The sequence below is a fragment of the Silene latifolia genome, chromosome 5 (assembly GCF_048544455.1).
Source record: "Silene latifolia isolate original U9 population chromosome 5, ASM4854445v1, whole genome shotgun sequence".
Taxonomy (NCBI): Eukaryota; Viridiplantae; Streptophyta; class Magnoliopsida; order Caryophyllales; family Caryophyllaceae; genus Silene; species Silene latifolia.
Window position 1 is genome coordinate 77,255,174 of NC_133530.1, and position 71,323 is coordinate 77,326,496.

The 71,323-nt window shown below is 39.3% G+C and overlaps 4 protein-coding genes and 3 non-coding genes across 7 annotated transcripts; 5 read left to right on the forward strand and 2 right to left on the reverse strand.

Moving 5' to 3' along the window:
• Positions 1-1,517: 1,517 nt before the first annotated feature.
• Positions 1,518-1,624, reverse strand: LOC141658309 (small nucleolar RNA R71). The gene has a single exon (XR_012549201.1). It is a non-coding gene; the product is annotated as a small nucleolar RNA R71 (small nucleolar RNA).
• Positions 1,625-17,299: 15,675 nt separating this feature from the next.
• On the forward strand, positions 17,300-17,406 carry LOC141658206 (small nucleolar RNA R71). The gene has a single exon (XR_012549106.1). It is a non-coding gene; the product is annotated as a small nucleolar RNA R71 (small nucleolar RNA).
• A 7,071-nt stretch (positions 17,407-24,477) lies between these two features.
• Positions 24,478-27,523, forward strand: LOC141657594 (pentatricopeptide repeat-containing protein At3g23020). Its single transcript, XM_074464878.1, has one exon. It carries the CDS (start codon positions 24,662-24,664, stop codon positions 27,266-27,268), a length of 2,607 nt encoding a protein of 868 aa, XP_074320979.1. The 5' UTR covers positions 24,478-24,661; the 3' UTR covers positions 27,269-27,523.
• Positions 27,524-31,856: 4,333 nt separating this feature from the next.
• On the forward strand, positions 31,857-38,015 carry LOC141657595 (alternative NAD(P)H-ubiquinone oxidoreductase C1, chloroplastic/mitochondrial). Its single transcript, XM_074464879.1, has 11 exons — positions 31,857-31,990; positions 33,521-33,714; positions 33,808-33,903; positions 34,654-34,720; positions 34,859-35,033; positions 35,292-35,385; positions 35,809-36,021; positions 36,467-36,841; positions 36,940-37,016; positions 37,489-37,592; positions 37,674-38,015. The coding sequence occupies exons 1-11, from the start codon at positions 31,942-31,944 to the stop codon at positions 37,811-37,813; spliced, it is 1,584 nt and encodes a 527-aa protein (XP_074320980.1). The 5' UTR covers positions 31,857-31,941; the 3' UTR covers positions 37,814-38,015.
• Positions 38,016-38,934: 919 nt separating this feature from the next.
• Positions 38,935-39,019, forward strand: TRNAM-CAU (transfer RNA methionine (anticodon CAU)). The gene is given in 2 exon segments: positions 38,935-38,972; positions 38,984-39,019. It is a non-coding gene; the product is annotated as a tRNA-Met (tRNA).
• A 3,005-nt stretch (positions 39,020-42,024) lies between these two features.
• LOC141657597 (CBS domain-containing protein CBSCBSPB3-like) lies at positions 42,025-47,996 on the forward strand. Its single transcript, XM_074464881.1, has 14 exons — positions 42,025-42,668; positions 43,320-43,491; positions 43,626-43,758; positions 44,277-44,447; positions 44,585-44,663; positions 44,749-44,862; positions 44,951-45,017; positions 45,133-45,238; positions 45,316-45,374; positions 45,915-46,021; positions 46,103-46,227; positions 46,577-46,659; positions 46,754-46,843; positions 47,340-47,996. The coding sequence occupies exons 1-14, from the start codon at positions 42,520-42,522 to the stop codon at positions 47,532-47,534; spliced, it is 1,650 nt and encodes a 549-aa protein (XP_074320982.1). The 5' UTR covers positions 42,025-42,519; the 3' UTR covers positions 47,535-47,996.
• On the reverse strand, positions 47,938-56,493 carry LOC141657596 (zinc finger CCCH domain-containing protein 19-like). Its single transcript, XM_074464880.1, has 10 exons — positions 56,116-56,493; positions 53,970-54,049; positions 53,248-53,435; positions 51,591-52,572; positions 50,930-51,036; positions 50,460-50,519; positions 49,982-50,032; positions 49,384-49,456; positions 48,881-49,095; positions 47,938-48,239 (listed from the first exon to the last, which is right to left on the reverse strand). The coding sequence occupies exons 1-9, from the start codon at positions 56,280-56,282 to the stop codon at positions 48,890-48,892; spliced, it is 1,914 nt and encodes a 637-aa protein (XP_074320981.1). The 5' UTR covers positions 56,283-56,493; the 3' UTR covers positions 47,938-48,239; positions 48,881-48,889.
• Between the last annotated feature and the right edge of the window lie 14,830 nt (positions 56,494-71,323).

Below are 71,323 nucleotides of genomic sequence, written 5' to 3' on the forward strand. Positions count from 1 at the left end.
ATTCGATTGTTCTTTACGCCGGATTCGCTTGATTGTAATTCCTTTCTCTTCTCTTAATAATAATTAATCTTTTGTTTGCTTTAATCCTTCGTTTCGTTCATTTAATTTCTGCCCTAATTTACTTTTTATGCAATTTATTTGTTATTTCATAATGTTTACTGCTGGGAATTTATCTGCTGTTAGTATTGATAGTTTAATTAGCGTTATGAGTAGCTAAACCCCTTTCATGTTGGGATTAGGGGATCTGCGGTAGGAATGTGACGATGTAGTAAATGAAACAGATGAATTAATTACGAGACTCTGTCACCATAGCAATTTAATTGTATTTACCGACTTAGTTGAGTGCACGCTTCTGAGTTATTTCTTTAATCTGGCTAAAATTAATCCTAGATCGAAAGATTGGACTAAATAGGCCTGCTATGAACAGTGGACTACCCTGACGAGAATGAAAGTTAAGTTAGTGGTATTTTAGGATAGAAAGTGGACCGAAAGGACCTTTCCACATCCGTCTTACATTAATTCGTCTGAGTCATTTACAGATGAGTCACTGGACTACCGTAGTGATCCGAATTCCCGACATATCCCTCTCTATCTGATAGTTTAAACTTATTTCCTTGCTTTTACTGCTCTTATCCTTATTTCTCTTCCTTTAAACCTCGTAGTTTAGAAATCATATTCAAACAACCCCCTATTTGTGACCGAATAGAAGGACTTCTAAATATATCTTGCCTCCCTGAGGAGATCGACCCTACTTGCCGCTAGCTTCTGTTAGTTGTATTTAGGTTTATTTTTGGTACAGAAACGACCGTATCAAATTTTGGCGCCGTTGCCGGGGAGGTAATTGTTTTATTTTTAGTCTTTCTCTTAGTTTAAGGAACATACATTCCTTAAACTATTCTCATATCCTATTTGTAGTTTCTTCTTATGCGCAGGTCACAGGGTGGTGAATTACTACCGTACAATCCTGAGATTGAGAAAACTTTGTGTGAGTTGAGGCGATCATCTAGGGTATTGCTGACAGAGGAAGAGCTGAGTACTCTGTCTAGTTACTACGAGAATGAGCTATTTGAGGAGGATCCACATTCATCTCCTGTTTCCACTTCTTCAGCTGAGACCGTCACATCTCCAGATTTTCCAGTCATGGCTGAAGTAGCGAGTATCTTGATCACTCGAGCAGCAGTGCGAATCTTTACAAAGGATTCGCATTACCAGGGGAAGACCGAAAATTTGAGCCGAAGCCTTCGTACATTAACTTGGTTGAGAGAAACCAATTCGGGGGAGCTGCAAATGAAGATGTAGCTAAACACATGGAAACATTCATTGACTATTGCTGTTCCATACCCCCACCGACTGGTGTGACTCCGGATCAGGTAAAGGAGACCATGTTCATATTCTCTCTTCGTGATGCTGCAAGGGAGTGGTACAGAGACCTGGATCGAGCTGCTAATGGGATCACTGACTGGAATTCCTTGGCCCTAGCATTCTACAAGAAGTATTTCTCTGCCTCGAAGACGAATGCCATTAGAGCTCAGATCACGAGCTTTAAACAGGATCCGGATGAGAACTTTCATGAGGCGTGGGTCCGTTTCAAGAAGTTGGTGCGAACCATTCCGCATCACGGGTTTGAGAAGTGGAGCCTATGCAATCAGTTCTATAATGGGCTCTATGACGATCAAAGAGCTATCCTGGATGCTGCAGCTAGTGGTAGGTTCCAGGAGAATGTTGGAGAGACTAAGGGGTGGAAAATAATCGATGATTTGGCCACCCATAAAGTTGAGTATGGGAATTCCAGGGGAAATCAAAGGAGGGGTGCTGAATCTCCTTCTGTAGCTGCATTAGAGGCTCTCACGGCGAGGTTTGATAAGTACGAGTTGGGAGGAGCTTCAAAAGGAGGGATCTACCATGTGAATTCTGTTTCAGACGGTCCTTTCGTCTGCAAGAGATGTGGAGGAGAGGGACATGTTTCAGACAATTGTCCCAATCCCTTTGAGTCTTGTGCTGCCTTTCAACATTATAGGCAGACAAACACGTATTATGAGCCGAATGTCCATCCGAACTTGAGGTGGAGTAGCCAAAATGTGCTCAATCCTACTCCTCCTCCGCACCAGCAGCAGCCCTATGTTCCTCCACACAAGAATCAACAAAGCTTCCAGAAGCCTTCGTCCTTCACTCCTCCTAATCACGGTGCATCATCTTCCGGTGGGGTGAGTGAAATAGATGAGCTAAAGTCTATGTTGCAAGCCTTTACAAAGCAGTTTCAGCTGAGTGATCAACAGAAAGATGCGTCCATTAAGGCACTTGAAACTCAAGTTGCCCAACTAGCCACAAATCAATCCTCAAGAAAGCAAGGTCAATTACCGACTCAAAATGAGAAAAATCCACATGAGACGGTAAATTTTATCAATTTGAGAAGCGGTCTTTCATATGAGGGACCGAAAGTGTCGAAATCAGACCCGAGGAAGGCTATAACTGATGATGAACAGTGTTCTGTCGAAGAAAGTGAGCTCACGGCAAAGCAAGTGCTCGATCGACTGGTTTCTGGAGGTCGATCGAGCAGATTTGGCGCTGAAAGTGGTCGATCGAGTGAAAATTCCACTCGATCGAGTGAACAGAAAAGTGAGACTGGTCGATCGAGTAGTTTTTCTACTCGATCAAGTGAACAGCAAAATGGAGTTGATCGATCGAGTGAAAATTCCACTCGATCGAGTGATATTGATGAAGATTCTACTCGATCGAATGGACAATTTGGTCGATCGAGTAGTTTTGATGACGGGAAGTTTATTCGAGAGCCTGCTAGTGCTCGTTTAAGCGATAAATCACCGGAAAGACCTCGTTCGAGAGGTAAGAAGCGTCCAAAGGATACAGAACTTGCATCGGAAGATACATTGGAAGAGAGAAACAAAGGACTCGAGATACCCATCACGGTTCCCTTTCCGAGGCGTCTGCAGAATACCAAAGCTAATCAACAATTCGGCAAATTTGTCGAACTCCTGAAAAGCTTAGAAGTCACTGTGCCGTTCACTGAGTTGCTGACAAAGGTACCCTCTTATCTTAAGTTTATGAAAGAAATTTTATCGCGTAAGAGGAGTATAAGTGATAATGAGACTGTAGCTTTGACTGAGGTGGGGTCAGCCCTATTTCAAAATAAGTTACCTCCCAAACAGTCAGATCCGGGTAGTTTTTCAATTCCGTGTCATATCGGTAACTATTTGATTGATAACGCGCTATGCGATCTAGGCGCTAGCGTGAGTGTCTTACCATTGTCTCTGGCTAAGAGACTTGGTTTGACAAAGCTGAGTTGCACCAACATGACAGCCCAGATGGCCGATCATAGTATATCACGGCCACTAGGTGTAGTAGAAGACGTACCTGTTCAGATCGGGAGGTTCTTTATTCCCGTTGATTTCGTTGTCTTAGACATCCCCGAAGATGCACACACCCCTATCATTTTAGGGAGACCATTTTTGTCTACTGCCCGTGCAGTTATCGACGTCGGGGGGAAGACTTTGACCTTTCAGGTAGGGGATGAGGAGCTGATTTTTCATCAGTCTAAGTCCCGGAGGACTCCCATGCAAGCTCATCCTTGCAATGCTCTCTCTTCTATTGACTCTATTATTGACACTCCAGTTGAAAATTTGGAGTATTGTGCTGCAATTGTTACCCCTCCGCCTCTGACTGAGAGCAAAAAGGAGGAAAGTTCGTCTGTTTTCCTTGCTGCAGGTATAGATGAAAGCAATGAAGGAGCTGTCAAAGGGTGTTGAGCAACTGCTGTCAATCAAATTGGAAGTGAGGATGCTAAAGATGGTGATAGAGGAGCAAGGATGAGGAAAGTTCGTGCTTATGTGGATGTGAACTACTCCCCTCCTACTATTTCAAATGATATTTCAAGCTCATGGAAGGTGAAGAGGACAGTCAATGTTGCTGAGATGACGTCCTCCGGTCAGGAGCCCTCCCAGGGGCTACTGAAGTGCATTGGAAAGTGAGCGGGGAAATGCCCCGTGTAACACCTTGTAATAAATAATTTTTGAATTTCCGTTGAATTTGTTTTATTGCTTTTAATTAGGACAATTAGTTTTTAGACAGTTTTTAGCGTAGATTTAAGACTATAGACTGTTCTTATGCGTATTTGGTATTTTGGGATACTTTTACACGTGTTTTTATGCAGGTTTGGGAAGTTTTGCGCATTCCAAAGGAAGAAAGACGAAATTCAAGAGCTTACGCGAGAAAAGAGCTCGATCGAGTGAAAAATTGGTCGACCGAATGCTTTTTCCAGTCGATCGAGTAAAGCAATAAAGGGGATTTCTCGATCGAGTATAATGCTACTCGATCGAGTAACTGGATCATTAAAAGTCCTCGATCGAGTAGTTTAAAACCACTCGATCGAGTGGATTTGCAAAGGGACGCAGGGAGTTGTTTCTTAAACTCTATTCCTTTTATTTCTATTTCATTTATCCCCAATTTTCGACTAACCCCTTCCCTAATTGCGATCAAATTCATCCCCAAATCCCCATTTTCTTGCCCAATCACCAAATCCGCCTCCTACAAATTGTTGCTTGATACTTAATCCTTCAAAGCCCCCTAATTTCCCCTTGTTTCGTGCTCATTTACTCGGTTTTAAAGAGGGTTAGGGTTTGCGGTTTTGAGATCGAAAAATCGCTTGTTTAGCTTGTTTATTTGAAGATTAATTGCATTTGTAGGATTTCTCTCATCAAGTAAGTGATTCCTTCATCCTCTTTGCATTTTAATTTCGGTTATTTTGAATTGTATGAGGAAAATTTGGAATTAGGGTTCGAAAATCCATTGTTGGTCAAATTTTTCGACTTTAATTGTCTTTATTGGCCCTTACTTGTCTTGCTTGATGATCAATCCCCATTCCTCGCTGTTGTTGCTTGTTTTAATTCGAATTTTACACTACTTTCACGATTAGGGCTGTTTCAGTCGAAATTTTCGACTGTCAGACGGGTTCATATGCTTCCTTGACTTAATTAACCTCAGTTGTTGTTACTTGCTACTGTTGTTAACTGCTATTCCCGTTCCCAATCGTTGTTTGCCTACTGTAATTCGAAATTTTGGAGGATTGTTGGGAATTATGTGCTGTAGGTCGAAAATATTCGACTGATAGGGAATTTTTTTCAGGTTTAACATGTTGGTTCTTGCTGTTTAGCCGCTGTTAGCCACTATTTTTCTTATCATACCCCCTGCCCTATGTTTACAGGATGGAGTCTAGCTCTTTGCCTTCTACCAGCTCCACTTCTAGCCCGTCCTTGAGTGAGATGGTGGCCCCTGCTGTTGCCACCGCCTCCGCTTTAGTCACTCTGCAGCCCGGTGTTCCTAGTTTCATTTTGCAGTACAGTTTTTGCTCCGGCTAGCTCTTTGCTAGCTCGATTCAGCTGCCACTTCCTCTATGGTCACTACCACCGCTTAGCACTTTGCTAGTTTCTCTTGATGGTGGCCACAGCGCCCACTACTCCTACACCGGCCTCTACTTTTACACCGTGGTGGACTACTTGCCAGCGGCCGCGTGCTGCCTTTAGAGCGACCCTGGTCCCTCACACCGTCCGCACGGGCTACTACTTCGGGTTCCAGGCGGGGTCGAGATGAGGTCTCGTTCTACGCCGGCTCCACCACCTCTACTTCGCTTCTCTTGCTACTTCTACGCGTCATTCTTGCTCCTTCCACTTTCGCACGATCATGGTCCGAGGGGACACCTCCCTCGACCCTCACCCAGATTCCCCGCAGGTAAATTTTGTTAACGTTTTACATCGCAAGAAATTTTATAACCTGTTAGGCTGTTCGTTTGTTCCTTCCCGATTTCTAGAGAAATCGGCACTTGTGAGACTCGGCATTTACGAGTCGGTTTGTGACTTACTACGGGGCACGGGGATGGCCGGGCTCATCACTATGAGCGGCCGCACTTTTCTGGAGCTGAGCCTCGAGTTTCTCAGCTCCTTTACCTTCTCCTCAGGGGCACACGAGGCTGACCCCACTAGTTCTTCAGTTTCCTTCCGGTTGTTTAACCGGACCTTTCCGATGACCTTAGGGGAGTTTGGTAGGTTACTTAGCCTTACCTCTACGGGCAAGACTACAGCCCCTTGGAGGGTCTTCCGTCAGCTTTGGAGGACCCTGGCCCAGACCACTTTTAGGGAGCGAAAGCTCCAACAGGTCCACCTTCCCCCTGTCCGTTGTTTCCTTAGACTGATGGGGAGCACTATTTTCGGCCGAAAGGAGCCGAACAACATCACAAACACCGAGCTCTCTATCCTGGGCGGTTACCTGAACATCGACTGTGAGGGTCCTTTTACCCTCAACATAGCTTACTTGACCGCCCAGTACCTTCAGAGCCAGGGGAAGGAGACGGGAACCATTGCCTGCGGTGGCATAGCCACCATTCTTGCCCGCTCCCTTTTCCCCGATTGGCCTCGTGACTTGCAGTACCTCGAGGGAGAGAGGCTACTGAGTCTGGACGCCATGCTCTCTCAGCATTGGCTTACGCCAGACTACCAGACTTGGAAGATAGACGGCTCCTTGTCTGTTGACTTACCCTGTGACACTCTCCCCCGTCTAGAGCCCCTTCCTACTGTTGCTAGGAGCGCGCGTCTGCCACCACTGCCTGACCTTCTTCTTCCACTCCGACCTGTTCCTTCTGCACCCGCCGCCAAGAAGCGGCGCCTTGAGACTGGAGAGGGGTCCACACCTTCAGGGAGTACTCAGCCTTCCACGGCTACTCCCATCCCGACCCCTACTCCCACTACTACTACCACTCCTACTCCCGCTCCCACTGACCAGATACAAGCTCAGCCGGACCTACCGGCTACTTTCGAACCACCTCCACCCTTTGTGGCGCCCGCGGTCCTGGACCAAGCCGTTTACAGTTTGTTGCTTGAGGTTGCAGAGCGTCAGGATCGTATGGAGAGGGATTTAGCTCTTGCTTTACACCCTCTGTACGAGTACCACTTGCGGCGACGCCGTCCGATCCCAGAGGGTTGGCCACACCCTTCCTTCTACAGGTACCCACCTGAGGGGTACCCAGTATCTGAGGAGGAGGAGGACGAGGACCCAGATGTGGTAGTGGAGAGAGCTCGTGCTGAGGAGCAGAGGAGGAGCGAGACCCGGAGTTCATGGTGGAGGACATCCGTGACAGCGACGACGACGAGTAGCTACTGGTCTACTCACTTCCCCAGTTTTCTGGCTGGTTTGGGGAAGTTCGTATTTTGTATATATTTCTTACTCTTTTATTTTGTCTCCTTTTTATTTATTGCTTTTATTTTCCTTTGGTTGTATATTCCCTTTCCCCTTGTATATATCTGCTGGTGTATGTTGGAGGACAACGAGGGCGTTGTCCGTTTTGGTTTGGGGAGGGTATTGCATCCTTTTGAGTCTGCATTTGCATTTGTTTTTGCATTCACGTTTATTTTTCAGCTTGCATTGTTGTTTATTTCATTAAAAAAATCAAAAATCCAAAATAAATTAGAAAATTTCAAAAAATCAAAAAAATTCACGTTTATTTTTTCATATAGGTTGAGTCGGAACGGTAGATTTCCATGATGATAATGCACTATAACTTGTCATTTTACTTGAGTCTTGCACTTCTTTTGATTGTTATTAGCTTTGTCATACGCATAGTCTACGAGTTTCTGTTCAAATATAACTGACTGTTTAGACTTGATCTATAAATTGGCAAACGACTTGAAAAATTCTGAGTTTTAGAGCCATAACTGGTGACATTCATGACCAGTTCATTAGGAATTGAGAGTAGTACTCCTTGCATAGCATGTTCATCTTTTTTTCACTTTTATGACATTCAATTTCTTGTCAAATGCACATATTCGGGTTTGTGGTCGATGTCACATGCAGGGAGGAGCTTGCAAATTTCCCTTTCTTTATATTTTTCACCCATTTAGCTCCACATTAGCCAAAACTTGCCTTTTTTACCCATTAGCTACATCCCAAACTAAGCCTGCCTAGCCAAGCTAGTTAGTATGTCTTTTGTGGTATGTTTTTCCGGCTGCATTTTGGCCCGTATTTCTTTGTTGGGAGTTGGTGGAAATATTGGAAGGAGGAAAAGAAAAGAAAAAAGAATTGAAAAAGAAAACAAAAAAAAAAGAAAAACGTGAAAGTGAAAGAAAAAAATGAAAAAAAATGAAAGAAAAATGAAAAAGCTGGAACGTGAATCAGAAAGAAAAAAAGAAAGGAATTTTGAAAAAAAAAAGTTGATTTGTTTCAGTTAGTTAATTCAGACGGTGTTTAAAAAAGGAAAGTTTGTGATCGTCTGACTCCTCCATTCTTATTCTATATTTTTGAGGAGATTGTGTTTGAGTTTAGTGAGCTTTGTGCCAATTGAAGGGCACTTGTACTTAGTTTTTTCAGTCAGTTGAGATTCGGATGGGTTCATTATGGTCCTGTTAGGAACTAGCTTGACGCTTTTACCTCCACATTACCATAACATGTTTTGCCCTTTCTCACCTGAACCTCACTATTCCCATATTATTTGTAAGCCCTCGGTTGTGACGGACATTATTGGTTGGAGTGTGTGCATTAGTACTTGAATTGTCTTTCATTTTTGTTGCATGCATGCTATGTAGGTCGCAGTTAGGTGAGTGACTGTCTTTTCTTCTCTCTTTTACATATAACATTCACCCTTTGCTTCATGAGAGAAGAGTGACCACGAGAGAGTCCGATTTTGTTGGTCTCGCAAGGTCGATAGGTCGGCTATATTTCTGAACAGCTTATAACTCGTTTGCGTATTGACTGCTTAGCTTTAACTGTTAGTCTTTGTTGCATTAAATTGGTTCAAGTAGACAAGTTAAGCTAGCTCTGAGTTATCATTTCCGTTCCATTAGTTGCATTTTAGTTTACTCGAGGACGAGTAAAGGTTCGGTTTGGGGAGATTTGATACGTGCATTTTGTATAGTCTTTTTAGCCTATTTCAGCACGTATTTCTATGCATTTTTATACTGTTTTTATAGTATTTTGCCCCGAATTGGTTACTTTGGTTCGTTTTGTCCATTTTGTAGAAATGAACGCGAAAGTAAAGGAATCGTGCTCTTTTTCGTCCTTTTTGCATGCATTTAGAGGAGACGGGATTTTCCAGAGTGAGATACTGCGTTTGGAAGCGTCATGGCACGCATTACGAGGCATTCGGTAACGGTCTTGAGCTGATTTGAAGTCAAAGAACTCGATCGAGCAGTTTTACCACTCGATCGAGTGGTTTTTACGTCCTCTATTACTCGATCGAGTAGTTTTCTACTCGATCCTTAAGTTGCTGAAAGATGGGTTACTCGATCGAGTAGATTTGCTGAGGTGTTTGCTCGATCGAGTGGTTTTATTCCACTCGATCGAGTGGTTTCGCTGTTATGGGTTTTTATTTAGCCCGTGTTATGTTTTATTCCGCAAAACTTAATTATTTTCTATTTAAGCAAGCTTTAGTTAGGTCATTAGGAGGAGATTTTTACTTACTACTTAGTTTTTATAAAACTTTACTGCGGTAAACATTCTTCTTCACTGTAACTTTACCTTTGGGGTTATTATTGCTCGGATTCGATTGTTCTTTACGCCGGATTCGCTTGATTGTAATTCTTTTCTCTTCTCTTAATAATAATTAATCTTTTGTTTGCTTTAATCCTTTGTTTCGTTCATTTAATTTCTGCCCTAATTTACTTTTTATGCAATTTATTTGTTATTTCATAATGTTTACTGCTGGAAATTTATCTGTTGTTAGTATTGATAGTTTAATTAGCGTTATGAGTAGCTAAACCCCTTTCATGTTGGGATTAGGGGATCTGCGGTAGGAATGTGACGATGTAGTAAATGAAACAGATGAATTAATTACGAGACTCTGTCACCATAGCAATTTAATTGTATTTACTGACTTAGTTGAGTGCACGCTTCTGAGTTATTTCTTTAATCTGGCTAAAATTAATCCTAGATCGAAAGATTGGACTAAATAGGCCTGCTATGAACAGTGGACTACCCTGACGAGAATGAAAGTTAAGTTAGTGGTATTTTAGGATAGAAAGTGGACCGAAAGGACCTTTCCACATCCGTCTTACATTAATTGCCGAGTCATTTACGGTGAGTCACTGGACTACCGTAGTGAACCGAATTCCCAACATATCCCTCTCTATCTGATAGTTTAAACTTATTTCCTTGCTTTTACTGCTCTTATCCTTATTTCTCTTCCTTTAAACCTCGTAGTTTAGAAATCATATTCAAACAATCCCCCATTTGTGACCGAATAGAAGGACTTCTAAATATATCTTGCCTCCCTGAGGAGATCGACCCTACTTGCCGCTAGCTTCTGTTAGTTGTATTTAGGTTTATTTTTGGTACAGAAACGACCGTATCAGTAGTCTTTGAAAGCACGGATGTGGTTGAGTGGGTCCTCCACTCCCTTGAACTTGGGCACATCAGTCAGGGTGAAGTTGTCAGGTAACTGGTCCCCAACAGGTTCGAACCTCCGGTTGTTCTCAAGATGGATATTGTTACCCCGGGATAGGAAATGTTCTTCCAAGAGTTTCAGCCTCTTCTCAGTTTCAGTCAGAGGTGGGTATCATGTTCCCCAATTTCCTTGTTCTCCAGGGCGTCGATACGGGTCTCGACGCGATCCAGAGTGACCTTAAGAGCGGTAAGCAGGCTGGCTAGCTGATCAGTTGTGACATCTCTGTTGTTATCATTGTTGTTGTGGTTGACAGACGAAGTTGAAGACGGGGCCATGGCTCTGAGGCAGAAAAACGGCTCACATTACAACTCAATCCGACACGGTTCCAAGACTGAACGCAGACAACACAGAGGACGAGACAACGATTGACTCAACAAGACGGGGTGACCGTGTGTGGTCCCTCGGTGCTGACTCGATTTATGACGTGACGGTGTTTGACCGAACTTTTGACACGAGTCCAACATGACGGCGTGACGCCATTGGACGGGTCTCGTGATGAGACGACTCATAAATAAAGACCCATAAGTACGCTTGCTTTGACTCGATAGACACGAGGCGAAATTGGAACGGTGGACTGAAGTTTTCGAAAATAGAAATTTTCAAAAAGATTCATTTGTCACTTTAATGGGCGGCTTCCGAAGATAGGAATCTCCGCAAGTCGATCAGTTGAAAAGGGTTGTCTTAAGTTTATTTGCAAAAGACGGTTTGAGTTTGAGTCGGATCGGAAAACAGTGTGTTGCTTCCCAAGACGGTTTTGAAATTCAAAATTGTATGTTTTAAAAATCGAGTTTTAAATGTTTGAAAAGGTCTCGGGGACGGTGTATGGTCCTCGGGATCTGAAAGTGTCTCGAGAAAAGGGTGTGTGCTTTTCTGGAGTTTTGAAAGAAAGCCATTGTCGGCGCGAAACGGGTTAAAATCCGTGTCTAGACGCGGTGATTATAACGGCGTAAAAAGGCGATTTGAAATGGTTATACAAAACCGGGTTTGAAAATCGTCATTACGACGGCCTAGAAAGGCGTGTTTGAAATGGTTATACAAAACCGGGTTTGAAAATCGTCATTACGACGGCCTAGAAAGGCGTGTTGAAATGGTTATACAAAATCAGGTTTGAAAATCGTCATTACGACGGCCTAGAAAGGCGTGCATCGGCCGACGAAAGACCGAGTTTTGAAATGGCCATTATAACGGCGCGAAAAGGTGTTTTTGAAAGTTTGAAAATGACACGGAAGGACTTATGATCAGATAGCACATAAGCACTCACAGTTTCATTATATTATGCATTATGCTGACACGGGTTATGGCTTAGAATGGTGGGGTACACACCAAGCAATCAAACCCCAATTTGCGAGAGGGATACCAATCCAAACAAAATGTGTAAGGAGGGTGCCCTAGCCTCGTGCTCGAAAGTGATGAAAGCTCTTTGACGAAACAGAAATGTGTGACGTCAACGGTATGCTTGACTCAATCGGGATTTGAAGCGCGGGGATGAGAAAACTCACGCCGACGAAACGAGCCAAATGGTCGAAAAGGGTTAGGTTGTGGGCCCGGACAAGGAAACCCGACCGTGACCGTAATATCAATTAATGCATTCCAACCAAGACCTCATTCGAGTCTCACCATCTAGGGATCACAAAGACGTAAGTGTACTAGTTCTCCCCAGCGGAGTCGCCAATCTGTAGGCATGGGCCACGTCTCGGTCTGTGGATTGGGGCCACCTACCAATCCGCGGTCACGGGCCACCTGCACGCCAAGCCAATCTGTGGACATGCAGCGGTCTTTTGAAAGCCACGCTCGGCGGCGTAAAGATGCTTTCGACCGGATCCTTTTAGATCGGTCGGTTTCATCTCGGTAAGGGTCTGAAACGATTAGAGATGTTCGGAGTCGCCACCAAGCATTTGTGGGATGCCTGGAACCCGTTCGAATTCCACTTTATACCTCGGTCAAATCGAAGCACAAAGCAGCGTTTGACATAGGTACTAAAGATAAGGAAATCGGCCCTCTTTAGCATCCTATCACTAGAATGACTCTCGTACTCCCTGGATAATGTCCTCCACTATCCAAAGTTTATGAGTAAGAGGTGAAGGTATGTATTGGGAAGCCCTTTAATCAGACACCCAATCCCGCCCGCGTGTAGCGGCCTCTACTGATCGATCTTGGTTGGTTGAATGCAAAAGTTGATAAAATGGTTTAAATGCATGAATGCGCATCCAATGATTTAAACCTAACAAGTGAGAGCTTTTTAAGTTGGTTGATTTAATCCAAGTATCAAGTATAAGATGTCGAGTTGGATTAATGGTTGATTTGCATGCAAGACGGAAATTAAACATCCATTTACCGTATTAGGTTTAGGGTGCATAACGTAATCCATTTGTCTTAGTAAGGCATTTTGCAAATATGGTTTTGAATAATTGAATAGTCATCTGATATGTCCTATATCCGGGTTAGCCGGAGTCGGGATCGTCCTAGACTAATGCTGGAAGGAAACAGGCCCTGTACCAGGCGGCTATAAGAGGCGCGAGCCAGCCGGCGGTGTAAGGGACCTCCCTCTGGTTTTGAAAATGAGAAATGGGGAGCCTGCTTGAGACGCGGGTTAGCCAACGATTGTATGCCGTGTTCTGACTATTTAGAAAACGTTATAAAACGTGTTGAAAATGGGTATTTGAACCCGGTTTGATTTTGAAAGGGTCGTTTAGACCGCATTTGTTGATTTGAAGAACTAGACTCGAATAATCATCATTATTTGATAATATTCGGTGTCGGGTTCGATTTGACAAACTTGACATGAATAGTTTTGAAAAATGATTATGGACTAATTGTTTTAAGTCCATTTTGAATGTAATTAGTCGATACTCGTCATCGTACCCGGGTTAAAATCCGGCATGGTATGTAGAACCAAGGATGATTTTGTGTTGGTGACTAATATGTTTGTTTGAAAATGTGAGGAAATGAAATAAAATGCTTTAAAATACCTTCTAAATGTTATTAACCAAATATTATCACCGAAACACGGATTTAACCGTCATGGTATGAAGAACCAAGGGTGAAAAATGCTTTATGGTTAAAACATGTGAAATGAAACAAAAAGGTTTCGAAAATACTTGAAATGGTAAAAACCGATTACAAATATGAAAAATGGATTAAGGGAAATGACGAGAACAAACACGGTTGATTTCTGGTCTGAATACCCCATTTAGGCGCGAGCCAGTTGGCGACCTAAGGGGCTTCTGCCTCAGACCAAAAATCAGTTTTGGCTCGTTTATTCCATGTTTTGGTTCATGTTATGCATGTTTTAGCATGTTAGAGTCATGAAACAAATGAAAACACAATAAAAGAGGATTTTTACACCCTCATACTTACATGTTTGGTTATGGCGAGTGACCGACGTAAGTGTAACAACTCGTTTGATCGGAAAAAACTCGGTTTAAAACCGTTTTGGTAAGTAAAAGAGTGTTTTAAAAGTTTAGTGATGGTGTAGTGGTCGAAGTGGTAGGTCAAGTGATTTAATGCACGATGACGGTACCAAACAATGTGTAAGGCTCGTGTTTACGATCGGTAGGTCGTAAATACGCGTCGGGTTGTGACTTAAGAAGTCGAGTCGAGAATTTTAAGGGAGAAAAGAGGGGGCGGACACTCGCGTAACTCTCAAATGGGTGGCATTTAAGGGGTATTTATAGGAGAATGAGTGGTTGTGTGAGTTTTGAGGGACGTGGCCACCTGGGCTGCTCAAAGAGGCGCGAGCCACGTCGCGGGTCTTCGAGCTGTGTTGTCGCTTTCACAACAAACGCAATCATGATTTGTTCTATCCTAGGTTTTGTAGTCACATGTTTGGTACTTGACCATTCATGAATCCGGGAAAACTTAGCATAGAAGGTTCATACCTCTGGTTTTGAAAATGAGAAATGGGGAGCCTGCTTGAGGCGCGGGTTAGCCAACGGTTGTATGCCGTGTTCTGACTATTTAGAAAACGTTATAAAACGTGTTGAAAATGGGTATTTGAACCCGGTTTGATTTTGAAAGGGTCGTTTAGACCGCATTTGTTGATTTGAAGAACTAGACTCGAATAATCATCATTATTTGATAATATTCGGTGTCGGGTTCGATTTGACAAACTTGACATGAATAGTTTTGAAAAATGATTATGGACTAATTGTTTTAAGTCCATTTTGAATGTAATTGTTCGATACTCGTCATCGTACCCGGGTTAAAATCCGGCATGGTATGTAGAACCAAGGATGATTTTGTGTTGGTGACTAATATGTTTGTTTGAAAATTTGAGGAAATGAAATAAAAGGCTTTAAAATACCTTCTAAATGTCATTAACCAAATATTATCACCGAAACACGGATTTAACCGTCATGGTATGAAGAACCAAGGGTGAAAAATGCTTTATGGTTAAAACATGTGAAATGAAACAAAAAGGTTTCGAAAATACTTGAAATGGTAAAAACCGATTACAAATATGAAAAATGGATTAAGGGAAATGACGAGAACAAACACGGTTGATTTCTGGTCTGAATACCCCATTTAGGCGCGAGCCAGTTGGCGACCTAAGGGGCTTTCGCCTCGGACCAAAAATCGTTTTGGCTCGTTTATTCCATGTTTTGGTTCATGTTATGCATGTTTTAGCATGTTAGAGTCATGAAACAAATGAAAACACAATAAAAGAGGATTTTTACACCCTCATACTTACATGTTTGGTTATGGCGAGTGACCGACGTAAGTGTAACAACTCGTTTGATCGGAAAAAACTCGGTTTAAAACCGTTTTGGTAAGTAAAAGAGTGTTTTAAAAGTTTAGTGATGGTGTAGTGGTCGAAGTGGTAGGTCAAGTGATTTAATGCACGATGACGGTACCAAACAATGTGTAAGGCTCGTGTTTACGATCGGTAGGTCGTAAATACGCGTCGGGTTGTGACTTAAGAAGTCGAGTCGAGAATTTTAAGGGAGAAAAGAGGGGGCGGACACTCGCGTAACTCTCAAATGGGTGGCATTTGAGGGGTATTTATAGGAGAATGAGTGTTGTGTGAGTTTTGAGCAACGTGGCCACCTAGGCTGCTCAAAGAGGCGCGAGCCACGTCGCGGGTCTTCGAGTTGTGTTGTCGCTTTCACAACAAACGCAATCATGATTTGTTCTATCCTAGGTTTTGTAGTCACATGTTTGGTACTTGACCATTCATGAATCCAGGAAAACTTAGCATAGAAGGTTTGAAATGTTTGTTTTTTTGTGGTTGACTCGGTTTGACTCGTTGTTGGAGTCGGGATTTGAATTTTCGAGTCGGTTTTTGGTCCGGTGTCGGTTTTAACTCTAGTTAGTGTCATTGCGACCCCGTCGCCGTGAATTAAACACTCCAGGTATTTTTGAAATGTTTTGAAATGTTTTATTTTCGAAATTGTTTTAAGTTTTCCGACGTAAAGTTGTACACAAACTGTCGATCAAACGCCGCGATTCCAAAACATGTTGTAGTCCGATAATCATCGGGTGTTTGTTGGAGTCTCAGCAGATACCGGGTATCTACACATGGGTGAGCTTCCCTCTTCACCATTCATTTCCAACCCATTCCCCTTGGGCTCTTCATCAACTTCTACCTCAAGGTCCTTGTAGGGGTCCTCAAGTTCTACACCGCTCCTTAACACTACCACATGATCATGGTGGCTATTTGAGGCGTCCTTGGAACTTTGTCCTTGGGCCAATAGACCACCGGGTGGCCTTTGAGGATTAGCCATAGCGTGAGAGGCCATCCTTGATTCCATTTCTCTCATGTCTTTAAGGAAGGTAGCCCTCAAGTTCGCTTGTTCTTGTTGGGTTGCCTTGGCAAAATTAGCCATTTCTTGACTATGTTGAAGTTTCATGTTCTTTATCATCTTCAAAAGCTCATTTTAGGAGAGCTCACCTTGGGGTTCTTGATAAGGTTGGTTGGCTATGGGTAGAGGGAGCACATAGTCATACCGAGTGTTAGAACCTTGGTTGTTGTTTTGTCCCCCTTGGAAGTTAGCTCTAGGACCATTGTTGTTGAAGTTTGATCCTTTGCCTTGTTCTTGAAACCCTTGAACATACCCTTGCCCAAATCCTTAATTTGCTTGGTTCACTTGATTCCCTTGGTAAAACCCTTGGTTGCTTTGATTTCCACCAAAATCTTGGTACCCTTGTGGTTGGTTACCATAGTTTTGGTTTTGATTGTTGTTTGGCCATTAGTTTTGATTTCCGGGGTTAGTCCTTTGGTTTGGGAATCCTCCCCTTGGTTGAGAAAATCCGGGTGGATTATTTGGGGCTTGTGGTTGAAGGTGTTGTGGGTTTTGAACATTGGCACTTTTGTAGCTAAAATTGAGGTGGTTCCTTAAACTGGGATGGTAGAAGTTGGTGTTTGGGTTGTAGACATTGGGATTGTTGTAGGGTGGTCTTGGTGGTCTTGTATTGTTGTTATAGCTTTGGAAAGCATTAACATCTTGAACATTCTCTTTATAGCCACCGTTATAGTTGTTGGCACACAAATCAAAGGTATGACCGCTCCCTCCACAAAGCTCACAACTTGAAGTTTGAACCACTTCCTCCATGGGTGGCCCATGTGAGGTTGTGGCTTGGTGCACTTGATTTCTTTATAGCTTTTTAAGTTGTTTTGTGAGTAAGTCGAGCTTGGCATTTGTCTCGGAGTTGGAGGGGTTTTCCTTAGGGAACTTGTCATTCCTTCTTAGCATGTTTCCTCTTGACTCATAGTTTGCTTCCGAGTCTACCATTTTCTTGATCAATACCGTGCCTTCTTCATCATTCAAGTGATCAAATCCTCCCCCTGTGGAGGCATTTACCATCTCCTTAGTCCTTGGTAGCAACGTTTGAAAGAATTTTTGAGTGATGTACCATTCCGGGATTCCATGATGGGGACAACTTGCTATTAAGTCTTGATATCGGTCCCAAGCTTCACCTAAAGACTCCCCGTCTTCTTGTTGAAATGTATGAATCTCATTACGGAGCATTGCGGTCTTTGATGAAGGTTAATATTTGGACATGAATGCTTTAGCCAAGGCATCCTATGTCGTGAAGGTATCCGGGGGGTGAATGTTCAACCACCGGTCCGCCTTGCCCGTCAATGAAAACGGAAACAACATCATTCTCAAGGTGTCCTCGGACACCCCCATTCTTTTTCATCATTGAAACCTTCCTCTTAAACTTCCGGAGGTGAGAATGAGCATCCTCTTCAATATACCCCCCGAACAAATCCTTCTCAATCAACCCGACTTGGGCGGGATGCATTTCAAAGTTGTTTGGGGCCAAGGTGCCAAAATTAATAGGGTTACATGAATCATTATGGTTAGGCCGGTTGTGATCTCGTAGAGCCATTTGTGGTGGAGGATTTGGTATATGAGGGGGTGGTGATTGAGGTGGGTTGTTTGGAATAGGGAAGTTATGAAAAGGGTTTTCTAGTAGCGTCTCAATTGTGATGTTTGGTTGAAGTGTGGTTATGGGATCAATATTTTGTGGGGTGTGTGAGTTTGGTTCATCAATGTTTGCCTGTGGAGGGTTCCGAACTCTATCAAGGGTCCTTGTCCTCAAGGTCCTAAAAAGCCTCTCGGGGTCGGAATTGAAGAGTAGAGCTTGGTGGTTCCTTCTAGGCATGTACTCAATAAACCGTTAGTCTCCTAGTGTCTTTACACACTAGGGGAAGGCAAGAAATCACACACTCTGCAATAAAACACACAACTACTAAAAAAAACTAACAAGTGAGATAAGACTAAAGCTAAGACTCTTGATAAACTAAATATAACCTAACGTCATCCCCGGCAACGACGCCATTTGATGAGTAAGAATTAATGATAGGGTCAAACCTCTTACCATCAACAATATATAACCCAATTTAGTGTGTAAATCGGGGTCGAACCACAAGGATGGAGGGGTTTCTACTTAGTCTAAATAGGAGTCTAGTCTAGTCACAAATGAAAGAAAAGGAGTTGATTTAAACTACTAGATGCAACTAAACAACGATTGAGGACAGATGTATTTGATTGATTAAAGGCTAGGGTTTTCGGGTTTATCTAAATGGTTTAAGGGCAAACAAGTCGATTCAAGGAGTCTATGATGAGGGTTTATCCTAGGATGAAAATCAATCTCTTGATTATCCTAAAGGTGATTACCAACTCTCATTAAGCAACACACCATTCTAAAGCATGCAACAAGACCACCACAAACTCTCATTCAATGGAGGAATTAAGCAACTATGACAAAAAGCACAAGTTCTCACTCACACAAATCATCAAACACCTTGTGTGCATTAATAAAAAAGACAAAAACTTCACCAAAGACTCAAAATAATCAAACTATCATGCCCAAAAATCCCATTTAGACTCCTCCTAAACCCTAGAAGGGTTACTACTCACTCATGTTCAAATTGTTCAAGCAAATAAATGGAATAGAACAAATAACAAAAAGAGATGACATGGTAAATATTCCAACAATTATAAAAGACTACTTAAAATGTAAACAATTGATTAAGCAAGTAAATAAGAGAAGAGATGTACCAATAAGAGTAAAGATGATTGCTTTGATTGAATAAATGAAGGAAATCCTCCAAAATCTCTCAATACAATCCCAAAAACCAAGTGTAAACAATTGATAATTACTAATACTAACTAATTTTACTAAGTAATTATTAATAATTATGGAAAGATTAAAGCTTGATTAAGGAAAGATTACAATAATTAGGGAAAGTTTTCAGATCTAGGGTTGTGTCTACAATTGATTAGGGAAGGGGTATATATAGTGTTTCATTGGATTGAGGAAATGAGAAAAAGCCCATTATGCGTGCAGCGTCACCCTGTGCCGGCGGGCCGGCTGCCGGCTACACCAACCGGCAGCGCCATCTTGGATTTTCAATGTAAATTAGACCTGTTGTTATTCTCTGCCGGTGGGCCGGCTGCCGGCCTGCCGGCAGAGGATACCTTTACTTCGTCTTTTTTTCTTCACTTCTACATCCTTGCTGCTCCATGCCGGCTGGCCGGCTGCCGGCTAGCTATGCCGGCAGCGAGTATCTCAATTCTTAGCTCAAAAAAGGACTTCTTCAAAAATCCTAAGTATGGGCTTGTGTTCCCTGCCGGTGGGCCGGCCTGCCGGCAGAGAACATCTCTTGGCTTCTTTTCCTCTTTTTATCCTCACAGCAGTGCTCCCCTACCGGTGGGCCGGTTGCCGGCCTGCCGGCAGAGGACTAACCTCAGCTCCTTTTCTCCCTTTTCTTCATGTAAAGGCATTGAAATGCCTTCCTTGCCCCAATTCCTCTATACTCGACTTGAAACCTGCAAGAGGGTATACCAAATCACAAGTACGGGAATTGGGCACAAAATACAAGGAAAGGCATATAAAACCGACTCGATATGAGTCGGAATGCGTAAAAGAAAAAGGGAAATTCGGTGCAAATAAATCATATATCACCTCGCGGGACCGTGGGGAGCCAACTACGGCAGCCAGCTAGGAGGTGGAGACTACTCAGCAGCGGGTTATCAGGGAGCTAGTACATTGGGAGCTAGAGCAGCGGGTGCACGCGGTGATGATGAGATGGAGAAGGGTCCTGACATTTGATTTTCTTGTATTTCTAGACTTGTCTCAGTTGTTATGGATATTTATCGTTCTTGTCGTACTTTTTCATTTGGATGACTGTACTTGGCCTTAAGGCCGTTACTTATTTTAGCATACTATGGTGGTGATTTGTTGGACTTGGACATGCATTTCGGTATGGCAAACATGACTTTTGCAGGTTTGTTTTGTGAGTGAAATGGGTTTTGTTGCTGAAAACGCTCTCTGCCCGTGAAAACTCGACCGAGTATACAGTATACTCGACCGAGTAGGGTCGAGTACACTCTTATACTCGGCCGAGTACCGGGGTATTGCGTGGTATTTATAACCCGTTGTCCTTTTGCGTTTAATTCTTTGTCTTGGGTGTTCTATGTTAACTTGATTTTATCTTCACATTTCCGTGTGGAGTACCTTACCCAGGCGTAGTAGTAATGTTAATGCGTCGTGTGCTTGGGTTGAGATGACAGTGGAATCATGATGTTTCATGTTTGTGTAGCTCTTTTGGTAGAATGAATGTGTGCATCTTTTCTTGCTTAGAAGTCGTAGTATAGTTGTGGAGTATGAGTAGAGACGTGTTGTGGTCATATACTAAATGTATGATTTGTGATAGTGTCCAACTACGGGTAATCGTTGTCTTTGGGTGCACTGAACTTCGGGGACGAAGTTCTTTTTTAGAGGGGTAGATAACATATCGCAATATAAAAGTTCATATAAATAAAAGTTAAAACACTATCCTTGAGTGTTTAGCCCTCTTCCCTTATATGCTTGTCTCTTATGTTCATCTTTCCGGCTGTGTTGTCATGAGCTAAGGTGTGAAAACTGACAAGAGAATCAGAAATTGAGGATATATTTGGGTAGTTTGATCGCAAGTTTTGCAATAATCGCAGTCTTATGCGATGAGTATCTTGTGATAATACCCGTGGTGGTGTCTCATAGTGGTCGAAGCCTGTGGTGTGTCTCGTAGTGGTCGAAGTTGGTACGTCTTTATGTATGTAGATCGTCTTCGAGGTGGTTAACCTCGTTGTTGAGATGTGTGGGCTGAACTTCGGGAACGAAGTTCCTTTTAAGGGGGGAAGACCGTAATACCCACGTTGTTCTGACTCTTTTGACCAACCCTTTGACCAGGAAAGACCTTAGGAAGGGATAGGTGAGAGACCAGGTTAGAATAGGTACCTTACGAGAGTGTTTACTTGACCTAGCAGGGACTACTCGGTCGAGTAGTGTTTATACTCGACCGAGTAGAGCCTACTCGGCCGAGTATGGCTGCTGTTGACGCATCGATATAAAAAATGCAGGTTCGCAAGATTTATTTCATTTCCCATTTTCGACAGTTCCTCTTCCCCTAACCCTAGCCTACCTCTCTCTCACCTATCACCCCTACCTCCATACACTCTCATATATGTAGCCTACACCTCAACCATGGGAAGGACAGGGTTTGCATAGGAAGGATGCGTGCGTGGTCGTCGTCTGTGTCACCGTCGTCCGCGTTATTAGGTAAGTCGTTGTTTTGTGGTCTCTTTCAGTAGATTGTTGGAAGTAGTTGTATAATAAGATGTGGTCATTGTTGTAGGATGCGTCTCGGAGTCTTACTTGGCTGTGTATGGATGCATTTTCATGGTTGGCGATAAGGTAGGGTTTCCTTACTCAGTTACTGTTAATTGATTTAAGATTGTGATTGTATTGTGTATGATTGTTGTCTGCTGATCATCAGAGTGTTGGTGTGGTGGTGGTGGTTGTAACGATGTTGTGATGTTTGTGGTGGAGTCACTTGCGGGAGTGGCTTCACGCCCTAGTTCGCCCTCCGTGGAACCCGTCACGGGAGGGGATGTGCACATTAAGGGACAGGGTTATCGCTCGTTGATGAGCGGGATTTTGATGGGAATTGGCTGCGGTCCCCCAACTGGCGACGTGGGCTACTTTTTGCGATGGGTAGTCTGGCAGGGCTACACACTTCGGTGTGTAGTCGGTTACTGTGTGAGATCGAGAGACCGAAGATGGTAACACGTTCATATACTGGGATGGTCCTTGATAAGGCGTCCTGGTGTGCGGGGGTGTTATATTAACAACGTCGAATATAAAATGACGGCAGAGGAAAGAAAAAGGAAACACTGAGGGTAGAAGCATGTTAGGTTAGTGGATAGGCGGGAATATAAGAAATTTGGAGAGGACACGTGTATAATTTAGCTTTAGTTGGTTTCTTTTTTATAACTTTATATAGATAGATAAGGATGTTAATGGGGCGAGGTGGGTGTGGAGGAGGGGTAATCCGTGCTCGCATCCGCGAACTAAAATGCGTACGCACACCCGCCACACGACTCGCAACGGGTTGAACTTTTCAAACCTGTCCTCGTCCCGTGGGAACCCGTTGACCCGCCAAATTAACTATCTCCTCACAAAACAATTTTTAAAAATATAAATCTTGAATCTGAAACATACTAGTCTCGTACTCTCGTACATCTTATGCAAATAAGTTTCCGCAAAATGGTTTAACATTCAATTAACTAGTACACAAGTTTATCAAACCACGAAATAGTTTGAGGATTACGGTTTCTTTTTTTAGGGGTTTAGCTTGTTGGGTATTTGAGTGGGTAAAAACTAAAAAGTAGATGGAATTTGTCTAGGTTTATGACATAACGGTTTAGACTTTTTATTAAGTTTATAAATTTTATTTTTATTTTTATTTTTATATAGTATAAATTTGTCTAGATTTATAAATAAGGCAGGTATAAGCGGGGCGGGGACACATAGGGCAGAGCCGGCGGGGCGGGTGTGGGGTGGGTCTCATGTAGACCTGTCAAACGGGTCGGGCGGGCGGGTTAGGGGTTCAGTCATTTCGGGTTCAGGTAAAATACACGTCGGGTCAGTTTCGGGTTTGTAAAATACGGGTTTATACGGGTCGGGTTTGTACGGGTTTCGGGCCGGGTTAGGGTCAAAACGGATCTTAGTGACACCTTTTTAAATAATTGTGTAAATTAATATATTTTCATCTCTTTTTTCGAGATTTTTTTTTGTATCCTTTTATTTACTCTTAAATTCATGATCAATTTATCTTTTATTTTTCTACCTATTAGTCTCCCTTTTTTACATAACATATATAATATAATTACTAGTTTCACACCCGTGCGTTGCAACGGGGTAATTAACTTAATTATAATGTAAAACTTGTGCGTTGCGTTGCAAGTGGTACAATAGTTGAAAGATTCAAAATATTTTGGCCTAATACCTAAATTCAATGATACTCTTATTTATAATCACGAGATCATCCCACCTTATAATATTCTTTTGATGTGGGATAATTTAACTATTTAGATGTATATTCATCACAATTGCATAATTTTTCAATATGGGACAATAATATACTTAGAAGTACACCATATTTTTCGCACCTACTTCGACATCAAACCTGGTTTACTAATAAACAAATATTAAATTATCTATTAGTATTCATACATTTCTTTTCTTTTCTTTTTAGCATAATTAAAATATGTGTGCAAATAATATGAAACTTATACTCTAATGATACCATTTTTTTGCTAGAATATAAATAAAAATTATAAACATCACTTGAATATAATATGAAACATATATATCATATTATGGAGACAATGACTCAATCTCTTAAAAGCTCTCTAAGACATATGAAGAGATTCAAAAGATTTTGGATTGAAATCTAACTTACAATGATTCCACCTATTTATGTTGTTTACATGTAGTATATTCATCACATCAACATTATTAATATAACTTTGTGCGAAAAGTTGAACTGATAAGTTGTTATACGGTGCGGGACAAATAGTGAGTAGCGACTATATATTTGCTAATCATTTGATTAATTAATCATGTGCTAAAACTATGCTTTAAAACATATATCAGCATGCTTTATTTAATATTTTGATTTTTGAAAGTTGGAATATTTTTAATCATTTTATATTAGTATAATTTGCTTTAAATACTAAATTTTTATAAAATTTCCCATTAACGGGTCAGGTTACGAGTGGGGTCGGGTCCTGACCCTAAATGTGCGAGTCATTATCGGGGCGGGTCATTTTTCGGGTCGGGTTAGTTTCGGGCGAGTTTCGGTCGGTTTTTCGGGCCGGGTCATCTTTTGACAGGTCTAGTCTCATGTGATACCCGCCCCACGACCCGCGATGAATGACACTTTTAAAACCCATCCCCGTCCCACGACCCATCAAATCCGTACCCTCACCCACCATCATCCCTAGCCTTCAACAATAAAAAAAACATTGTGTTTCCATACCTTATCGTATAGATACAACCGTGAACTATCGCACACAAGACTTGACGTTATCCTAATCTAAACAATCCGTCTCATTCTAGACTAACACTATTCGTCTAAAGTTGTAGCCTGTAGATGGATATCCATTTTCCACCTACTTACACTATCCACTCTTATTTTGTAAGAGGGACAGTATCTATCTACATCCGTCTAAGGTGAAAATTTGTCTAATCTAAATGACAAGCAATACATCTTGGCCACTTCCCATTTATGTTATCGTCCCCTCGCAGTCCCTCCCGCGCTTTTGTTTGACACAATGCCGAACTTTACGTAATGCTACTGCTGCTTGTTACTCAAACTTCCCAAAATTGAAACTTCACCCCAAAATTTCAACCACAATAAACCTTTCTGAAGAAATCAATTATTCAATTATGTTATGTAAATCCCTAAACTTTGAAATGAGCTGTTATTTCCCAGCACCATACCATGTAAACATCGCCTCAATTAGCATTAGAGTTTCAGTTTCTCCACTTGAAACCCATGATTTTTCCTCCAAGAAACTCCAAGATTCAAAGTTTCTACAATTACCCAATAAAGGGAACAAAAATGTTGGTAAATTTCATAAGAAGAATGTGAATTCAAGTGTAGTAATTGAGAAACAAAGAATTTTGGGATTGAACCCACATGGGTCTGTTGATGAATTAGGTAGAGAACAGTCTAGGGGGAGTTGGGTTCGGCCGAAAAGCCGAGATAAGGTTAATGGTGTGGAGTTTGAAGGTGGTGAGGATGGGAATTTGCGCGGTAAGAAAGTGCACACCAGGTGTTCGACGAAATGGGCTTCCTATGGAGGGTGTATTGCGGAGATGTTACGGGCTTTGGAGAATGTTGGTGACTTGGACGAGGCGTTTAAGCCGTGGGAAGCTAGGCTTAGTAATAAAGAGAGGAGTATTATATTGAAAGAGCAAGTGAGTTGGGAGAGAGCTCTCGAGATTTTCGAGTGGTTTAAGAAGAAGGGGTGTTATGAGTTGAATGTGATTCATTATAATATTATGATTAGGATACTAGGGAAAGCGCGGAAATGGGGTGAGGTAGAGAGATTGTGGGATGAGATGAGGGATAAGAAGATTGCACCAATAAATTCTACTTATGGTACTCTTATCGATGTTTATAGCAAAGGCGGTCTTAAGGAGGAGGCTATTGTTTGGTTGCAAAGGATGAACGAGCAACGGATGGAGCCCGATGAGGTTACAATGGGAATTGTTGTGCAAATGTACAAGAAATCAGGGGAGTTTAGGAAAGCTGAGGAGTTCTTTAAAATGTGGTCTTCGAGTAAATCCACGAAAGAGAAGAGTACACTTGAAAAACCTACAGTCTTCCCTACTAAAGCGAGTGTTGGCCATCACCTTAGCTTGTACACATATAATACCCTCATTGATACATATGGGAAATCTGGGCAGCTTCAAGAAATGGCGGATACCTTTCAGAAGATGCTTAAAAATGGAGTTATTCCTGATACCATAACCTTCAATACAATGATTCACATCTATGGTAATATGGGTATGCTAGAGGAGGTCAATTCATTGGTGAAGAAGATGGAAGAGCTAAAACGTGCTCCAGACACAAGAACATATAACATACTTATATCCCTCTATGCTAAGCGCGATGACATCAACCTAGCATATAGTTACTTGACTAAGATGAAAGCAGCCGGCCTTGAGCCAGACCCTGTGAGCTACCGTACTCTCTTGTATGCTTTTTCTATCCGAAATATGGTTGTTGAAGCAGAGTTGCTTGTTTCAGAAATGGATGAGAGAGGTCTTGAAATTGACGAGTTTACACAATCTGCTCTGACTAGAATGTATATTGAAGCTGCCATGCTGGATAAGTCATGGTCATGGTTTCAGCGTTTCCACCTTAAAGGAAATATGAGTTCAGAGTGCTATTCTGCTAACATTGATGCATATGGAGAACGTGGGCATGTGGATGAAGCTGAGAAAGTGTTTTTTTGTTGCCGAGAGAGGAACAAAATCGGGGTGGTTGAATTCAATGTGATGATCAAAGCTTATGGCATAAGTAAAAAATATGACAAGGCATGTCAATTGTTTGATAGCATGGAGAAAGAAGGTGTCCTTCCCGATAGATGTTCCTATATTTCTCTCATTCAATTGCTAGCATCTGCAGATTTGCCCCACATTGCAAAGCCTTATCTTTTAAAGATGCAGGAATCGGGTCTCGTGAATGATTGTGTCCCTTATAGTGCTCTCATATCAAGCTTTGCGAAACTAGGCCAGTTGGAATTGGCCAAAAGCTTGTACAAAGAGATGATTGGGTATAAAGTACAGCCTGATATTGTTATGTATGGCGCGCTAATAAACGCCTCTGCAGAGTGTGGAAATGTTGCAGAAGCAGTGGCCTACATTGATGATCTAAAAAAGGCAGGCCTTTCCTTGAATGAGGTTATCTGCAACAGTTTGATCAAGCTTTACACTAAAATTGGGTATCTGGATGAAGCAGAAGAGACATATCGATTGCTCCGATCATCTGAGATGGGTCCGGATGTATATACCTCAAATTGTTTGATCGATTTATATAGTGAACGGTCAATGGTCCGAGAAGCGGAAGAGATTTTCGAAGATGTGAAGAGAAGAGGAGAAGCCAATGAGTTTTCATATGCAATGATGTTATGCATGTACAAGAGGATAGGCAGGGTAGAAGAAGCGATGAAAATTGCTGAAAAGATGCAGGAACTAGGAATTTTAACAGAGTTGTTAAGCTATAACAGTGTACTTGCCCTTTTTGTTGTGGATGGAAAATACAAGGAAACTGTGAAAATATTCAAGGAGATGATCAGAGTCGGGCTTGAACCGGATGATTCTAGTTTTAAATCACTTGGGTTAGTTCTTGTGAAATCTGGAGTCCCCAAGCAAGCAGTTGCTAGACTAGAGATACTGAGAAGGAAAGATGCTCAAAATGGTGTACAAGCATGGATGTCAGCTCTATCTTCTGTGGTTTGCAGTGACAGTTATGATGATCACTAAGCTCTCCGGGTTTTTTGCCCTAAGAAGGTGGTACAGCAGGTCTTGTCGGTTTTGCCAGGCTTCGACTGCGATGCATATCCTCATCGAGCAGAAGCGAAGGATAAACAATGGCATGTTGTGATTGGTATTGAAGAGACAAATGCCATGGCGGACTTGGGGTACATGTTTATCCACAGAAGATGATGATTTATGACTCTGCCTGTTTATTTACAAAATATGTAGAAATAAACTAGTAAATGTAAAGAGAATATTTTCTTGTGCATCTAATATTCTGATTAATCTGCAATTCTCCATTAGTTTTTCAAACCTGGCTCCTTACTGAAACAGTTGGCCTGCTACGCTCACATTATTACATTAGTAAGAGTGTAAGACTCTCTCATTTTATCGTAAGACTGTCTCATTAAAATATGCATTACATTATTACAATCCTCCTAAATTAAACTATATATAAATGCCTTAGAGGAAAATATATTCATTGCCATCCTAAAACTTCTTTTTTTCTAATAATGCCATTCTAGAAATTTTGTTTCTATTAGTACCACTCTAAAATATACATTCCAATCTTAATTGCCAACTCCTTACTTTGTTTACCTAAAACTGCCGGTTGCTCAATTGTGGTTAGAACTTTAGTATCTATTTTTTTTAGGGAACTAATTTATTTATTTTTTAACTAGATCTCTCGTTTTTAGTACAAAAAACAGTTCACATTTTAGAAAATTGGAGTAGCAAACTTCAGACAATAGCTCATTGATGCAAATTGTAGGCTAATCAGTAATCACTACACCAAAAGATTTTCGTGTTAGTTATTTAGCGTTTTCGTCTCGATTGTATTTGTAACGAAATGTTATCACAACAATTGCATATTCGATAATATAGACACCACTGTCGTAGCCTGTCGTGGCGAATACATAAGTCACTAGGTTATCTCTCTTAAATTATACCGTCTTTTAACAAAAACTTACAACTAAAATTTAGCAGTTATACCGTCTAAAGTAGAGTAAAATAATGTAAATAACAATTAAAATAAAATATGTTGGTAAACTAAAAAATTAACATTTCTTCGAAACATGGCCTTCTGTTCTCCCATCTCTTTTAATTGCTTGCATAGCCTTCATATTGTAGAGTAGTAAGCTAAATGTCATTGTTGTCATTATCCTGCATTAGTGAAAATAGTACAAATATTAGTATATATGCACATCGTCAATAGTAGAAGAAGTTGTGTTGTCTAACCTTATACTCCTCTTCAGCATCCTGGACACCAAAAAAAAAAGTAAGATTACTGTTTTACGTAATAAAATCATCAACGCATATATATTTTCACATAAAAACTTCAAAAAAAACTCACCGGATTGTTTTTACTTCTACTTTGCGCACGTTTTTTTGTTATGACCATAATCACCGCATTTGCTACATCTTACTTTCCTTCCAAATCTGGTTACACTCCCATACTTGCTATTAGTTTCACCTTCTTCTCTTCTTCTTTTATGTTGTTGTTTTCCTCTCTTCCTCTTCTTGAACTCGGGAGACAAAATTACATCTCCTTCAGCACGTGACCACATGTTCATACCATTTAGAGGCTCGATTGGATATGAGTATGCCTTGATATATGATGCTACACTGTAACAATCACTCACATAGTCTTCGGGATTGATTCGTGCTTCTTTTAAAGCGGCAATAGCGTGGATACATGGTATTCCCGTCAAATCCCATCCATTGCATTCACAATGCTTTTGTAAAATATTTACCACATAACCTTCACTTCCAAGCTTGACACTATATCTCCCGACACCATTGGAAATGGCCTTCCATCCACTAAAAGTCTCCTTTAAAGATTGTATCTTACTTTGAATTCTAGGGCACACTTTACCTTGCATTTTTTCTCCAAGCGCTCTTCTTTTCTTTACTCTTACCATTATTGTCTCCCTTATATCCTCTAACATAGTAATAATTGGTTTGTACCTTGCCTCCAATAAGACGCCATTAAAAACTTCTGCCATATTATTGTCGACGCTATCACACTGAGCATCACGCTTGAAAAAAAATCTACACCATTTTGTGGGATTCTTGTCTAAGAGAAATTGGTGTGCCTCTATACTGAGCTCTCTCATTTCTGTCATATTATTGTCAAATGCATTTTTTGTGGATGACTTAGCTATTGCCCAAAAGATTTTCTTGTACAAATTACCCTTCCACTTTTTTCTCAAGTTTGCGTATACATGTCTAGCACATAGTCTATGCTCAGCTTCACTTAGAAGTTCTCTCACACATTCTACCAATCCCTAAAGGAAAAACAAATACAATATAATGAAACATAAGCACTATGTGAAACCCAATAAAAATTAACAAATTAATCGAAAAGACTGGCCAATCAAAATTAAGAAAATATAGTGATACCTTTTGCTGGTCAGATATGATTGTCCATCCTTTACCATCACAAAGATTTAGATCGTTAATGAGAAGATTCATAAACCAATTCCATCTATCATAGTTCTCCCGAGGAACGACTGCCCAAGCAAATGGATACATCTGATTGTTGGCATCTCTTCCAACAGCCACCAAAATTTGACCATTCCATGGCCCTTTTAAAAAACAACCATCAAGACAAATAACTCTACGACAAGATTCCAGCATGCCTTTCCTTAAACTATCTAAACACACATAAATCCCATTGAAAACGGAAGGCCCATCAGAGGTAGTTTTTTCTGTCTCAATTTTGACGGTACTCCCTTTATTGGTTCTCAATAATTCAAATGCATAGTCTCTAAGTTTTCCAAATTGTTCTTTGTAATCGCCAACAATCTCTTTCAGAGCTTTTTGTTTTGCACGCATGCATATTGTCATAGTTGGTTCAATGTTAATATCTGCATTAACGTAATCTCTAAACTCTCTTAATTTCCAACTTGGACAAACTCGTAACTTTTCTAAGTATCTTTTGCACAACCACCTTGCAGTAAGTAATCTTGACTTTTCATTAAAATCAAATGGTAAACAAGTATGAGGAGAGGGTAGTGATTTGATTTGAAAAGTTTTCTCCCCACATTTCCATGATGCCCATACTCTCCATTTACACCCTTCACCAGTACATTGAGCTCCTATCCTCTTCCTATCACTCTTATATGTCTTTATTGCATAACCATTTAAAATTTTATAATTTTGTACCGCATCAATAAACTCCTTCTTATCAGTAAACTGCAGACCCTTCTCAAAATCAACCATATTGGTCTTTGGATTAAAAGTTGGAAACTTTTGTCCTTTATTATTTTGTTTTTCCAAATCATCCTCGGATTCGCTACTTTGTAAATCATTTAGGTTGTCTGAATCCTCATTCTCGCAATCAGAAATGTCATTTTCTTGACTCATTCCCACGCCATCATCAATAGACTTGTGTATATCAATCTCGGTCACCTTAGTTGACATTAATTTCTCATTCCTCAAAGTATCACCAACAATCTTCATCTCTTTCTTTTTATTACTTAATTTTTCTTTCACTAGTACTAGTTCCTCATCATCGTCATCAGAATACAAATTTTCATCAATGAAATACTTCATTTCATCATCATCTTCGTCATCATCAGACCCTCTATATTCCATCTTGTTATACTCTTCACCATACTCTTTATTAGAGGTCTCACCATCATAGTCATCCAAAGCAAAAATACTTGTCTCATGCTCAACGTATAATTGAACAGAAGAATGCTGACAAAAACACAAAAGATCAAGGGTTTCTAATTCACTTCTAATTTCAACAAGTCCATTGTGTATTTCATGATTAGGCGTTCTAAAAAATATTTTCTTGATTTGCTCATCCTTGTACCCTTGTGATTTCACCAAATTTCTAATATCATCGACACTTACATAATTAAAGGGAATGGTTAAATCGACTACATCTCCCCCTATATAAATCAAATTTGGATTCCTCACAAAATATCCCCCATGATGTAGGTAAAAAGTCATTTCATCCATTCCGAAATTGATATCTAGAACTAACGAAAATAAAAGCTATCCAAGACGAAAGGGAGTGCGTAACTGGAAAACGTGACAACAAAATATAAAATTTAATCAAAGTCAAACCATTAACATACCTTCAATTGACGAAATTAGATGATTGGAATTTATTGATTGAAGAAAAGCAAAGTTGTTTGCCAAGAGTGTGCCGTTGAGTGAAGACGTAGGTTAAACTAGTTATGCTTTTGTCTTTCTTAATTTTTTAATATTTTTTTTTGTGATAAATTTCTTAATATTCATTAATTATCAATTTTAGGTTATGTTTACCGGCTAATCAAGTAAAAGGTTATTTAATGGCATTTAAGTAGGTTAAACACATTCTAAAGTGGCAATTATAGAAAATAATTTTTTACAATGGCAGTTTTAGAAAAAAAAATCTTTTACAATGGCAATAAGAGCTTTTAACTCAAATGCCTTATCGACTCTCTCATTTTATTATTACGTTATTCGAACAAAAAGCTAAACTAAGAATTAACAATGATGACCGGTAATATTTTATGTACCCCAATTTTCGGGGTCGTATTTTTTTATAACAAGTCTATCTGGTAAGTAGAACACACAAATGTGATGCTCGCTCTTAACTAACGTGGAAGTTATAACCACCAGCATTCCCACAAAGTCATCGCTTTCCCCAAGTTAGAGAGAGAAAGCTCGAGAATACTGCTTCAATGTCGCAGATAGCCTTGTCTGCTACGTCTGCGCTTCCATTTTTCACCCGTAATCATCACATTCCTTATACTCTACTCTCATATTCTTCTTCCTCGTATTCATTTGTGTGATTATTGTTAATTTCATCCTACTTTTCATGTGCTTAACACTATTATCGTGATCAATTTTGCTCATACAACCTTGATTTCCTGATAATGTGTAAAAATGTGTTCATAATGCTTGAAATTTGTCTGTCAAGTGAACTTTTGATTGATTATTTTTGTCGTACGTTGATAACTTTGTGTATCTAAAGCATAGTATTATATCTTGGTTTGGTTATGGTCGCGGTGGCGGTGGCGGTTGTCGAATGTTGTCTAAAATGCGTCGCTTGGTAACTCAGTATCGGTGCCGGCCGTTATTTAAAACCATGATTTAAAGTAAGATTATGATGTGTTATAGTAGATGAAAGAATGGTCAATAAAAACTTGGATTTTGTTGGGGAAAGGATTATGAATTCAAGGATACAGTTGAGGTATTTATGAAATTCAAAAGTTTTCACCATCTGAATTTCAGTTGATAAACTTCATTGTGCAAATTCCCAGGCAAAAAAAGAAGATGAATGAGGCTTATTGGCTGGGATAGAGGGAGTATGAGTTAGTGGTAGACAATTAAAATTGCTGGGGGAGTGGATGGCCCAGTCATCGAGATGGCGTTATGTTGGGGAAGTGTAGTGCTTGTCCTTCAAATGTCTACTGAAGGAATGTGCTGTGTGGGGTTTATATGGTGCAATCATGTGATTTCGCAAATGTTAGGGTTTACTAGAGAGTGATAGTTGTCGTTGAGAGAGTTCAATAGTTTTTTAGGCTGCTTGCAATCAATAGAATTGAGATGTGATAAACTAGACAGATAAAGAAATGCCATTAGGAGTCTAAGGTATTACAACACAAATATGTTTTTGCTTTAATGGTTCTTCCTCTTCAATTAAAACGAACCCATCATTCGACTATATCTCTAAGGGGGTGTTTGGTTTGGTGTTTTGAAATGGATTGGAATTGATTTAGTTTATTCTAAATGTTTGGTTGACTTATTTGGGATTGGAGTTAGATATTTGATTGTTTCAAACTCCATTCCAACCCCCTAGAATCTTATACCTTAGTCGCCTTCCATGTTTCTAACTCCATTTCCCCTAGAGTGGCGATATTGTAACGATACAAGTACATGATTGTATGGGATTCTAAATCCATACATCCCTTGTATCACATTCCAATGCTTTTCATCCTATCTGTTTTAACCAGACGACCCCTAAGTGGCTACTGTTAAATAGTTTATGTAAACATCATATTTCATCCTCCCAAGAAAACGAGTTCAATGCTTGTACAGTGATTGTTGCTATTTTCTCCATGATTTGATCCCCTTCCCCCAACTAGCTCTGACATTGAGTAACTTTCAGGGTATAATGGTTCGAAAGCTAAATAAATTTTGCGGATTTAACTTTATGCAAGCTCCTTTCACCCTTACTTAAGATATTGCAAAGTATATTTTTCTTCTTGAGGTGATCAGATGCATTCATCGCATTGATGGTTTTTCATTATTACCCAGGATCTACGGGGAGATTGAGCAAAATTATTCCTGTAATCACGAAAAGCTATAATGTCAACTCTTCACTATGTTCAAACACACTAAGGAAAGGATTCTCTATCACGGCTCCAGCTGCTGCCGCAATGAATGGTGGTGCTGCTGAATTATCTGAAAATGAGCAAGACTTGAAGCATTATATGTGGCCAGACAAAAAGGTTTGAACTATTATCTTAAAGTTATGATTTACATTGTTGCTTGTACAGCTGTGTTTTAGATCCTCTTATTTCAGCCTTCTCTCATATGAACAGAAGCCAAGAGTATGCATTTTGGGTGGTGGATTTGGAGGATTGTATACAGCTTTAAGACTAGAATCGCTTGTCTGGCCTGATGACAAGAGACCTCAAGTAAGCTTCTGTAGTACACTAGTAGATCTGTATCATACATTATCTACTAGTTGAACAAGTGTCGTTTCTGATGGTACACTGTTTAGCGCAGTAGAAAGCAAGAATCAGTGATACCAAGTGTAATACGTGTGCAGCTTGTTTTAGGTTTATTTCAAACTGTATTACAATCTTGGACTCATAATGAAATTAACTTACACCCAGTACTGAATCATCACTTCACGAGGCATATGCTTTACTTTTTCCAGCACCACAAAGATGTAAAGGGTTCGACTCAGCATTGCTTTGACTAGAATTTTACTTGTCTTTACTGTTGCATAAGTGCCTTCGATTGTTAAGAACTCGCATTGCAGGTTTTTCCATTTTGCTTGATTTGTGATTTTTGATTTTCTGCTACCTCGACTCCACTGGTTGAATTTGGCTAGCCATTTTTCTGGATCTGTAATCAGGTCAGACAGAGGCACTGTATAAAAGGAACAAATTCTAGAACCTTAGCAGGACAATCCTTTTGGATAAGCCAAAATAGAAATCAGGGCAATGTTAAATTTACCAGAGGGTTATATTATTCCTTTGTGGGAAAAGCAGACAGCTCGAATTCTGGCTTGTGGAAGTTGATAGTTATTTGAGTTGAAGGAAACACGTAGGATTGCAATATTGCATAGTACTGCGCTCTGGCCTCTGAGGAATTCATGTAATTAAATTTTTATTACTCTGCTCCCACTTTAATATCCTTCATTTCTATTGTGGGACTAGGTACTTCTGATTGATCAGTCTGAGCGTTTTGTTTTCAAGCCAATGCTTTATGAGCTTCTATCGGGAGGTTTGTTGTAAACATTTGAGCTTAAGCCGTTTCAGTTTTCAGTACTTTTTTCTAAATATCTTTGAATTCTTTTCATGAATCCCACATCATTAGCTTCCTACTGGCGAGCTTGTAACAGTTTTAGCGTTCTCACTGCAGAAGTGGATGAATGGGAAGTAGCTCCACGATTTACAGATTTACTGGCGAATACCGGGATTCAATTTATCCAAGACAGAGTGAAACATCTTAACCCCTTTGTTGGGAATAGCTCGCAGAGTTACTCATGTGCTGGCACTGTGCAACTTGAAAGCGAGCTTCTCATAGAATATGACTGGTATAAGCTGGATCTTTATGACTCTTTTCATTATGTTTATGGAGATTGCTATTAAACTTCCCATTTTGTGATCATAGTTTGTCGTGGCTATCTATGTGTAATGTAATTTTTTATTCTTTTCTACCATGCTGGGTATCTAGTTTTGCAATGAATGTTTCATGAGCTATTTAGACATCTTGAACCGACCTTCATTAGTGTTCAAAAGTCAACACTACTTTTCTACCCGAGCTGATTAAAATTGTGTGCTTGGACAGCCAGGTTGGTTCTTGCATTGGGTGCTGAACCAAAGCTTGATATTGTTCCCGGCGCTATAGAATATGCACTTCCGTTTTCCACTTTTGAGGACGCTTGTGTAAGTATTTGAGGTATATGTTTTGTGTTCTGTCTAATGAAATTCTCCATGACCTAGATAAACTTGCCGTTAACTACTTACCGCTTCTCGTTTCCAGCATAGGACTACATCTTAAGCTTTCTCTCTTTCTTTGTCTTTCTCCTGATCACTTTTGTTTTTATTATTTTCTCTGCTTACAAGCTCCAATTGTTTTTCCCTCGCTAAATTTGCACAGTCTAAGGAAGTACATAACATAACATTGGAAGAGCAAGTGGGCTTACTTTTAGAAGAGAGGGAGTGCTCATATAGGCACTTTAAGGACAAAGTTATCATTTATGCAAAAAGTACTTGGCCAAAAAAGAAATGAGAACAAATTTATTTTCCCAATACAGGAAGACCATTTGGAAATGGAGAAGTAACAATTTAAATATTTATGTCATGCAGAAGGTCAATGACAAGTTGAAAGCAGTGGAGAGGAAGAATTTCGGCAAGGGATCACCAGTCCGGGTGGTAATTGTTGGTTGTGGTTACTCCGGAGTTGAATTAGCTGCAACAGTATCTGAGAGACTGCAGGCTAATGGCATTGTGCAAGCAATTAATGCAGAAACCACAATTTGCCCTACTGCCCCGCCTGGTAACCGAGAAGCTGCATTAAAAGTAAGTTTTCTATTGCACATTGCAGATCCCATGACGTAAGGATTCAATCTTAAATTATCTCAAAAAGTCCCTTGTAAGCAGCTTTATACTAAAAATATAGTACGGTCACCCACTTCTTTATTCAAAATATAGTACAGCCACCCATTAACGAAACCCATACGGCATTACCATCACCAAAAATAATGGTAATCACTGAACAATCTCTTTTATATAGGCTTGTAGGTAAAGTACATGCAGTTCTACTCTTGTGACATTGGAGGCTTATTTGAAACTGTCTTACATAAGTATTTGTGAAATTATTTTAGCTAGTATAATTTCACTTTATGACATGGTAGTCGGCTGCTCTTCTCTGCCTTCCACTAGTGCGAAATTACTTTGCGTTTGGTCAAATAGGATCCTGATTCTTGGATATCTTGTCAACTTCTTCCCTTGATTACGTCAATAGGTGCTTTCGGAAAGAAATGTTCAGCTCTTTCTGGGATATCTAGTCAACTCTGTTCAGAGAGCAGCTGATGTCAAAGTATTGGACCAATCTGTAGAGCAAGATCCTGAAAAATTTGTTGTGGAAATTCAACCTACTGTAAGGGGTTTGGATGGTCAAATTCTGGAAGCAGATTTAGTTTTATGGACTGTTGGAAATAAACCTCGACTTCCTGAATTGGAGCCTAGTGGTAAGTCCTATTTTCTTCCACTTAATGGCAGAGGACAAGCAGAAACTGATGAAACACTTCGTGTAAAGGGTCACCCACGAATATTTGCTTTGGGTGACTCATCTGCTTTACGAGACTCAAGTGGGAAGCTTCTTCCTTCCACGGCACAGGTATATCTCGAATTGATTTCCTGGTTCATTCCTTGTTGGGCTAGTTATGCTGTTTAATGATCTTACAAGTGTGCTCTCCTTGTGACCAAATTATGCAGGTTGCTTTTCAGGAAGCTGATTTTGCCGGCTGGAACATTTGGGCTGCTATCAATGATCGGCCACTTCTTCCATTCAGGTTGGATCTGTGATTTCGTTCCTCGCTAGTTTGATTTTTATCATGGTTTACAAGTCTCTCGAGACTAAACATATTGCCTGTTACATGACGGATGTCCAGACTGACGTTACATTGCATAATTTCCGGTATAAGTATTCGACACTGGTATGTGTCAAATGTCGGACTCTGCTATTAACTGAAAATTTCCCGCGTCTTTGATTTAAAACAAAATGTCGAAGTTTCATTCTCATGTCAGAGTGGCGAGCGTTGAATACGGGTACACGAGGTCTGAAGAGTGAGAGTAACTTAATATGTAATGCACCATATAAAAACTTAAGATATTTCAGCCGCATCAATTGATATTGATTGCCAAAATATTGCAGTTATGTCGCCTATATTTAGAGAGATTTAGGAACCATTGACAAGCTATTGATTTTTTGTGTTAATGGTGGTGCCGATTGCATTGACAAGCTATTGATTTTTTTATTATTAGGTTCCAGAATTTAGGAGAGATGATGACATTGGGGAGGAATGATGCTGCAGTTACACCAAGTTTCATTGACGGTTTGACATTGGAAGGTCCTGTTGGCCATGCTGGTAAGACTACTTGCTCTATCTCCCGTTTTTAAAAACTTTTGGGGTATTCATCGCACTGACTCTTGTGTGCCGTATATGCAGCAAGAAAACTAGCATACCTCATTAGGCTGCCAACAGATGAGCACCGTGTTAAAGTCGGTATAAGCTGGTTTGCGAAGACAGCCATTGATTCAGTTGCATCCCTGCAAACTTCCTTGGCCAAAGTACTTTCGGGCTCTTGATGTTTTGTGTGTTTTGAAGGTTTAGTTTATACTCCGTTGGTTTGCATTGCGAAATCATATTTTTCTGTACTAAGAAACTGATTTACTTAATAGTATACAAAATAATTACTCCATTGTATTCTTTCGGAGTAATGAGTGTTGTATGTCCGTACGAAGATTAATTACTCCACTGTATTCATCTCGAAAGGCTTTTTGATACTGAGCTCAGCTGCACCGTTTTTTCATGGGCTATTTTATTGAGCCCTCCTAAGTCCTAAACTAGGCAATCACACTATATCTTGGTGGTTCTTGAGGACCTACTCTAAGGCCGGGTTGCATTCTATTTGCGGAGAAGAGAGTACTAGATACTGCCATAACGAGCTTATCAAACACGGTTTTATAGAAAAGTTACATGAGGCCGTTATAAGCAATCAAACACGAAATATGACCTATTATTAAGGAAATTGACGTCTTTTTTTTTTTTTTTTTTTTTTTTTTTTTTTTTTGGCGGCTGTAAAGGAAGATTTACTTATCTAACTAATCATAGCCTTACACGCAAGGCTATGTGCTACATTATTAAAAGATCTAGGAATATAACTAATAGCTAAGCAATGAAAAAAAGAAAAGTAAGATATGATGTCTGCCAGAATCGCATGTAGAAGATGGTGTGGATGCTCAACGCCAGCCAATTGACTAACAAGACAGAAGCAATCAGTCGAAATCTGCAAGTGGCGAATTCCTTGCTCCTGCGCCCACAAAAGAACCAAACGCACGCCCAATCCTTCTTAATGTAGATAATTTGTTTTGTTTTGAATTTTGATTCAAGGGTGTTTCTGAATTTTTGAAAACCCGAACAAAGACGTTTGGCTTGTGAAAAAGAAAGTAAAAGTTTGAAATTACGAATCCATATTAGAGTGGCATGAGGTTGAAACTCGATTTCTCCTATTCATCCCTGTGTCCGTACTTTATCCCAAAAATTGGTGAACCAAAATTACTACACACCTACTCTAGCACAGAATTGCATACTTGTGTAGTTGTGTGGGAGGTTAAGGAGTTTCCGCCGTTGCAAAATCCGCAACAAAGGTAAGCCGATGAATTCATTCAATAATTTATTACATAAGGTATGAAAATAATACAACAGAGGGGTGGTGGCGCAGTTGGCTAGCGCGTAGGTCTCATAGCTTCTGAGTAATCCTGAGGTCGAGAGTTCGAGCCTCTCTCACCCCATCTTATTTTTTATTTATTTATTCTGAAAATAAACAATTACCAAATCTGGAATAGTCTGGAATAATAATGTGGCTCTAGAAGAAAGGTATTCAGAGTGATTCAGAATTACATCCAAGATGTGGTCTAGCTCCCACTACATTATCCCCTTGGAGCTTTTAAGGGCTGATAGTCCTCCAAGTGAACAAAAAGTACTATTGTCAAATGCCATACCTAAGTCTCATATAGGATTCACATTTTGACATTTTGTATTTTTTGTGCCCCGTGAATTAGAATAAGTGGGAAAACACATTAAGAAAAATTACAAATAACCACCACGTATTTACGTATTTTTACAAATAACCACCACGTATTTGCACTTTTACAAATAACCCCCAAACTTTCATCTAAACTCCCCAATTACCACTGTATATCTGCCCCGACACTTGTTTTTCTTATTTTCCGACTTGTTAAGTAACATTTTAAGTAAAATGCCCATAATACCCTTCCCTCTATTACTCCCAACCATAACAATGTCATTCACTGCTTTGTAAAAAAATCATAGCATTCCTCCCAAATTTATGAAACCCTAAATTCCCAAATTGTTAATCCTAAATTAATTCACAAAGATCCATCAATCAATTGCTGCCAATCAATCCCTAATTAAATTCGTCGTTCAATTGCTGAAGTGATTGAAGTGTGCTATGTATTGTTTACCAGTTGAAGGTTATTTCCAAATCACCAGCAAGTAGCTTCTTTTTTTCGGTTACATGGTTTATTATAACAGGCGAGAAGTCAAACACTTGATCCCATTGAGTGGTTCCAAACATTGGTTCCTCCAAATACTCTGCCTTCAAATCCACCATTGCCTTACACACTACTCTGACCTTGAGCTAGATTGTGTTCCACGAAGGCTAGTAATGTGTTTTTGAGATCACGACGCCTAGCATCTGCAATAAAAACAAGTATTGGGGCTTCTAACCCATGTCGTTCGAATGGCTTGATTGGCAGCAATTGATTGACGAGTTGTTGTGAATTAATTAGTGATAATAATTTGGGGATTTACTACAATTTCTTATGTTTGGGAGATTGCTGATGATTTTTACAAAGCAAGAATGACATTTGGTATGTTTGGGAGTAATAGAGGGAAGGGTATTATGGGCATTTTCCTTAAAACGTTATTTAACGAGTCGAAAAATAAGATAAATAAGTGTCGGGGCAGATATACGGTGGTAATTGGGGAGTTTAGATAAAAGTTTGGGGGTTATTTGTAAGACCATCCCCAAGCAAGGTCAATTGCTTAGTCATGACCTTGCTTGGTCATGGTTAGTGAGTTAATTAAGGTAGTTAATTGGTGACCAAATGGGATAATTTGTGACCAAAGGTCAATTTGTGACCATACTTGAATAAAATTGACCACATTTGTGACCTTCTATGTGTCCAAATTTAATTGGTGGAATAATTAATAAATAATAAAAATACTACATTTTCAATGCACTGTGTATTTCTGCGTGAAAGTACTTACTCAATATTTATTAATTGGTTACTCAGAATTAGACGAGTTACTCGGTTTTTATTAATTGGTTACTCGGTATTAGATGAGTTACTTGTATTAATTGGTTACTCGACTTGTATTAATTGGTTACTCGGGTTTATTTATTAAAATAAGAAACTCGGTTTTAATAATTAGATGAGTTACTCGGTTTTAATTATATTTCAAAATAATTATATTGTCGCATTTGGATGTAAAATTTCAAAATAAAACCGTCAATTAATTATAGCCGTTAGATCAAAATATAGCCGTTGGAATAATGATAAGCATTTGGATTTTAATTATAACCGTTAGATCAAAATATAACCGTTAGATCAAAATATAGCATTTGGATTTTAATTGTTAATGAAACCGTCTAATCACTTTTCAAAATTATAACGTTATCTAATATTTTTTTTTCCGTAAAGTGTTAGGATAAATAATGTGGAAAATGATATTTACAATAATAGATAAATAATATATTTATAAATAATAGAAAAATAATATATTTATAAAATGTTAGGATAAATAATTATAAAAGTAAGAGAGAGAAAAGTGGGGTAGAGAATGTGGAAAATGATTGGTAATGTTGTAAAGTGGATAATGATTGAGTTGATGACCTAGGTCGCGACCTTCTGCTTGGGAGGGTGAAAATGGGTCAAGGTTAATAAGGTGGGATTAAGAGTAAAATCGGGTCGTGACCTAGTTAGCGTGACCTTTGCTTGGGGATGGTCTAAAAGTGCAAATACAAGGTGGTTATTTGTAAAAATATGTAAATATGTGGTGATTATTTGTAATTTTCCCAATACATTATTATTGTCTACTCTTTTCACAAGATTAGGTCATACTTTAATTTGAGTTCATTCTTGATTTCTTGATTAGTAATCATACCATGGCCTGGTGTCACGGTCCGCTACTTTTGCCGGACCGTGGCGCGCACCCTTGCCCGTCTCAAGGCAAGATGCAAGCGACAAGGATCTTCGTACTAGTGAGGGATCGCCCACTAGCACGATATTCGGGTCTCGGGGTGTGAGTCGGGATCCTAGTGTCGATCCCACAAACACGGCTTGTTAGTAAAGTGAAGGCAAAGAGTCGTTCACAACAAAGCAACAACAAAGAATACGAAGGCACTGAGGTAGGAAGTAGATTTTCATTCACTAAGACTCCTAAAGAGGAAATTTGATTATTACATCCAGTAGAGAGAGCATTGAATTCTACAAGTTTAGTTCGAGGAATAGCGATATACCTATTTATGGAAACCTATTCTAAAACTACTAAGAAAATACTTACTACAAATGTACAAGGGAAATGAAATTACATAAGCATAAAATAAATCTAAGGGTTCAAGTGTGCGGATCGTCACACCTGGCATACTTGGTGGTTTATAGTCCTCCATAGAGTCACATTTGGCATATTCAATGTTGCCCTCAAATGTAGGCCTGCCAAAAATGCAAAAACTATGTCAACAAAACTGAAACTTGGCACTTCAACTACCTCTAAAAGTCATCATTTATCATCCTCAATAAATACACACACCTAAATACAAAATCTCCCTTTACCTTTCAAACAAAACATACAAATACCATATAAAACAACATTTAGAACCCCATAGAATTAAACAAAAAAAAAACAAAAAAAATAGATAAACTCCCTATTTTATTTTATTTCCATTATTTTTATTATTAAAAAAAATAAAAGAAAATTATTGGCGCAAAATAAGAGAGAGAAAATCTACCTCGACCTCACCATCACCTTAGAACACACCATTTTCAGAAAATCTTTATCGCTAACGAAGAAGAAGAAGAAGAATTGGAAGAGGGAGAGGAAAATTAAAATTAAAATTAATAAATAAATAAATAAATCCTTAGCTCTTCCCTCTTTCTCATCAATCTATTGAATTTGAATGATTTTTTTTTTTTTGAAATATTTTAAGTAATTTTTATTTAATTTTTGAAATATTAGTGAATTGCAAAATAATTATAATAACAATAAAATGAGTTCGCAAGTGGTATCGCCACCGCCGCCGCGCCGAACGAGTTTGTCTCAGAAACGATTTCCGTCGACTAAGAAACCTCCGCCACCGTCGCCGTCGGAAAATGGCTCCTTCAACAATAATCATTCTCCCAGACCTAATTCTCCTTCGTAATTTCCTTTCTTTTTGTTATTTTATGTTCTTCAGCTAATTATAATTCTTATCAATTGTCTATGTTATGCTCTTTTTTTTCGATATAATGTCAAAAGTGTTTGAGTTTTTGAGGTCAAAGTTTGGAAACTTTAATTGCGATGATACGAGGATATTCACATTTCTATCGTTATATTTTGCGCGAAGTTATATTTTTAGCGGGAAATGATGTTGAAATGCGAAAAATAGCGTCAAAGTGTCTACATTTGATGAAAACGAGGCAGTATAATCAATTACACTCCGTAATTGTTATCAATTGTCTATGTTAATGTGTGTTATGCTCCTTTTTTTGATATGTTGTTGCTTTGGACTTTTTGAGGTCAAAGTTTCGAATCTTTAATCTTTTCAAGTATCATTTGATATTGTTAAGACGTCAAGTTATCTGCAAAATAATGATATGTAACTGCGAAAAGTAGGGTCAAATTGTCGAGTTAAATAGATTATGGTTAAATTGAGGTAGAATAATACTATAATGATATGATTGTGATGATACGAATATATTCACATTTGTTACCGTCATGTTTTACGAAAAATTATATTTTTAGCCAAAAATGTTGCAGAAACGCTTAAATGAGAGTATAATAATGTAATGAATGTGGGTGAAATGGTAGGTCGAATGTGGTTGGGGAGAGAACGGTGAAGAAGCTCAAGTTATCGAAGGCGTTGACCATACCGGAGGGAACATCAGTGTCGGATGCGTGTCGGAGGATGGCTGCTCGGCGTGTTGACGCTGTGTTATTGACTGATTCTAATGCTTTGTTGTCTGGCATTTGCACTGATAAGGTCTAATTTTACTTGTTTGTTGATATAGATTTATAGGAGTAATTTATAAGCATTGTGATGATTTTGTTAGATTTGGTGTTCTAGGAGAGGAATTTTTAAAGTAATTGGTGTTATTGTTGTGGTGACGGTTTTAGGATATCGCAACTAGAGTGCTAGCAGAGGAGCTGAGGCCGGATCAGACTGTAGTGTCGAAAGTTATGACAAGGAATCCGATTTTTGTAACTTCTGATACATTGGCGATTGAGGCTCTTCAGAAGATGGTCCAAGGTGAGATAGAGGATTTGTAATTACTTACTATTATGCAGTGTAGTAAGTAGTAACTGATCATAGTCATCGACTCATCATACATGATATTTACTCTTGGCTATTGCTTATGCTGTTGCGCCATAATTTTGTGCTGGATTCCAACTTTTGATAGTTAATGACTGTATAATACAGTTAATTAGGAAAGAAATTTTATAGGGTATTTGCATTCGAAAAGTTGTTTGGAAGTGGATTTATTTGAGTTTGAAACTATTTTGATTCGAACGAGTTTGGAACTTGATGTATCTGGGATATATGAACTCTGTATTTTTTCAATCTAGACAACGCGTACATTCAAGTTATTGCAATGAATTCCGTTTTACTTTGGCAAAAGCTATGTTAATTGGAAGGCCTTTTTGGAAGTAAGATGTGGGTTGCTTCAACACAAAGAAAGTCTGTATATAGCTGTCATTCTTCAGTGAGATGAAACTTCACAAGTTGTTCGACGGAACTATCTGATTTTTGTGTACTTCTGTCTACAGGAAAATTTAGACATCTTCCTGTTGTCGAAAATGGTGAAGTGATTGCTTTGTTAGATATCACAAGGTGTCTGTATGATGCCATATCAAGAATGGAGAAAACAGCTGAGCAAGGTAGTGTAATTGCTGCCGCAGTTGAGGGAGTTGATTACCAAAAAGGAAACAATTCTAACGGTTGGTTGCATTTCCTTTATCATCTTTCCTTTAAGTTTCAAAAGTAATTATCTTGTCATTTCTTGAAAACTGACTCAATTGAGTTCATGGATAACTAAATGTACATCATCTAATATTTTCTCATACTCTCTATCCAGCACCGGCTGCTTTTATTGAAACATTAAGGGAACGAATGTTCAAGCCTTCATTGTCAACTATAATCACTGAAAACATCAAGTATGCATTTATAAGTATATGCAAAGTGCTATTTTCATATCATGGGCATTGTTTATGGGTTAATTTGTCAATATTAATTTTTCAGGGCAGCGACTGTCTCGCCATCAGATCCTGTTTACGTTGCAGCTAAAAAGATGCGAGATGCCCGTGTTAATTCTGTAGTCGTAACAAGTAGCGGCAAAGTCATGGGAATCCTAACGTATTATCCTCTACGTGGATTTTCTTTCTTAGACTCTAATGAGTTTTTGGTGTTTACGTATATTCAAGGTTTGCTATCTGTTTCGCAGCTCAAGGGATATCCTCATGCGGGTTGTAGCACCAAACCTGTCACCTGAGTTAACTTTGGTGGAAAAGGTTTGAATGCTTACACATTTTGAGAATTTTTTTTTTTAATTCTGTTACTGAGGAAGCCTTTTTGCTTCGTCCTTTCTTGGTCTGGATCTGACTTTTCATGCGCTTCTTGTCAAAGGTGATGACAGCCAATCCTGAATGTGCTAATGTAGATATAACAATCCTTGAAGCACTGCGTATAATGCATGATGGGAAGTTTCTTCATCTTCCTGTTTTGGACAGAGGTAAGCAGCTGACAACTAACCTCAAGTCTCACCAGTCTATATTGGTAGTCTTTCTGATTGTTGTTGTTCTTGTACAGATGGATCAATTGTTGCTTGCGTTGATGTCCTACAGTTGACTCATGCTGCCATTTCCATGGTATTTTCTCGTCTGATTTGCTAATTTTCAATCATCATATGTGCTTCCTAATGACTGTGGCAATTAAATCGGCCATCTTTCAACATCAATTATTTACTTTCTTTTGCCATCTTTAGTCGTTAGTGACCTGGTCTGTGCTTTAATGCTTAACAAGTGGGAAGGTGACGATGTGCAAGTGACTGCTTATATAATGACATTAACATGTTCTTGAAAATGGGTTATATTTGTCCTCTGTTTTTAGACCCATGTAGACATATGAGAACGGCTTCTCCCTCAAGTGTCATTAGTATGCTGCCTAAGTGTGAGGGTATGTATGTTGCTTGCTTTTCATTTCGTGGTAGGGGTCTTTGATTTACTTTAAGCATTATTTGAGCCTAATGGAGAACCTAAACATGCTCTTTGATTTGTTAATTCTTGATTTCGTTTGAGTGGTTGCTTTTTTTTTTTCTTTTTTTTTCCACAAGTCATAGCTCTATTTTTTTTTTTTTTTTTTTTTACTATTATCTCATTTCCGGCATTTTTTGTATCATCTATTGGAAGGTTGAGAGTAGCTCTGGAGCTATGAATGAAATGGCAACTACAATGATGCAGAAGTTTTGGGATTCAGCGCTTGCTTTAGAAGCACCGGAAGATACCGATTCACATAGGTATGCGTTCGTCTGATTTCTGCCTCGAACTCTGATTGACATTTAGTTTTGTATACTAATCAATCAGGAACCTGTGTACAGTGAAATGTCGACTGCGTTAATGAATTCTGAAGGAACAGAAGGAAAATATCCATCATTTGGTCCTGGAACTTCATTTTCATTTAAATTTAAGGACCTCAATGGAAGTGTTCACCGATTTAATTTTGGTAAGTTTCATGCCGAGAGACAGTTGTTCTTTGCTGTAAAGAAACCTATCATACGGGGATAGTAGTCAGTAGAGGATTAGAGTTGTCCTTAAAAGAAGAAAACCTTTTGGCTCATCTCAAATGAAGTTGCTCTTGAAACCTATATTTTTGTGCGAGTTACTGTCAATTGTTTGTTAATAACTTCATTTCAAGACCACTGTGGTGTTTGAAGATGTTTCGCAACTGGCATGATCTTAATTTGAAGTTTTCTATTCTCATTTTTTATGTATAGTTTTCCATTTTAGGACGAGATCTAAGCTGATACTCACAAAGTCAATGTGTTCCTTTTTGTTTGGAAATATATCTTCAGGTACTGAGAGTTTGGATGAGCTCATGACTGCTGTTGTGCAAAGAATAGGATCGAGTGAGAATGCCAGTCGTCCGCAACTTTTGGTGAGTTTGTATTGCATGTACTACCTTCTATGCCTTATGCCCGTTTTTTAATCTAGATGTGTGCGTTGCCAATGATTTTCCTTTTTGAGTGTAGTATCAAGACGATGAAAGTGATAAAGTGTTACTCACATGTGATGCTGATCTCATGGGCGCTGTGCTTCATGCTAGATCAGTAGGACAAAAGGTACTGTATTTTGCTCATGATGCAGCTTCATTTGTCTTTTTAAACTTTTGGACATTCTGTGCACAAACGTCGTCTTCTTATGTATGAAATCTTAGAAATCACGACGGGGGCTGGCATCCTTCTCCTTCATAACTCATAAGGCAAGCTTGTGATGGACAACCATTGTCAACCTAGATCAACCCTTAGTTGATCTACGTGCTCATGGGTACCAATGGTGGTTTTATGATACAGGAACTCCTTTTGTGTTATGAAGCATTCTCCATTCTCGTTGGTTGTCCCCGCGTTTCTGATTATGCGGGACTCTGAGTTTTGGATTTGCTGCTGTCAACAATCCATTGACACTTTTATTTCGCTTGCCACTTAATAGGCTAAAGTTTTTGCACCATCCCAAAAAGGACTCTCATGAGCATTTTTTTTTTTTTTTGACAGCCGACTCTCATGAGCATTGTTTTCCTCATTTTCGACATAATCGATGATTTGACTTTATGTTGTCTAGGTTTTGAGGTTATATGTGGAGTTCCCAGAATCTATGAAGCAAAGAAGTTCCGAGAGTAGTGTTGTCACTACTGAGAAGTCAGGATGGACACCTCGTTACCCGGGGATTTGGGCAGGTGCAGCATTGGTTACAGGCGTCGCTGTAGTTGTGTATCTTAAGCGTGCAAACTCAGGCTCCAAAACTTGGCCATTCTGACCTATATATAATCTCGATTCCAAGGCTCTGCTCGAGCATTTGTCTGACAATGGCTTGGTTTCAGCGACGACATAATGCTAGTTTCTTTCGTTGAGTAGGCGGTGATGCTTTTACTTCAGACGAAGATATGACGAACATAAAATTGTGCTCCTCTGTTTTGGGGCCAATGATGTTCAAATCTCCCCCCACATTTTGTAGATATACTCCTATACTCCCTGTATACCAAAAGGGGATGGCGAAAATTGACTTCTGTATTAAATTTCCAACCATTTTTTTTTTCAGAAACAATAGTTATACTACTGTATGAAACCGATACTCCTTGGTGGCAACTGGCAAGGATTTGTCTTGAGAAATAGTTTCATGTATATTTCAATGTACATATGTCCTGATTCTTGAGACATAGTTTCATGTAGCTCTTGAAATAATTAAGAGAATTTATTTGAGAAATTCATCATTCACCAATTTTTTGGGACTGAGGAAGTGTACTTAACTAACATTGCAAACATAATGGTACTTGTTTAAAATAAATCCTACTGCAGCAATGACAATTAACAAAGTTAGAACTGTCTCAAACCAAATGTATGTCTGTTGCTCATCTAGCTACATTTATTATTCCCGGTTCAAAGAAAGGTTTGTGTTCCATAAAGCAGCACTAGGAGAAGTTTCCAGGCTTATTGCAACCAAGCTCCGCTTGGAATTAAAATCCTGCAAACACAACAAACCGAGTAATCTCAATCAAAAAGGGCTCGTCCTCCTCTTCTAAGAAACCGACATTATGCTTAACATATTGCAAGGAAAACTGATGGATGCATCAAGCAAAGATCACCTTACGGCTATCATTAAGTCACAGATTCTACAGTAGTTAACGCTGCTCCTACTTTAAAGCATACGCTTATGGAAGAGTAAACTGATGGATGCATCAAAGGTAATATAAATCATGCTATGAGGCTAATGTCTAGCTTCGATTACTTGCAATTTTCTCTCTTCAACTCTTCCCTTCCATGGTGGGAGAGCAAGTCGGGGATGTCACCCCCTATGCATGCTCTCTTTTACGTTACATAATACTCTACTTTACGTTATGGAAGAGGATGCCAATTGTTTATGTTTAGTGTTCAGGTGAGGGCTATAAGAGATCTTCAACAAAACTGCTATTCTAATTGTTAAGACTCCCTGAGTAAGATACTGTCAAGGCACCGGTAATTTAATCACAGAGAAAAACCTGATTTAATGACTAGCTTGGAAGACTACACCTTATATGTGTTCCAAATTACGATCAGCTTTGTCAACAATCTTTACTATAAACTAGAATCAAGGCAGACAGTGAACAAGGAAAGAAATGCATTTACCTGAGTTAATTAAGCAGCAGGAATTATTTCACTGTCTTCAGACTTTTCACGAGAATTTTCGGTAGGGAGGCCTTCAGCATCAGTATTAATCACAGCTTCCTCAGAATCAGGCTTATCTTCAATTACTTCTGCAATCACTTTTGGCCGCTCGTTAAGCAAACGGAACTGCTCTTCTTCTGACTGAAGCAGGTCTCTTCTTCTTCGATACTCGTATAATGTGAAATCACATCAAAGTCAAGGATAACTTTTTCAACATAGTCATATGGTAAAAGATATATGCGCTTATTATTTTGTGAGGTACACCAGATTTTGAGCCATCGAGGTGATGTTGTAACATAATTCTACATACATACATACATACATACATACATAAATAAGTACATACGTACGTACATATCGCTTTCGTATTCAGAAAATAGAGGCTTTCTTTTTAAATGGTTATCCTGCATCAAATCTAATGGAACAAAGTGGAACAAAAGATCAGAAAACATGACTGAAAGGATATTCAGCTCGCCGTCCCTTCTCATTTGCTAGATCAATGCGGTGCTTTAATATAGAAAGTTCTCGGGCAATTGCCTAACAGGACAATGAGAGACAGTGAGTTAAAATATGGAATAAGCACATAATAAGGGGGCAAGTAGCAGACAAAATGATTCGTGAACTTAACAGCCATCGCTACTGGCCAAAGAATTGTGTAAAATATGACCAGATTAATGTATCCAAAAGAAACATCTACCAATCCAATTTCCATTCTCAGTTCTAAATGATCTTGGAGCAGGTAACATTACATTTGAAGAACAGGTAACGGAGGGAGAAAAGAACGGCCAAAGGAAGAGAAAAAGCTCAGGGTTCCTTACTCAAGTTTTATAGCCAACGAAGCAACAAATTGCGTGGGTTCCTACTTGGGGTAGCTAGCTTAAGTTAATAGTGTGGTTAATTTAAAAAACTATTAACGCTTCAAGGTACATCAATGTTAACATTATGTTTTAAGCCGTAATCACAAGTCAAGTGTCTGTTGATACTTCAATCACCATTCACGAACCTACACAATATATACTGAATCCAAACAATAGTACTCCGTAATTCCGTATATATACTCACATGTTTAGTAATATCTTCATGGAGACATTTTGCCTTTTCCTCAAGCTCTACCTGTGTCAGAATCAAACGGCTTTCATTTAGAACAAGAGTAAATACTTCTACAGTTCTATCCCTTTTTTGTTCCAAAAAATTAACTTACAAAGAGAACCAGCTGACAGTCAAAATCGTGAAAAGGAAGAATGATCAAAGCACCGCAATAATCAAACTAATCATGATACAATTAACAAACTGGAATTTCTCATACTCTATCTTCCAAACTCACTATGTTGCAAAATACCATTTCCCTGTATTAAACCCTCTTTAGTCAAAAACTACCAAATTCATTTTCCAACCAAAAAGTCAACCTCCACAACCACATATACTAGTTTCCATTTTTTATATAAAAAAATTGAAACAAAGAAATCACATAAGACGCATTATTCCTTAAAATGTCCTAATACAAAAAAAAAATAAAAAAGTAAAAATAAAGAGAGCTTACAACAGTAGGTTTTGGAATAAGGCCACTCTCTATTTTCTGGCACAAACCCTTGCAATCTTCCTGCATAATGACAAAGAATTGAACAGCTTTCTAGTAACTATCTAACACACCACCATATACGAGGAAATCAGAAAGGCAAACCTGCCACATCAATGGAAAATGGCGAAGCACTAAACAGGCAAATATATGAATGATATGATTTAATTTCAAGACGGTATAAATCAGATAAGTTAAAGCCAACATTCTCCATATAATTTCAATCAAGATGGTTGGAAAAGAGGACAGGTAACGGCATACTGGGCAGTTCCAAAGTTATTTTAATCAATTACTATATATCTCATAATTAGGCCTTGATTAAGCATGTTAATGCTTGACAATTTCAAGCATGCCATCAATAACACAAGAGATAAACACATTAAAGCGATGGGATTCATAAAGGGTTTTATAAATGGATCAGGCTGTCCGTTTACCTCAGTTAAATCATCATTCGAAAGCATGTTCATGGGAACACCATTAGGCAGATTAGACACTTGAAGAAGCACTCTCCTATTCTCATTACCGGATTCCTCCTTGATTCCTAAGAGGAAACAACCAAAAAAAAAATTTCAAACCAAAAAATATTATAACTGTTAAAAACAAAAAACAGTGAAAACAACTGCTATCTCCAATAAATAGTGACATCAAGCACAATACGATATTAAGTACAATTTGAAAGCAGTAGATATAAAAGATGCTTTTCTACAAGTTAATGAACAAAGCAACGATGATAAACTTTATGCACCCCAAGGAACATATAACCATTTTTGTTGGCACTTTCTAGCTTTTCAGCTATGCCAGTAGTTCGGATAAACCCGGCCGGATAAATCTAAAAACACAAATGTATGTATTAGAAATAAGATGATTCAAACAACCTATTTTTATCCTAAAACTAATATTTATTATCACTGTAGCGTTTTTACTCAACTCAATAGAAAAACATATATTTTCATCACCGTTGAGAGACTTGATAGGCTTAGTCATGAGTTGTTCTAACACAGGATGACGAAGTATGGGTAAAATAAACAGGTCTCTCAATAACAGGGCCTAATTGATTTTTCACTCTCTTATCATCATGTGATGTAGGGGCGTTACCTGTTACAGGAAGTAGCTCATATAGATTCTTAGGATCAACTGGTTCTGACTTAACTTTCACAAAGCTTCCTGTCACCTTGCTTTCAAAAGTCTCAAAGTTTTCCAACAGACTTTCCACTAAACTCCGCTTCAAATAGACCATTTTCATGTTATGCGGCACAATGGCTCCAAAACTACTATACACAACTTTAATAACAGGCTCCACTTTTTTAGGCTCCTCTGGTATTCCTTCCTTTTGTTGGAATTTTTCCATAATTGATCCTTTATTCTGAAACGGACCAGTGTTTCTCCACCACGCCTGTTTTTTAGTAGGCAAGGAATCATTATTCTCTTCATGGCCTGAACTATATCCTTCATCATCCGACCGCTCTACATTCTCAAGCAAATGAGCTTCTATGCCGTCATATACTTTATATATGGTGATAGTCTTTCTTTTCAATAGAGCACACAAGCGTGCATCACAGAGAATCACTTTCCTTTTCTCAGGATGAAAGAGCTTATTATCTTGTGCATATTTAATTATGAGTGAAGACACGTCGTTCTGAGATAGCTTCTTGCTTGTATCAACTCCAATAGCTTCAAGGAGCTCTATTAGGCATTTGGAAGCCCAACCTACATATTCTATTTTGCTAGAGCCTATTTTCTTTTTTGGTGTTTTTCTAGGCTTCTTAGTTTTAGTTACAATAACAGGATGTACCGGCTGTACAGGCTGTACGGGCTGCACAGGCTGTACAGCATCATCACTCTCATGATCACTCTCATGATTGTCAGATGAAGATTCTTTGTTCTCTTCCTCTTTAACAGACTCGTCCGAGTCAGATTGGGGCTTCTGCGGCTGAACCTTGACATTTTCACCCTTTTTTATTTGAACATCTGCATTATGTAGATCATCCAAGGTCAAGCCTTCTTTTTCCTTGATGATATCCCAGTATTCTTTAAAAAGACCTTCGTACGTGTCACGGTCTTTGAAGTCCACCTTTTCCTAGAGGATAAAAAACTGAAATTAATAAAAAAAAAACAGCTATTTTCCATTTTAAATGCATTCAATGACTTATTATTCTTTGGTTCTGAATTATGAAGAAATTTGCAAACTGAAATCGTTAGATTGGTTGTGCTTCTTTTTATTGCGAAGTAAAGCTCATTCAATGCACTTTTCGATGCAAATATCATCATTGGTTCATTTGGAAACAGCATCTTGGTGTTGCTAACACAAGGATAAGGGTAAATACAATGTGAACCCTTTTTACCCCACAATAAGTAGGAACCCTTAAGCACTGGGGAATTGTAATTGGTGTCATTGTAACAAGAGACAGCTAGTAATATTTAACCAGCTTTTATGAAGATCTGGAAAAAATCCCACTTCCTTCGATGTTTGAGATGTCAATCAAGATTTGCTACAATTTAAAAGACGAACTCATAGAAGGCCGAGATTAAATCATCTGAAATTGACATTAAGACAACATCTATCTCATATGCAGCTAATTCTTAAGCATATTGTTTCATGTCACGAAATACAAACGCCCGAATAAACAGGTACTGTGACAGAAACCAATTTGTGACACACCAGGAAAGACTGAAATAAATCGAATATAGCACCTTCTAACAATTATAAGATCATCGATACAATTGGGAAACTAATAAAGAAGCAAACACATACTCCATCAGAGTCAACTTCCCGTCCTTCCTCAGCTAGTAATGCAAGATTAAGGCAATTGTTGCAGAGTCCTTTATACCCTTTAACTCGTCCAAATGAAGCCTCCTTAAAGCAGCTTTGGCAAACAGCATTTGGACAGCAAAAACACTGATACCGCGGAGGTCGTTTGCACATAAAGCAACTGTGCCAGTCTGAAACGGAAAACCAATCATTTCTCAAGGAGAATAGCTGATTCTAGAATTTATAGAAGATATATTATACTAACAAAGGATGTCAAAATGAAAATAAAAAAACTACCCTTATAGCTCCATTTACAACCAAAAAATAGGAAATGAAAAAATGCCACATTATATTGCCCAAGCGATAGTTTTCAGTCTTGAATACATTTTAGTGTGAAACAGTACACAGAAAATGTAAGCCTTGCTTGATCTTAAAAGATGCTGGAAGTAAATGAAGAGGCCAAAAAAAATATAAGCAGTACAAGGATGAACAGAAAAAGAGCAAATTATCATACTACAATATTAAAATAATCAGAAAAGAAAGAAATGTATGTTCAGGAACAGAATACAGTACCAGGCTAACAGCAACAGATATTAACAATAATAATCACAAAGATGACACTTCTACAAAATGACATTTTGCCATAACTTCCTTGAATTTAGTAGCGAGATTTAAAAAGTTATAACACCAAAATGTTCTTAGGACATCTAGATTAAATAGTTTACCACAAAACCACTGAGCATCAGTTTCTTCAGTTTCTTCTTCCTGGCCCACACAACCACGGTGATAAGACTTCAAACAGTCCCTGCAAACACCAAAACGATTAGGAGAGCATAAAAAAAACAGTAGCCATAGACATTAAGAACAGAAATGAAGTCAAAACTTTGGCCCATTAAAGGAAGAAGGGAGGAGCTCCCTTACTCCATAGACCAGTTAAAGAACGAAGACGGGAACTCCCTTATTACATAGTCAATAGCTATGTTACACATTCAGTCAGAGCCGACAAGGCGACAAGGGTGCGTGTTCAAGTGTCAGATGAAACAGTTCTAACATAAAATCCACATGTTTTGGCAAATAAAGTTTCCAAGTGGCTATTAACGAACACATGTATGCTAAGTAATACGAATAGACGAACAATCGAAGTAACATAGACTAATAGAGTAACAGGGAACATAAACAAGAGTCCACAGTAAGGATTGATGCTATCTACCCACCATCAAGCTCTAATTAGATAAAACAACAGGTCAATAACACAAGGTCACAGGTGCAAAATGAGCAATCATAAGGCTCAAACACAACTTCACCCATCATAAGGAAACACTGAAGATATGCTTCTTACACAAATAAAGAATTCAGATAAATACCATTGAAAGGTATGCTCTATCAGTTAAATAAGTATCCACGACAAGAGGCAGCTTAACAAGCTAAAATACGCAAAGACACACCATCACTTCAAAAGCATGCCGCTCTTTAACATTTTCGATGTATACACAATATTAATCATAGAAATTTCACAAAGTTGGTAGGATTTCAAAGTATATTAATTTAGACAATCCTGGTTCAGGAGTTTGATTTGACAAAAATATTAGTTTAGAGCGGAGTATCTGGGAAGACGGAAGCTGCATCACATAAAATACACAAGAAAACAAAAGCTCAGTTTAAATCTATACTACCTGCAACTCACGTGCAATCTACTGGTATCCTTTCCCCTCACCCTCCACTCCCACCTTTTAATAATTACTTTTCCCTCACAAATTTCGCCATCATCCGACTTGGTTAATCAATGTCAAATTTGACCAGTTATTTCTTTAAGCATAGGTAGGGATAAAATGTAAAATACAGTAGCATTTGATTTGTCAAAGCGATCCATTATCACATTATCATATCTAAGAAATTTAGATTATTGTATAGTGATAGATATGGGTTTCGACGATCTGGGAAATATAAATGAGATCATTGTATGGTACGACACAAAAAAGTTACTGTTTTATGTTAAAAAGTGACCAAATTATATCTCAAGTACAGCCAGCCATATACTCTCAATGACTCTTCAAGAAGTTCAGGTGGAACATTCACCTTACCTACCACCAAATATTTTTTTTTCCCAGAAAACAAATAATATTAAGGAACAAAACACCTGCTTTTACTACATTCCCCATTTTTCCTCTTTCTCATTGCCTTTCTGCCGCAACCAAAAAAACAATTTTATTTTATACTCCTTTCGTCTCAATCATTTGTTTAAAACTTTTTAATTATTTGTAAGGAATATTTTAACAGATAAACAAATGACAAGAACAGATGGGATATTTTCTTTTCATTCACCTGAACATTCAATAAAATAATCTAATAGAAAAAAGGCCAAAAAACAATTTTTTGAGGGAAGTAAATTGCACTAAACTGTCAGATAACAACATGGCAATCCCAATTTAAAAAAGATATTAATCACAGATTAGCAACAACAATAAGGTTCTAACATTAATTTTTTACAAATTCTCATTTAAGACGGCGCTATCCGTAGTTTAAAACGGGTTAAGTATCATGCTGTTAATTTTTTAGCTACAATTATTTGAAAAAATAAAGGTGGGTTGCATTTCATCAACTTTTAATTAGCAACAAAAAAAGGACACATTTTTCATGATCAAGCAATTTAATCAAAACATAACAATAAAAATCATAAAGATGCTGCATTAAAACTTGATTAACTAATGAACAAAAAATTAAGAAAAAGTGAAAGAGAATCTATCATGCAGAATAATAATGGGGAACAAAAAAACCCAGAAAAGCAATTAAAATTAAGAAAGATGAGACATTTATAATTTATAAATGAATGATGAATGTAAATAGAATTGAGTAAAGGGAAAAGATTATAACTTGTGATCACATTCAATGAGATGACCACCATCTTTGCAAAAAAAGCAGTAATCTTCAGAAACCCTTTCTTCTGCCATGGCTGTTTCTTCTTCTTCTTCATGGTGATTTTTCTGTTGTTTTAGTTTTTTCTGAGTAAGTCTGACACTCTTTCTCCTTTTCACCACCATTATTGTTGAGTTTCAGAGATGACTGACTAAGCAATTTGATGATGTAAGTAGTGAGCAGTGAGTAAATTGCTTTGAAATTTGTGTGACTTGCTGCTTTATTCTAGTCTAGAGGACAAATACTTGCTAGACTAGATTTGGTAAACGGGTCAATTTCGATATTTTTCGATCGTGTTTTTAGAATCAGTAAATATCTTAAGATGACAATCCATTTAGATAAAACGCGTTAAATATACCCTCATTTTAATACTCCCTCGTAGGCTCGTATCCACTATAATCTTCCATATTTACTTATTCAGATTATTCGGATTTTCTTCCTAATTTTCATTTTTGGGTTGATTTGTATGGTCCAAATTTAATTACATGTAAGTTATTGTGTTTTGTGCGTTTTAATACTCCATCGTATCAATTCTTGTAAAAAAAGGAAATGGAAAAATATAGTGAATAAGAGTGAGTATATGACAAATATTTTGTTGACCTAAACATTCTCATCATGTCTCATCCACCAACTTAACTCCGTTTCAAGTTTAAAACGGTTATTGTTGTAATAAACAAGAATTTATGTTTTGAGATACGCCTAAAATTATCTTTAATCCAGACCTGATTTGGGTCTGAAGTAAAAGACTCATGCAAGTCTTAGCACAAAATCCTAGGATAATGTGTATTCATAGTTACAAAGTTTTGAGTTGGATCTTGAAAATTCAAGACTAATTTAAGACTTATTAATAGTAAAACTTGAGAAGGAGCAGTGGTCTCATACTCTCATATATTGTTGTAAATATTTTGCAAGAATATGAGCATCGATATAAGGATAAAGTAGAAAAATAAGTCTGAATTGAGTCTTAGATATAAAGTATACTCCCTCAGTCGAGATCATTTGTTTGACATTGTTTAAATACTCCTTTCAAAACAAAAATGATAAACAAATCATCAGGACGCATGAAATAAGATAAGACTCATTTTGAATACACGGATAAAGATCAATGCAAATTATATGTCCCATTTTGTGTCTCATCTCGTGTCTCATTGCTTCTCCTTATAACACATAATCATTTCGATATAAATTATCAGTATTTTAATTACTTTGAGTGTGAGGTGTCACAAGATTAAGGTAGTGGGACATAAGATGTTGCGACATAAAAATGGGATAGAGAATCTCAACTCGGATAAAGATAGTCTAATATACTCCCAGATATTATCTAATATTATACCGAAATTCTTGTTTGAGATGGGTGTATCAGGAATGGCAGTTCCACCATCACCTTATGGATATCCATCAACCCTAAATTAAATTGGTGGTGATGAGGCACGTCAACCCGACCCGGCCCGCATGGCAATCGACGGGTCAAACGGGTCTCTATGACAGCCAAGTCGAACATAAGGGTACACATCCTCTACCACATAAATATCTTCCCTTAGATTCCTTCCAAGGAAAGTCACTTACATGAAGACTATGATCCATGTAAGAGAAGACAACAACAACAATCAACAACTCAATCAAATTAATCACACACAACAACTGCTTTCTCTCTCTAAAAATAAGACTACTATAAGCAACTAAGAGAGAGACCGGGATTGAGCCATACGCCAAAGATCCAGACTTTACATCCGAGGATACCATACTGACTTAGGCATCAGAAAGGGCTCCCTCAGGCCACCCCACGAGGCCATGTGTGTTACGCATTACGTGTGCAGGCAAAGCTCGAGGCAGGGAGACATCCAACCATCCAATATCCGAAAGGAGCGCGTAGACTCAACTCTAGATTGGGCGACGCTAACTTGATTGTTTTCAACCCGAAAAAATTTAGCGCCGTCTGTGGGAAACTTCACATAAAACTCCTATAAGAATCACCCTAAGATGCCTTTATCGGAGAATACGGAGAAGGACATTCCAAACGTGCTAGGTACTCTCACAATCTGGCCCTGTCAAGATCTCCGTCAACCCGATCAGCCACTCAGCCACAAGTCCAAGCGGTGACGAATGGTACCAACATCGTCTGTGACGCTAACACCCGCCTCAAAGGGATAGAGATCCCGACGATACGCCAGCACAACCCGAGACCGCTGCTGATCAACACATAACTTTGGCCCAAACAAGTTAGCAACGGTGATCAAAGATTCACAATAAGCTCAGGGTGTATTATCAACCCCTTCACGAAAGAAGAACGTTGAGGATGGTCCAACCATATCACCCCCAGAAAGTTGTTCGGTGATAAGACTCCAACAGAGGTGGAGAGGAGAAAACATCGTGATGAGACCCGCACCCAAACGGTGCAGGATTCGACCGCATCATCATACGACGATCCACCTGTAGATATCTCATTTATGCACCTCCCGCCAATCACCCAATGATGATTGGGCCGCATGTTTAGCATAGGTTGCGATTTTATGATATTTCGTAAGTCCATCGACTAGTGGTAGCTCAAACAATCGTGTCAACCCCTTGGTCGTCATCTACGTGCCGATATGATCTTTTTGACAGTAATTAGAGTACATTTGGAGTCCGGGTCAAAAATCGTCTTCATTTTCTAAAACCGTCTTAGTCTGAGTGGAATATTCTGGAAATTAGTGCCAAATATTATTTTAGTATTATTTTTCATGAAATATCCTATCTTGCGGAATAAGGAAGTCCATATCTTCCTTAATTCCTAATTTGATCCACGGAAATCTGTCTTGCTGAGGAACAAAGGCCTCAGGAGAGGATGCAGTGGTTGTTGCGCCTCTTGGAAAGGTCGCAGTGCCTGATGCGCTTTCTCCTGGGCTCGCTTTTCGTCAGTTTCCAGTTATTTTCTATATTCTCTTTCCTAAATACTAAGCTACCCCTAGTGATTAGTATAAATAGAGGTCTTCGCCTCACATATTATTCATGGGAGTGTCCGCCCTTCTCTTCTCCCTTTGCATTCTAAGACCGCGCTATTGCTGTTGACGTCAACGTGCTTGATCAATCCACCACGTAAGCCCGAATCATTTCGCGGTACCAGTCACATTTGCATGATCGACCAATTTGACTAACTACACTTAATTAATCAATCAAACTATTAAAATCCTTTTTCAAGGGCACTTTCTACATACATCGAGTCGAGTTACCACTAAAAGACGACTTTAGTTTAATCTCGCATCGCTAACATGCAAGTCTGAGGGTGTAAATCCCACTTTTAATCTTGTGTTATTTATTTTATAAATTAATTTGTAAGAATTTATGTCGTAAAATACCCATTAAGTCGTATTATTTTCGCTAAATCCAAAGTTTTAAACCTTTTTTTTACAAAACAACAGCGGAAAGACGTCGAGATTAAACGCATCCCCTGATGCACCTCCTGGAACAGTCGCAGCATCTTCTGCGCCTCTTCCAGCATCAGATGCTGCTTATCTGCTGATGTTCTTCTTCTTTTTCCTCGAGTACCTTCTGTTTCGTCCCTTTTGTTTCCTTTTGTTTTGTTTTTTTTTTTTTTTAACTCTTTTAAGTTAGTATTTAGTGTAATTTATTTTACCAAAATCTATTTCGACCCAAATCCCTTGTAATTCAATATTTGCTGGTTTTCGTCATTAATTCAAACCCGGATTTAAGAGGTTCGATTTTCCATATCGAGTCCCTTGGATTCGCTTTTTGTACATTATTTCAACTCGTTTTCCAGTTTTCAGTTCTTAAGTATTAACCCGAGTTCCGTCTAATTTGTAGTTCAAGTTTCATGTTCAAACCGATTCCAACTTCGGTTTCTTGTAAAACGCCGTATAATCTACTTTACGTCCTACTTTGACATAATTTAAGATGATTCTAGTGTACTAAAACAGGCTTAAATCACTTCCTTCGGGTCTAGGTAATAAGTCAATCGACTAAATTTCTTAGTGAACGCTAACGGTCGCGGTTCTGACTTTCACAGTCAGAACTCACTTCTAGAACAGACGCAATGTCTGTTGCGCCCTTTCCAGATGGCGCATCATCTGCTGCGCCTATTCTTAGTTGGTTCTGCCCCTAAACTCAACTCGCCTCGACTTATTTAGATTATTTCCTTTATTTTACAATTAATACTAATCCTTTTCACCTAATTTTTAATGTTTTTATTTTCTTTATTTTATTTCCTTTTTATTCAAACTTCTTTTGGGAGTATTTTACGACATTAATTTCATGTACATCATGTAATTTTCGCTTTGTATTGTTTATTTATTTGGCTTTTTTACATGTAATCAATCTAAACTTCTATTTCGACCCTTTAATTGCAAATTGTTTGTCAGCCGACATAGTTAATCATCATATGCTAGGTTTAATATTTTGGATGTTGCATTGCATGCATATAATCAACGACATACCAAGTATAAAGAACTTCCCTGATCATTAGTAGAGGTCGCTATCGAGGCGGGAGGGATTAGGTGTTCGATTAAAGAACATCCTAATACGTATCCTCACCCCTTACTCAAGATCTCTTTGGACATCCTTGTTCATTGGTATCACAAGAGTCATTCTAGACATAGAATTCTAAGGGTAAACGAGTATCTTTAGTGCCTATGTCACGCTTCATGTTGACATAAGCATGGAGTTTTCAAACGGTTTTCAACTTGGTGGCGACTCCTCAAATGTAGGCTTGTCCAAACTTTCACTGGTTTCAAAGCCTTTCAAATCGGTAACGGCCTATGACGTGCTTTGTTTACAAAGTTTCATGGGAGAAGTGCCGCCGCCTCAATTTTAACGCAGGGATGCGCGCGGCGTGGGTGGCCTGACCCACATCACCCTCCCCAAGGAATGATTCCAAGAGAAGCAGGCAGAGTGAGAAACTAAACCAGTATTCTCCCGCCTGACTGAGAAGGGCAAGAGGAAGATGACTACAAGGCAACCCGGGAACGATCGTGGAAAGTGAGTCATCCTCCCACGTCCAACCCGCTAGATGGAATGATTAGAAGGACGAAAGTCCCCAAAATCAAAATGCCAACAGTCCAATTCGATGAAACGACGGATCCAGACGACCACCTAGCTGCGTACGAGAGTCACATGAAGATGTGGGACGCTGATGACGCTATCTGGTGTAAGGACTTCCTGGTGACCCTGGCCAGACTCGCATAGTCCTGGCTTAGAGGCTTGCCGGATGGGTCAATCAGATCCTACGGAGACCTACGCCAACACTCTAGAGACCAGTATGCCGGCAATAAGAGGGGCAAAAGCACGACAATCATGCTGCTCACACTCAAACAGTTGAGCGAGGAGCGAATCAAAGACTATATCAATCACTTTGACTTAGAAAACCAATAAATCAAGGGCTTTGCCAACGAAATGGCAGTCTTCCCCCTAACTCACGAGTTAAGAGACGGAGCCCTAAAGAGCGAGATGATCTGGAAGCAACCAAAGAGCCTCGTGGTCATGGAGGCTCGGGAGATGGCTGACGGATACATCAGAGAGGAGGACTATTAGAAAAGATTCGCGCCGGTCGACACTTCCCCAGTGCGTGAAAGGAGCTCGGCCAAAGCATCACCTCCTCAACGTTCGAAAGAAGGCTCACCCCCACCTCCTCAGAAAAGTGGGAGGAGTGCCAAGGAAAGGTTGGGACCAAATAAGAAAGATAGAGATCCCTTCCCGCTGTCCCAACATCACACCCCGCTGAATTGAAGAATGTCAGAAGTGTACGCTCTAGAAAAGGACAACACGAAGTGGAGAAAGCCTCCTAAGACGAAAAAGGAAGGCGATGGAAACAAATATTGTGATTACCACAAAGGAAACATCCACGTTACCGACGAGTACCGACACCTGAAGAAAGCAATAGAGGACCTCATACGCCGTAGGTACTTGGGAAAGTACAAAGCCCCATGCAGACTAGAGCAGGAATGTGCAGATGAACGAGGGGACAATACCTCTATCATTCACATGGTCACCGGGAAAAGCGATGGAGGCTCCGCGCACAACAAGCTCAAGGAGGATCTCCGAAACCTAATTGCCCAAGTCGGCAACATGCCAAAGGACGCGTTAGTCGAGGGAATCCCCGACTTGATGATCAACGCGTCCGACCACATGCGCATAATGAGTCCTCACCATTAGTCAAAACAAAGGGAGGAGGTCATAATGCGGAATTGTGGTGCCAGCTGGTCAACCGACTGTCGGGCTGGTCACCGGCACCGAGCTCTTTCTTCTTTTCCTTCTTTTCTTAAAAATTTGGCCAAGTGTTTGGCCTGTGTGTTTCCTGCCAGCTGGTCTACCTACTAGCAGAGAACACCTCTTCTTCTTCTTCTTCTTCTTCTTCTTCTTCTTCTTCTTCTTCTTCTTCTTCTTCTTCTTCTTTTCTTATTTTTCTTCCTTCTCTTTGAGCTCTCCGTCGAGCTGTTGGTAGTCATGTCAGCATTGAGTCCTTTTTCTTCTTGATTTTCTTTTCTTCAAAATTTCTTCTAAGTGTATGAGGCGGTTCCCAGCCGGCTGGCCAGCTGCCGGCCTACCGGCTGGTAGCCCTTCTCAGCATTTCTCATCTCTTCTTTGCCATACTATCATCTCGAGTATCCTTTCTTGCTTCTTTTCTCGATATCCGACTCAATTCCTACCAAAGAGATGTAAACTCATAATACGAGACTAATGTCACAAAAAATGCAAGATAAGGCTTGAAATCCATCTCCAAATGAGTCAAAATGCATGAGAAAGGAGAGGAATGCTAACCAAATAATGACTCATCAAACCTCCCCACACTTAAGCATTACTCATCCCCGAGTAAGTAACCTAAGCGAGATTGAGACCCTTAACAAAGACTAATAACTTAGACACTTAATTTATGATATCCGAAGCGGGTTTAGCTTCACCCGGAGCCCTTCCAACTCACAATTTGACACTTCAGGAGGGGAAGTTCCCTATTGCAAGGCAAGTAAGGTCGTGCTACAAAGGTTTGGTTCAAAATGGTACTAAACTACCACGTAATGCATAGAATTGAACAAATCAAAATACACACACTTGCCTCATTCAAGCGGGGTTTTTAAAACCGAACAAAGGAAGTCTAAAGTGGAGGATGCCATCTCAAGGTCTTACCAAGGTGTCGACTCCCTAAATGTAGCTCAAGCAACCAAAAGTGACAACACGGAATGTTTTAGAAACAAATTCCAGGCGGGGAAAGGGGAAGAACGTCGCTATACTCCCATGGTTGACACGACACACATAAGATTCGACTCCAAATCAAGCTTTTGACCAAATGAGACCTAGATATCGACTCTCACGGGCTTCGCTCGTTACTCATTTGAAAGATTGGGTGATTATTTGAAACAAACGTAACCAAAATCACTCTCCTAACTCGACTTGCAAGGCATGCCCGCATTCTTTTGTGGTACTCCATCTTATATCCGTAAGAGAAGTGTGTAATTGATGCACATGTAAGAGACAATCGGGTGGTAACGAGGCTTTGCGTTTGGTAAGAAAGGGGTTGGCATACGTGGCGATATGGGTATGTGTGGCTAAGATCGAGTAGTCATCACAACCTATCCTACTCACCTCACTCCAAACATATCAAATGAGCTTTTCACAAAATGGTGAAGTAATCACCTATCAAAAAATGGAACTTTTTAAAATCAAAACTCATTTGCATAAGACATCAAAAACTCTTTTATTAGCAACGCCTTTTACCAATCTCTCAATGATGTGCAAGAAATGTTGCTTATGGCCTTTTCTAAAACAATAACTCAAAATTTTTCTTCTTTTTCTTTTCTTTTTCTTCTTTTCTAATTTCATTGCTTTTTTAAAATCTCTTTATTAACACAAAACATAGCCAAATTAAGCTTCATATAAAGTTTAAGCTCAAATCTCCAAGAGTAAGGTTCCGACCCACACTTCTACAACAAAGAAACTACAACAACATACTCGATCAAGGAGGGATGTTTTTGGGATGTAGCTTGTTTCGTTGGTCAATCAAATGAATAGGTTTAGGCTCAAATGGGTTCAAAAAACGGGACCAAACTAAAGAGTAGAAGAAAAGCTTGTACGGCTATGTGTGATTCGTTTCATTATTCATCAATATTGCCTCAATATGCACATCAACACTTCTACGGTAATAAGGAACGAGCGCCATACTTATACGTTTTGACATGACATACCACGTAAGGAGACCAACTCACAATACCTAAACGAGGCCGGTTTGATGAACTAGACATAATGAGGCCCTATCCTCACATTTGAGTAGCTTTGTCGATCCTAGGTCAAGTCTCGGGCCTAATATAGCCTCACAAGGTGGTCGAAACTTGGTCATTAAGCTAGTCTTCGCGGGTTTCCGCAAGCAAAATACCCTAACAAGGTTCATCACAAGGTACGAGCTACACAAAGGGGGACGACACACTCAAAACAATTATCATCATTGGCGACATTTATCCTCCACGTCTAGACTCCTTGTAAAAAATATATACAAACAAGATGCAACATGTATGAGATGCAACTAACACATATGCACAAGTACGTGAATGTAAGTATATACAATCGTGAGCAAACATATATACAACTACTCTAAATGCAAACAATTTCTAAACCTAACAAACATCAATCAATACACATCCGCAAGTTCCAAAAAGGAACATCCTCATCAACAAAATCCCGTCCGCCTCCACATATAAGAATATATATATATATAAAAGAAAAAAGAACGGTAAAGGAGAAAGAGATCGGAAAGAGTATACCAAGCGGTCTTCTAGTCTCCTCTTGTTTCAAAAGCTCCACGTGCCTATGCCATTGGTTAGAAAAACATATATATGCAATGCAATATTTTTGAAATTTTGAGATTTTTAGGCATTTTTGAAAATTTTCTCAAATTTACAAGTATATGTAAATATTTACAAATATTCACAAGGTGGATATTTTCCTCCCCACACTTAAGATTCACATCGTCCTCGATGGGACCGATGTAAGGAGAGAATGAAAAAAGAAAGAACATTTTTTTTCAATTTTCTTAAAATAAATACATGTTTTTGTATTTTTTAATATTTTTGAAAATTAAATGCGTATTTTTGAATTTCAATTCTTTTTGAAAATGAAATACGTGTTTTTGGTATTTTAAAATTTGATAATGTCTTCCCCACACTTACTTGTTAACATATGGGAGGACATTTGAAATTAAAGAACATGTTTTTGGAGATTTTGTTTTTCAATTTTTTTGTGTTTTTGAATAAAATGTAATGCATGTTCAATTCTAAATACAAAATTGAAATACGATACAAATTACACTATATGAATGCAATTACTAAATGTAACGTATATTACAAGAAATTAAATCTAATGTAATCTATATGATTGCACTTATATGAATACTAATGCTAACATATTACAAATAGTCTAAATGCAAGCTATTCAAAAATGCATGAGAGATTTTAACTAAGGTATTATACTTGTGTTTTGGATTGACTCGGGGAGCAAGGCTAGCCATCATTACTAGGCTGCCTAGGAATCGGTCTCGAAATCCAATTCTTCATCATCACCAAACTCAGACTCTCGAATGAGATCGTCCGTGTTCATGGGCATCTCGCCTCCCATTATCAAGTCACCTCCCGACCCAGAGGCCCCAACATCAGTCCCAGAGAAGGGCCTTATACCTCTAAACCATTGGGCATTGTGGCCCTTTTCGTGCTTGGTGCTCGCAGTAGGAAAAATGGGGGCGGAGAAGTAGTCTTGTTGGAGGTTTAAGTCTCCATAGACAATGCCCCCATCTTGGCTCGTGTACCCATTATCCAGACATAAGTGATAAGAAGGATGGGTACTATCATAATTCACGTATCCCCGTCTACAAAAGTCATTGTAGATGGGAAATTGACCTACGGGTTGGTCGTAGTAAAGTCGGTCAAGTTTCCTTCCTAACACTTAGCACTTACTTGTCATCGTCTGCATCCCCAAATTCATGTTCTCCATCCATTCAATAAGGTTAGGAGGGAGTGGAGGGTAAGGTGGTTGACTTGATGAACCCTCACCTTGTTGGAAGGTCCAAGGTGGGGGTTGGGAAATGTTAGAAGTGGGCATTGTGTAGTGCATGGTTGTCTCAGTGGTCCCTTGGCGGTCCCTCTTATAGGTTATCGGTGGGTCTTGTGGAGGGGCGGTCGGGTCTTCCTCCGCCCCAATTTCAAGGAGGCAGAATTCTTCATCGGGTTTTACTTTCATTTTGTTAGCATTGGGGGGCGGGATTGAGTTCCGCCTTTAGATTTGCAAATACTCAAGGCCATCAATCAGTTACCTTTTTATCCATTTGAGGGACTTAGTCATGTAATCCCTCGTGAGGAAGGTCTCCACGATTATGAAGTTCAAAGAGCATAAATTTACTCTCGTGACAAGCTCCTTGGCAATTCGGGTGATGAGGCCACCCACATGGAGAGGGACTTTTTGCCCCGGGGTATTAGAGAGTTTTTGAAGGTGGAGGGCCATATGGTGCGCCACGTTGATTCGGAAAGGATTCGGTTTAGTGAATAGGTATGAGCTCAAGATTTCTAGCCCATCGGTCCTAAAATTCCATGGTTCGTCCCTTGTAAAGACCGTGCAACCCATAAACTTATGCCAAATCCTTATTGGGCATTATGACATGAATTTCCCCCCTTTTTACCCCGGGTTGATCATCTAATCCCGAAATGGCCTTCCATACTCGATAAAAGTGGAAACCCCCGGGCACCTTATGTGAAGGCACATCTTCCAACCCAAACATTCTAGCTAGTCGGGATAAGGTAATAGAGCGGTCCTTGTTCATAAGACGGAAATGGAGGGCCGCCACCATCCCCGTTGTCGTTGTTTATCAATACGTAAAGAACTCAAAAATTCCTAAGTTAGACGGGGATAGGTCCACTCATGCATATTGTACATCCGTTTCATACCCACCCCCTTAAACAAAGCTTCCGTCTCTTTGTCTAACCCTTAGTTTCTCAGTGATTGGCGACAAATAAAACGAGTCGGGTGAAGGAGGCGTTGCTTAAACAAGATAAACTTGCCCTTTTGAGTGGAGGTGGTGAACTCAAAGCCCGGAAAATCTGCATCGGGAGTCGTGTCCGAGGCCGCCGCCACCACCAAGTCCGCTTGAACCCTAGCTAAGTCCCCATGAGTTATTCTTACCGGCATTGTTGAGTTTGAGTAAAGGGTAGTGTGATTGAGGGTGTGGGTGATTGATTTGATGAAGGTAGGAAGGAGTTTTGGAGAGTTTTAATGGAGTTTGAAAGGATTTTAGTGTATTTATAGAGAAGAAGATGAAATAATGAGGAAGTTTGAGTATTTTTCATGTGTTTATTCATGATTCAGAGGGCTCCCAGCCGGCCTGGCACCGGCGGCCGGTCAACCGGTTAGGGGTCCTTCTTTTTCTTGATTTCTCGAATTCCCTCTTAAAGAAAAAATACTCGGTGCCCGTGATAGGCTATCGCACACCTATGCAAAGATAAATACCCTAGACACAAATGAATGTAGTACGTAGGGGTCGAATCCACAGAGAGACGGGAGTTGTTAATTAGTTGTTATGGGGTGAATTTTATCAAGGTCGGTTATCGTATGATTGGTTGGTTGGATAATGGAGGAAAACAATAATGATAAAGAAATAGTTTAGGGTGGTCGGGTCACACATGCAAATTATGTAAATGCTTAAATTAAACATAGGAGTTGATGAAACGTTAATTGTTTAGGCTTAGAGACACCCGCCTCACAATGTTAGTGTCAACCATAGACCGAGTCCTAAAGAAACTCTCGTTTATGACTAGGTCGTCCTACTACACATGCTTAGTCTAATCCGATTCCGTGCCTCTCGACTTATAGAACGAATTAACAAACTTAATTAATGAATAAGGCCTTTAAACAAATATTAAACGTGGTGGTGCAAACATGTGATAGAAACAATTAGACAATATTATAACATCCTAGTTTATCATGTTACAAATACTTTTTATGCATGGCTCCCTTCATTCCTTAGACAAGGTAGACTACTCTAACATAATGTAAATGTAAACTAAACTAATGACAATTAAAATGATAAACATAATGAAAATAGAAATAAAATTACCTAGAAATGGAAATGGAAATGGAATTGAAGAACAATGCAAATATAAATAACTTGAATATAACTTGAAATGGAAATTGTAATATAAATTGAAATGCTTAAAGGAAATTGTTTATAGTAAATCTAATCTAAACTAAACTAAGAACTAAACTAAGAACATGAAAGTAGTGTAGAAAATATTAAGAAAAATGGTGTGTAAAGGTGTGTAAAGGTGTGTTGATCAACACCCTTTATATAAGAATAAGGGAGTAAAATTTGCAAAGGAATCCAAAATGGCATCCTAAGCACACTCTTAATTTTCCTTCAATTTTTGAGTAATTGTCAAGAGAATCCCATGTTGGCCATTAACTCCTTCTTAAACACCCGGTTAATTGCACAATAGCATCCAAAGAGCATCCTAAGATGAGCATCCAAGGCATTCTCCCATCTTCTCTACTTGGGCTTTAACACTTGATTTTATACTTGGGCTCATTTCTTCATTTTTCTACTAACATAAGTTAGTGTCATTTTTGCTTGGACCAACACTCCTTATAAATTGTCATGCCATGATCAAGCTTGCCTCTGCTTAGCCTTGAAAATTCCGATGTTTGCTAAAATGACGGGAAAAAGCTTCCGATCGCTTACATTCCTACAAAATGTAACAAATACGAGCAATACACCTAGAATGCAATATTAGCTCACAAAAACACTAAATATAGCGCAATAGTTAAATAAATCGAGCTAAAATAGGAGGATTAAACTATATATAAAATAGACACATCAGCCCGTGGGGCCACCGACTGCCGATCCACCGGCAAAGGGTTTCTTCTTTTCTTTTTTTTCCTTTGTTTGGTCATCAGTAATGAGGTCCCTGCCGGTAGGGCTGAGCAAAAATATACAATACGGTTTTAAAATACGGATACGATACGGTACACGATTTTAAATATACGAATTTCCGTATATACGATACGGATTTAGAAAAACCGTATCGTATCCGGGTCGGCAAAAAAGAGAACCGGGTATACGGTTTTGACACGGTTTAATTTTTTTTTCATAAAAGAATAATTATCACGCGTAAGTAACAAGACACAACCGGCCCATATTCTCTTATTTCCCTGATTTGAGCCCTCTTATTCCCAAAGACCGAAACTTTTCAAACCCTGAATTCTAATTTCCCAAACTCTCTTTATCATCAACAGTCAACACCACGACACCTAGCCTCTCACCCTCCTTTCACCGCCAAATCCACCGCGTCCATCGCCCACTATATCGTCCGTCGACGACGACCATTTCTACCGACACTTAATCAATTTTCGTCGACGAACTTCTCCACTGCCAATAAAGTGATCGTCAATCATCCAGGGCGGTCTCCCTCTGCGAAATCCGTTTGGAATTTCCTCATTTGAGTTTCATTTGATTGTATTTACTATTTGAATTACTGATTTGAGTGATTTAGTATATTTGGCATTTGGGGATGGTATATTTGGGCGTTTTTTCTACAGGTTTGTTCGTTTGTTTTAATAGGGAAGCAACAAAACCGTATCCGGGTATCCGGATTTCGTATACCCTTTTTAACCGGGTACCCGAAAACCGTATACCCGGTTAAACCGGGTCGTATCCGGAATAAAAAAATGATGTTTTAAAAACCGTGTATCCGATACGGTTTGCAAAACCGTATCGGGTATACGGTTTTGCTCAGCCCTACCTGCCGGGTAGCCGACTGCCGGCAGAGACCATCCTCCCTATCAATTTATTCATGTGTTCCTCATATATGTGTGTCCCTGCCGGTGAACCGACTGCCGGCCTACCGGCAGAGGACACTACTCTCCTTAAAACTGACTTGTATTCAATATGAGGGTGCTCCCAGCCGATGAACCGACTGCCGGCCTACCGGCATGCACTCCCCCTCACTTGCCTTTATCAATTTTTTTAACCAAAATTAAATTGCTCGGTACCGGTGGGGGCACCGGCTGCCGGTCCACCGGCAGAAGGCATTTTTCGTTGATTTCCAAATTTTTTTCAACTTTCAATTTCTTCAAATTTAAAAAGAGCTCGATGCCAGTGGGGGCACCGCCCACCGGCAGAGAGTTCATTTTGCTTGAATTTGACTTGTTTTCCTCAACGTTTTCAAATAATAAAACCAGACTTTTTCACTTGGCCCGTCTTCTCTTGTTTTCCACTATCATGCCGACTCACTATGTCGGGAAATGGATCAAATGAAGGTATTGCTTGTATTCCTCATTTTTCCACCGTGCAACTCAATGTGACGTCCCGTCAGCAAATTCGAAATTACCACAAGTAAAATGGGTCCAAATCTACTCATGAACTACCTACATGCATGCACTATATACAAATTGGTGGTTCTTAAGGAACTCCACCAAACCCTTGGTTTAAATTGGCTTCAAATGGTTTTATCCTCGGGGAGCGGATCCCTGAGGTATAGGACTTCAATAGTACCTCTTTCATCTCCTTGATAGTATTGTTCACTCTTTGGCCGTTTACCTTGAAGAATTCACACTCTTCGATCCATAGTTCTAACGCGCAATAAGGTGAAATGGCCATAACCTTGAAAGGTCCCGACCATCTAGAGAGGAGTTTGCCCGGGAACACTTTCACCTTGAAATTAAATAAGAGCACTAGGTCCCCCACATTGATCCTCTTATCAACTAAGTTGGCATCATGTCATTTCTTTGTTTGGTCCTTGTAAATTCTTGAGCTTCCATATGTGTCCATCCTCAATTCTTCTAGCTCACTCATTTGGAGGAATCTCTTCTCACCGGCTATATCAATATCGAAGTTCATCTCTTTCAAAGCCCACCATGCTTTGTGCTCTAACTCAATGGGTAAGTGACAAGCCTTGACATACACAAGCTTGTATGGCATTGTCCCAATTGGTGTTTTATACACCGTTCTTAGAGCCCACAAGACGTCATAGAGCTTTTGAGACCAATCCTTTGTACTTTTGTTTGCCACCTTTTCCAATATGGCTTTAATTTGACGATTCGAGACCTATAATTGCCCACTAGTTTGAGAGTGGTAGGCAAGGGCAGTCTTGTGTGTCACTCCGTGATAGGCCAGCAAAACCTTTAAGGTGTTCTTTCGAAAGTGGGATCC

What these genes read in the sequence shown, in the direction of transcription:
- LOC141657597 (XM_074464881.1), top strand. Translation starts at nt 42,520, where the DNA reads ATGAGTTCGCAAGTGGTATCGCCACCGCCGCCGCGCCGAACGAGTTTG. An exon ending in TGTTCACCGATTTAATTTTG is followed by an intron (nt 46,228 to 46,576) that starts GTAAGTTTCATG and finishes ATATATCTTCAG; the next exon opens with GTACTGAGAGTTTGGATGAG. An exon ending in CCAGTCGTCCGCAACTTTTG is followed by an intron (nt 46,660 to 46,753) that starts GTGAGTTTGTAT and finishes TTTTGAGTGTAG; the next exon opens with TATCAAGACGATGAAAGTGA.
- LOC141657595 (XM_074464879.1), top strand. Translation starts at nt 31,942, where the DNA reads ATGTCGCAGATAGCCTTGTCTGCTACGTCTGCGCTTCCATTTTTCACC. An exon ending in CTTCTCATAGAATATGACTG is followed by an intron (nt 35,034 to 35,291) that starts GTATAAGCTGGA and finishes TTGGACAGCCAG; the next exon opens with GTTGGTTCTTGCATTGGGTG. An exon ending in CCACTTTTGAGGACGCTTGT is followed by an intron (nt 35,386 to 35,808) that starts GTAAGTATTTGA and finishes TATGTCATGCAG; the next exon opens with AAGGTCAATGACAAGTTGAA.
- LOC141657594 (XM_074464878.1), top strand. Translation starts at nt 24,662, where the DNA reads ATGTTATGTAAATCCCTAAACTTTGAAATGAGCTGTTATTTCCCAGCA.
- LOC141657596 (XM_074464880.1), bottom strand. Translation starts at nt 56,282, where the DNA reads ATGGTGGTGAAAAGGAGAAAGAGTGTCAGACTTACTCAGAAAAAACTA. An exon ending in TTATTCCAAAACCTACTGTT is followed by an intron (nt 50,033 to 50,459) that starts GTAAGCTCTCTT and finishes ATTCTGACACAG; the next exon opens with GTAGAGCTTGAGGAAAAGGC. An exon ending in ATGAAGATATTACTAAACAT is followed by an intron (nt 49,457 to 49,981) that starts GTGAGTATATAT and finishes TTGTCCTGTTAG; the next exon opens with GCAATTGCCCGAGAACTTTC.